The 71240-nt window shown below is 48.2% G+C and overlaps 1 protein-coding gene across 3 annotated transcripts; it reads left to right on the top strand.

Annotated features, from left to right (window-relative positions):
* The first annotated feature begins 40026 nt into the window (after window positions 1–40026).
* On the top strand, window positions 40027–68242 carry CBX7 (chromobox 7). 3 transcript variants are annotated; one of them, XM_020982634.2, is made up of 7 exons: window positions 40027–40375; window positions 43014–43057; window positions 50688–50753; window positions 57039–57122; window positions 58763–58829; window positions 64777–65146; window positions 66978–68242. In XM_020982634.2, exons 1-7 carry the CDS (start codon window positions 40307–40309, stop codon window positions 67130–67132), a joined length of 855 nt encoding a protein of 284 aa, XP_020838293.1. In that variant the 5' UTR covers window positions 40027–40306; the 3' UTR covers window positions 67133–68242. The 3 variants fall into 3 exon arrangements, with proteins under 3 accessions (XP_020838293.1, XP_020838294.1, XP_078003585.1); XM_020982635.2 differs by lacking the exon at window positions 57039–57122; XM_078147459.1 differs by lacking the exons at window positions 40027–40375; window positions 43014–43057; window positions 50688–50753; window positions 57039–57122 and having other exon boundaries at window positions 57707–58829.
* Window positions 68243–71240: the final 2998 nt, after the last annotated feature.

Here is a 71240-nt window from a genome sequence, read left to right as displayed (position 1 = left end):
CACCTACAACATACCAGTGTCTCTACACACTAGAGAAACACAGGTTTAAGATAATGACTAGAACTGTAATTTCACTGACCTAAGGAACTCCTGAGAGAGGAAACTCTTCAGGTGAGCACCTTCTCTGTGGTCTCAGAGGGTTGCCTGGACCACTGAAAAGTTAAGTGACTTGCCCAGGGTCACACAGCCCAGATGTTTTTGAGACTAGGCTTGAACCCAGGACTTCCTGGCCTTGAGCCAGGCTGTCTGTCTGTTGCCTCTCATAGGGAGTAAACAGTACCTGCCTTTAAAGATCATACATTCCATTTGGAAGAACATAGGCACAGAAAAGTGAATAGAAACTATGTACAAATTACTATGGGGGAGTGGGAAGGTGCAAGCGGTCAGGGGAGGAGGGTCAGGAGAGGGCCACCTTCATGCAGGGGTTGATGTTAAGAGGCAGAGGTGAGGAGAGAGGGCATTGCAGGCATGGGGTGCAGCCCATGCTCCTGTACGGAGAATGCTGTTCACCAGGGGAGGGGCTGGGCTAGGGGGACTTGCTGAAATGGAAGCAGGGGCCCGGAATGTCCTCTCTCCTCCTGCTCAGCTGGTAATCCAAGCCCACGCCAGTTGGGCAGCAGAAGCAGCCGCAGCCGCAGACAGTGAAATATCTGTTTCCAACATCCCCCCACCAGGGACACACAAGCAGATCCGGGATCAGGACTTTCCATCCCTGGTAGGTAGCCCAGGCCGCTCTCCAGGCTCTGGGGGGATTGGGAGGCCTGGCCTGGCAGACAGTAGGTCATTGTCTGTCCCAGCTGGGACTAGATTCCTCAGCTGGAAGGACCGTCTGAGGCATGGGACCAGCTGGTGGCCGGGGAGAGGGGTCAAGGTGGGGGGAAGGATGGGGAATCCCCCAGTTGCTAAGGGAGATAGCAGATTCTCACACCAGCTCCCCACCCCATCATGCTTTATCTCATGTGTCCCTTCAGTGACCCTGGCTCATCCCCAAACCCTCGGGTCCAGGAGGCAGGAGGGTCCAGGGTCCAGACTCTGGCCGTAGACAAAGGACTCTTTAGCAACATGAGGGCCAGGCAGAGAGGCTGGGGTGTGAGTACAGAGAGCTTTGGACCCAGAACTGGGAGATAAATCATCGACTCAGTTTGACAAACAGCCCACCTGGTCCTGAATGTCCAAGCTGGTAGGGTTGGTAGTGATCACCGAGGCCAATCCCCTCATCTGACAGAGGAGGAAACAGAGGCCCAGAGGAGTGAGGGGCTTGCCCATGGCAAGCAGCAGAGGAGGGATTAACCTGGGCTCCGATCCTGACCCAATTTAATTCACATCATCAGGAATTTATTTATTAAGCACCTACTGTGTGCCAGGGACTACTTGGTTCTGGGGACACAGACAAATGAAGCACTCCTTGACCTCAAGGAGCTTACACTCTTAACACTCTAAGTCAGCAGTAGAAGTAACTTAGACATACGTAAGCAAATTAAAAATAAATCAAAAACGATGTCTTGGGGGGGACTAGGGGCTGATGGGACAGAGGGTGGGTCCCACGTTGGAGGTGATGTTTGAGCTGACCACTAAAGGAAGCTGGGGATCCTGGGGTACAGGGTGGGGGGAGGGAGCATGGCACAGGCATGAATTTGGCCTTTAGTTAGCGAGAAGAGTTCAAATACTGGACGACCAGTTTCCTCCTTTCTTCTCCAGTGCCTTTGCTTACATCTACACACACAGTGGGTCAACAAGCATCAGCTTTTGGGGGTAGGGGCAGGCAGTATCATTGCCCATGGAGTCTTGGGTCCCAAAGCCAAAGGGACGATCACCACCACTGCATGCATTGAGGGTCTTGCCCCAGATGCCCAAACGGTAAGTCCCGTCTCTGGCAAAAAGGTTCTGCCCCTAGTGAGATGTGTGATCCTGGCCAAGTCATTTCCCCTCTGGGTGGCAGTCTCCCCATCTATAAAATGATGGGGTTGGACTAGAATACCTCTAGGTTCCCTTTCACCTCTAATTTTCTTTTTCTTTTTTTAAAAATTAGTTTATTTTGATTTATCAACAATCACTTCCATATGCTTTTGAGTTTAAAATTTTTCTTTCCCTCCCTCCCCACCACCCTTCCCAAGACAGCTCACAATCTGATATAGGCTTTACATTTACATTCCTATTAAACATATTTTCACATTAGTGAAGTTGTAAGTGAGAATTAGAACCAACAGGAGGAACCACCAGAAAGAGGAAACAAAACACAACAGAAGAAAAAAATAGCAAATAGTGGACCTCTAATTTTCTGTGGGCACATATTTAGGGTTCATTTTGACTCTGTGAAGGATCTATAGGATTTGAGCCTTGGCCCAAATTTCTGCCCAGCAGAGGTAGCTGACTGACCCCAACCACTAGTTCTGCTACTTGGAAATGGCCTGGATTATCTATCTTTCTTTCTTTCTTTCTTTCTTTCTTTCTTTCTTTCTTTCTTTCTTTCTTTCTTTCTTTCTTTTTCTTTCTTTCTTTCTTTCTTTCTTTCTTTCTCTCTTTCTCTCTTTCTCTCTTTCTCTCTCTTTCTCTCTTTCTTTCTTTCTCTCTCTCTCTCTCTCTCTCTCTCTCTCTCTCTCTCTCTCTCTCTCTCTCTCTCTCTCTCTCTCTCTCTCTCTCTCTCTCTCTCTCTCTTTCTTCCTTCCTTCCTTTCTTTCTTTCATCACTGAATCATCAGCCCCACTCCCCCCACCTCTCATCCCTGACCTGGCTCCTCCTATTCTGAATCTATATAATTCCTTGGGTTGGGGGAAAAGCAGCCCAGCCAGTCACTATTCACCTGCCTTCCCTTCTTCTTCCACTCTATCTGGGTGCCTAATCCTGACATCCATTTCCCATTTTCCCTTCTGTCCTCTGTCTCCCTGTGCTCTAACCCACAAAAGCACATTGTAGGTTTGTTTGGTTTTTTTTTTTACAAGGTAAAAAAGAAGGTACAGATTCAGAAATAACACATGGGGCAGGGACAGTGGGAAGGCAGCAATTAGAAGCACAGATGAAAAAAAGTCACTCAGGCCCAGACTGGGCAGTAAGGCTGCATGCTGCCTGGATCCTGGCACAAACCTCCCCAGGAAGAGATGAGATGGAACGAGCCCCTTTTACCCCTAGAGGCAGAAAACTCTTCCTGCCCTCCCCCCAAGTCCTCCAAATCAACTTCGAAAGACAAACTTAATTGGGAAGGAGGGAAAGAGAAAGAGACCCAGAAGGCAACATGGCAGCTGAGGAAAAATGAGCATGAACAAGGGGGAGGCTCATGGGGGGTGGGGGCTGGCAGCTCCCTGTTTTAACTAATTCTTGCTAAGCGGCTCATTTGTTTCAGTACTAAGCTATGAGTGATAGCGCCCTAGGGGAAAGCCCTACTTACCCCACCCTTGTTATACAGCTCAGTCCCTGGGCCCGGCTTGTATCTCTTCCCAAGAGGGGGAGCCTCATGTTTTCCATGGGCCTTGGAACGGAAATAACAACAAAAAACAACCAGCATTTCTATAGCATTTTAAGGTTTGCAAAGCAGATTCCCTCATCTTATCCTCACAACTATGGAAGCAAGGTGCTATTATTATTATTATCCCATTTTACAGATAGGGAAACTGAGGCAAATAGTGCTTAAGTAACATGCCTAATTGTCTAAGAGTGGGATTAGGATTGCAGGATCATAGATCTTGAGTGGGAAGGGGGCATCAAGTCCTCTCATTTTACAGAGGAGGAAACTGAGGTCCAGAGAGGGGAAGTAAGCCATCCAGGGTCCCACAATGCAGAAGTCCCAGAGCTAGGATTAGAATTTGGATTCCAAATCTTGTTCTTTTTCCATTAGACTGAGAACAGAGCCCCCTTCCCCCTCCCCTGCCCCCATCAAAGGAAAACAGGGAAATGGGTCATAGCTCTAGAGCCGGAAGGAGCCTCACAGTCCTTGTAGCCCAGCCCCCTCCTTGTACAGAGCAGGAAGCCAAAGCCCAGGGAGGGGAAGTGATTTTCAAAGGCCACACAGTCAGTAAATGCCGGAGTCAGGATTTGAACTCGGGCCATCCAAGTCCAAGCCAGTGTTATTAATCCTAGACCATATAATGGGCAACAGCACCTTCTCGTCACCTCAAAAACACCAAGTCATCCATCGACACGCATTTATGACAGGCCTAAAGTGTGGCACAGCCAACCTCTGAGTCAAGAAGACCCAGGCAGTAGCTGGAGGCCCTCAATCAAAGGGGCAGGTGCTGATCTGCATTGGTAAAGGGAGTTCTCTAAACCCAAGTCCCAGGTTTAGGCTGAAAAAGAATGAAATTCTGGGGTTAGAATGGGAATAATGGAATAGGGCCTGCCCTCAGGGAGTTTACTGCCTGGCAGAGAAGACACCACATGCAGAACCATAGACAGGTCACCCCAAAGGGCATGGCTGGGCACCCCCTTTCCTTTCAGCAGCCCAGGCTCTCTGGGCAAGGGGCCTTGGGTCAGAGGAGGCTCAGACTGGGGCAGGGTCCTGGCAGGCCACGCTGGGAGGGAGAGCGGAGAAAGGCTTGGGGGACAGCTTATGGCCTCCCCTGTTTGGGGGAGCCCAGCTGCTAGGAGGAGCCAAAGGAGGGGGGGGACTCACAAAGATCCCACAGCCCCTGGAGCCTCCGGGTTCGGAGGAAATGTGATTGAATGTGTATTGTGTTGGAGGCAAAAACACGGCTCTCTGGCCTGGGTCCAGGCTGGGCTGGCTTGGAACTCTCTGCCTTTGGTATTTTGGCGTTTTTTTTTTTCCTCTCTCTTTGGGCTAATTGTTCTCATTAAGTCTTTTTGTTCTGTTTGGTTTCCTTGGCTGACAATGCTGCCCGCCTGGTGGCCACTTCGGGCCGCTTCCTGTGTTTGGACCGAAGCAGAGAAGGCCTGGTCACTAGGCCTCGCTTCCTGTGTGGAGACAATCGCCGTGGCAACAACACAGCCCTGGGTCCGACCCGAGGCCGGGCTGGGGGAGGAGGGGCTTACATCACCAGGAAGGGGGGGCCCCCAGCTCTGGGATGGCCTTGACCGGGCACTGACAAAGAAAAGGCCAGAGACCTGAAGAGCACAGGCCTGGAGGATGGTGTAAGGGGAAGGGGGGACCGGGGGGCAGACTGAGGGGCCAGCCCCAGAGTGGAAATGCTCCTGCATATCTGAGAGGTGACTCACCAGCCAGTTGAGAGGGAAAAAAAATTCCAATCACATTCTTTCAGGGAGGTAAACAAGGTCACTGAACGATCCCAAGATCCTGTTTACCTGACCCTTGGACCCCTGGGACCCCGGGAGGCTGAACTCCTGGGGACGCATGCTTCGGGGAACAAGGACCCACTGGAGCCAGACGCTGAGAGGCCTGGAGTCTGGGAGCAGGCAGTGGTGACCTTTTGTCACTGCCCGGAGACCTTGGGCATGATGGATGGCTCATTCCCCCCACGCCCCCAGAACCCACACTCTGCACTGTTTGCCTGGATGCCTTTTCCCCTCAAACCAGGAACTCCCCAAGCACAGAGGCTGGTCTCCCTCCTCAAACCTGAGGCTTCTTAAGGCCAGGTGTGGCTTCTCTTTGCAGAACTGTAAGAGGACAGGGTGACTCAGACTCGTCCCTGGGGCACTGAAATTTAGAGGGTGCTGACATCACTCCCGTCCTTTCAGAAGCTAAAAACAACAGAACTTAACACTCAGGAAGGATAATTCAAACAGGAAGCTGCCAGGTGGTACACTGGAATTAGAGGTTCTCCCAAGCTCCCTCCCTCCTCGGTAGCCACCTCGTGGCCTGTCAGGGGTGTCTCAATGAGGGTGCCCTTTGTGTCTGTGCACCAGGCACAGAAATTCCTAATTGTGCCTCTGACTCTGGGACCGCCTTGAAGGCAGGACCTCAGCTCTGCAGTCAGCTCAGTGTCGTACATGCTAAAAGCAGGATTCCCCGGCCAGGGAGGAAAATCAGGCCCAAACCCACTCAAACAGGCTGAGTTTGTGCTAAGGGGGACCTGTCTGGGGCTCTTCACCCTGGAGGGGCCTCCCCCTGCCTCATCAGGGCCCGGAGCCAAGGTGCAAGCTGGCAAATCCTTGGTTCTGTCCCCCTAAGTCCCCCCAAAGCCCTAGGGCCTGAAGTCCACAGGTGACCAAATCCCAAGGGTTGGGATGGCTCTTCCCAGATGCTGCCCTCCCGCTCCAGGATGGAGGGTCTTCATTCCTGACCCCACAGAGAGCAGAAATACTCTCCACCCCTTCTCTCTAGGCTTCGAGGCCACATGTGGCCTTCTAGGTCCTCAAGTGTGGCCTTTTGACTGAATCCAAACTTCACCCCTGGTTTAGGGAAAAGGTTGGGGGAGTATGGCTAGGTAACTCCCCTCACAGCGGTAATAACTGGACTCTGGCCTCCTTCCTGCCTGGCTTCAGCACCATTTCCCTGCCTCCCAAACCCCATGACCTCACTACCATCCTCACCCTGGGCTAGACTCTTTCAGCCTCCTGAAAAAATAATGAGCTCACCTAATAACTCACCTACATTCCTGGAAGAGGGCTAGAGGGGCTCTTCACTGAGTGGGCCATCCACTTTCACTGGGGCCTTCTGGAGACAACGTCCTTACTTTTGCTGCTGAACCCCCATGAGTGACTCTTGAGTGAGGGGATCTCAGGCTAGGAAAGAAGGGAGGATGGCGTTACACATGTAAGCAATGGGGAGAAACTTTGAAGAAGGTGGGGTGTCCCTCATTTCACTGAGGAGGTGGCCGTCCTCTCTGCCAGCCAGGAAGATGGACCCTGCCTTTGGCTCATCCTTAATTCAAATAGGACATTACACTTAGGTTCCCTTCCTCACCTATACCCTTGCAAACCAATCACAAGTTATGTGTTGGAAGGCCTCAGCTCAATGGAAGGACGAAAATAGAGCTTATCCACTACATTGTCTTATAAGGAGGAGAGCTCCCCATCAGGAGAGGTATTCAAGCAGGATCTGGTTGACCAAGCCTCAGGGATTATGTGGAGACGATTCTTACCCCAGGCGGGAGGACAACTTTCCTGTAAGGTTTCTTCCACCTCTAAAAATGGTCTAACTTTGATATTTTAAAATTCTGTGATTCTACAATACTGAGCTGGCATGAATCTAAGATTTTATGACTCTGAAATTCTAGGAAATTACGATGCTAGTATTGAAGGACTCCAACATTCTGGGAAGGGTTCGCTTCTCATCCGGATGCCAGCCAGCCGCAGCAATATGGTCCCTTCCGCTCTCACTGGGTCAGTATCATAGAAGTACCCTGATGGGGGTAGGGGAGAAGTCACCAGCTTCCTCTCACCACCCCCCATACAGAGAGACTCCCTGACACTCTGGAGGGGTCCGTGGCTGTGCCCATCCCCCTCCACCACTACTCAGTTTTCCCATAACTAGGATGGACTTGGGTCACTTTGTATTGGGAATATCCTGTCCTCTCCTGGGCTGGGAGGAGCATGGAGGGGAAGGGGGGGCTGGAGGGAGGAAGAGTGAAGGGGAGGACGCAGCAGAGACACATTCCTGGGATTCTTGGCAGCGTGCCCATCCAGATGCCTCGGCCCTGCCTGGGGCACCTGGCCTGGCGCCCTCCCCCACTCCCCACGGAGGAAGACTCCTCTTCTCCTTGGTGTAAGGGGTGCCGGTGCTCCCTCCCCTCCGGTCCTGGGCTGATCCAGGCCTCCCCCACCCCAAACCTTAAACAGAGGCTCAGTAAGGCCCGGCTGAGTTCAGTTGGAGGCGGTGGGTTTCTGATTTCAGCCCAACTCTAGGGGGGTCGTCCCCTACATTCCAGGCCTCAGGGAGGTCTCCCTGGCAACCTTGGCCAAACCATCTGTTTCTGTCATTGAAATGCCAGGATCTCTCCCATTTCTCCAGTCCTTGAAGGTCTACAAAGTACTTCCCTGCAGGAGGGGACAGATGGTAGAAGGCTAATGAGCCCCATTTTAAAGAGTGGGAGACTGAGAAGGGAAGAAAGGAAGCAACTTATCCCAGGTCAGAATGAGTAAATGTCGAAGGTAGGACTCAAACCGAGGGGGAATGGATTGATTGGGAAGTCACCATCTTCCATGGAGAGGGGCAGGGTACAGTGGACGAGGGCTCCATATGATCACTGCCCTCTTGCAGCTTTCTAGTTATAAGAAGATAAGACACAAACTCAGAAAATTAGAATGTAACTATATATATATATAACTACATATACGATAATATATAACAATAACAGTATTAGCAGACACTTTAACGTTTAGTCAGTCAACTAGCACTTATTACATGCCTACTGTGTGCCAGGCACTGTGCTAGGCTCTGAGGATACAACGAAAGACAAAAAACTCCTTGACCTCCAGGAGCTTACGTTCTAATGCAGGAGACAGCATGTAAACAACTATGTATGTACACACAAGCTCTAGACAGGATGAATTGGAGAGAATTGGTGGGGGAAGGCACCAGAGTTAAGAAGGATTGGGAAAGGTTTCCTGGAGAAGGGGGTTTTGGGGGAGTGGCTAGGTGGTGTACTGGATAGAGCACCCTGGAATCAGGAGGACCTGCGTTCAAATTTGACCTCAGACACTTACTAGCTGTGTGACCCTGGGCAAGTCACTGAATCTCAATCACCTCTGGAAAAAAAAAAAGGAAAAGAAAAGAAGGGGGAATTTTTACTGGGATTTGAAGGAAGCCAGGAGGCTGAGAAGGACATCCCAGGTAGGGGGTTGAGGGGGGTGGTCCAGTCCTCTGCCATCACACCTGAGAAGTGCTCATCTGATAGGAATGGGAAGTTGACTAATGGGTTTGTTTTTTTGAGGATAATTTAACATGAAAGCGATACAAATAAAATCAGTGCGATCTGTCCAAATCCACATTTGTCATAATAGATGGTAAAGAATGAAGTCAAAGCGCACTCACCACCTTGATGAAGCAAGCCCCATCTGGTGGATGGCGGCTACTGTCTCCTGGCTTCCTGGAAATCTGTCTGTCTGGCCCTTCCACTCATTGTTCTTACATTTGCCCTGTGGGACAACTCAGTGAAGAGAGGACTCCCCTACCACTTCCTGCTAAGTGCTCTGAGATCCTCAGAGGAAAAGCCCCAGGGGAATCCCTGGCATTTGTGCAAGGCAGTGCTGGTCCAGGCCTACATTTGGGGGGAGTTTCATCTGTTCATTTCTAGAAATCTCAACAGGGTCCCAGACAGCTCCAGTCCCTTCAAACCCCAGATCTGTTCTTTACTAGCTGTGTGACCCTGGGCAAGTCACTTAACCTTGTTTGCCTCAGTTTCCTCATCTATAAAATGAACTGAAGGAAATGGCAAATGACTCCAGTATCTATGCCAAGAAAACCCCACATATGGTCCCAAAGAATTAGACTCGACTAAAATGACTGACCAACATGTACTAGTCTCTGAGCTAAGCCCTGTGAGTACAAATAGAGAAAAAAGTAAAAACGTTTCTCCCCAAGTGGAACAGTCTTTATTCTAACAGAGACAACATAGATAGGGGGAGAGAGAGAGAGAGAGAGAGAGAGAGAGAGAGAGAGAGAGAGAGAGAGAGAGAGAGAGAGAGAGAGAGATGGATGGATGGATAGATGGGGGGTGGGAGAGAGAGACAGAGAGACATACATATAGATAGGTGAATGGGAAGATAGATAGATAGACAGAGAGATAGATAGAGGGATGGATAGATGGGGGTGGGAGAGAGATAGACAGGTGAATGGGGAGATAGGGAGATAGACAGACAGACAGACAAACAGAAAGAAAGAAAGAAAAGAAAGAAAGAAAGAAAGAAAGAAGAAAGAAAGAAAGAAAGAAAGAAAGAAAGAAAGGGATAGATAGATGAATGGATGGATAGATGGGGGGTGGGAGAGGGAGAGACAGACAGGCAGGCAGACAGATGGATGGATGGATGGATAGGTGAATGGGGAAATGGACAGAGAGACAGACAGACAGATAGTTTGAGCTTTTCTTAGGTGCTTATTGCATGCCTGGCACTATGCTAAGTCCCGGAAGTACAAACATAAGCAAATCAGACAGTCCCTGCCCTCGACAGCACATTAGGGGGATCTGGAAGGGGGGGGAGGGAAGGGACCCCAGTAGGGGCAGGGGCCACTGGTGAGGTGGAGAGGAAGTTGGTGGGAAAGCCCACGGTGAGAAGGTGAAGAAGCCAGAAAGAGGAAGAGAGACAGGAGGGTGGCCCCGTCAAGAAATTTTGGACTGAGCTGTCGCAGGGAGTAATGATTACGGTCACAGGACAGTTGACTGAGATGTCCTGTGCAGCAGTGGCAGTGTTGCTGTGACTGCTGTGCCCAGAGCCAGAGGCACAAGCATGGGAAGGGGAGGAGGAATTTCACGTGACCACTGGCAGACACCAGCATGGCTCAATAGCATTGGCTTGGTAACGTTGGGTCTGACCGGTTATGGAGAACTCATGACGATCAGGCTGGACCCCAGGGCAGGAGCTGGCAAGCCTGGCAAGAGGCCAGGAAGCACGGTGTGTAGGGGCCCAGGGAGCAGCCAGCTCTTAGCTGGTTTCCTCCTCTGTAGAATGGGTATGATGATCGCACCTACCCCACAGGGTTGTTGGGAGGACCCAGTAAGTGTCAGAGCACTTCCAAGCATTTACATGGACGTCAGTGTTATCATTGATCCTGACTGATCTTAGTCCAGTCCCTTCTCCTCTAACCCAGCATTCAGCATAGTGCCTGGCACACAGTAGGTGCTTCACAAAGGTTTGTTGAATGTTTGATGTGACTCTTCAGCTCTCACGAAGGGAGCAGACCCTTGTATATATTGGGGCAGTTAGGTGGTGAGATAACATGCGGGAGTCAGGAAGGTCTAAGTTCAAATCCTGCCCCAGATATTTACTTAGCTGCGTGACCCTGGGTAAGTCATTTAACTGCTATCTGTTTCAGTTTTCTCATCCGCAAAATGGGAAAAATAATAGTGTCTCCTCCATGGGGTTGTTGTGGGGATAAAATGAAATAACATGTAAAGTGTTAAGCAAGCCTGAAGTCTCTATATAAATGCTACTATAAGATATGTATATAATATATGAGCAGAGAGTGACACAGTGGATAGGGCACCAAGCCTCTCAGGAAGACCTGAGTTCAAATCCAACCTCAGACACTCACTAGCTATATGACCCTGGGCAAGTCACTTCACCCTGTTTGCCTCAGTTTCCTCATCTGTAAAATGAGCTGGAGAGGGAAATGGCAAACTGCTCCAGGATCTCTGCCAAGAAAACCCAAATGGGGTCATGGAGAGTCAGATATGACTGAAATGACTGAACAGCATTAATAATATATGTACATATGCATGGGGTTCAAGGTTAAGTTCAACGTCTCATTCTCAAGAGTTCCTTATTCTAGAACAAGATCTGAGGCTGTACTACCGCATCCAAAGAGATCCCTCCCACCCTGTTCTCTGGCTCCATCCACTCAGTCCTCATCCTCCCAGACCCTCTTCTCATAGACCTCACATCCTGTTAGCTCCCCTCCTATCTCCCCTTTGTCCAAATTACTTTCCATTCCCACCCTAGTGGACTCTCTGGGTCATTTCAGAGACAGCTTAACCCCTTCTCCCCCCCTCACGCACCCGGGCCAAACCATTGTCACCTCTGCCCCACTCCCCTTCCTAGGTGTTTTCCATCTGTCCCTCAGACTGTCTACCCATCCAGCTGTCTGTCTGGGATAGTCAGAGGAAAAAGGGCAGGACCCCGCCCACCTCTGGGTTGGTCCTGGTGCTGACAGAGTACAGTAGGCCATTGTTCACTCTCCACTAGGAAATCATTACCATTGTGTATTTCTGGGCCCCCAGGGCTGTCTGTTTTCATGACTGTATGTGTCAAACATTTTTCTATTGTTAGCCTGGGGTGATTGTGGATTCTGGAAAGGGACATTCCCTTGGGAGGGCCACAAAAGAATGAGTCATCGGAGAGCACCTGGGAATGGGGTGAAGAGAGCCGGTTCCCCGGACTCCATCATCCCAGCACTCAAGCCACATCTGGCATCTTCGCCTCGTCCATTTTAATCAGTATCAGAAGAGTCCTTTCTATAATCAATTTTAGAGAAATCTCCTTCCCATCATCAATAGCAGGCAACATTTGAGCTGGGGTGGGGAGGGAGGAGGGAGGTCCTCAGAACATCACAGGATCTTTCCCATCATCTTTGTGGCTTTAGATTTGTGCAGCTAAGCCCCAAAAGGCTGAACTGGGGGCAGTGGCCATGAAAGTGGCCATGAAAGAATTGTAGACAAGGCAGATTTAGGCTGGGTACGAGGTAAGAAATCCTTAATATATCATATCAGCCCCCAAATGGAGGAGCCTGCCCTGGACGTAGTGAGGGAGCCCTCTGTCACTGGGGGGCTTTCAGTGTGAGCTGGAGGACCCCTTGTCAGCCATGCTGTAGAAGGGCTGTCTACTCAGACCCAGGTTGGACTGAATCAGTTCCAAGACTCTGTCCAGCGTCTGACTGGACCAAGAGACGGGGCAGGGACCCTGGTCAGCTGTGCCCACCAAGGCCAACTGTGGTAACTTCAGCCCCCAGAAGATCAGACGTCTGTTCTCTGTAACTCACTCTTTCTATGCTCTTGGGTTTTCTTTTGGTATACTTTCTCCATTGTGACATAGGTAGGGTGAGAGCTGGAGATGGAGGAATCAGTAGGACAGGGGATGTCAGAGCTTGGAGGGGCCTTAGAACAGGGGATGTCAGGGCTGGGAGGGGCCTTAGAACAGGGGATGTCAGGGCTGGGAGGGGCCTTAGAACAGGGGATGTCAGGGCTGGGAGGGGCCTGAGAACAGGGGATGTCAGGGCTGGGAGGGGCCTTAGAACAGGGAGTGACAGAGCTGAGAGGGGCCTTAGAAAAGGAGATGTCAGGGCTGGGAGGGGCCTTTTACAGATGAGGAAAGTAAAGCTTTGCCCCACAGGGCACAGCTAGTAAGGAGCAGAGCTGCCCTTGAGCTCAGGTTCCAGACTTCAAAGCCCTCCTCTCCTCGGCCCCACTTCCAGACTCCACCAGAGAGATTTCTGAGTGTTCTATAGGCCCCAGAAAGATTTTACCCAACCTAATGAGCTGACCCCATTTGTTCAGCCAGTTGAAGACAGCCACCAGAGTCTTCTTCCCAATAGTAGTTACTCCTCAAATGTCTTCAATGATGCTCAAATACCTTCAATAGCTCTCCTTGCCTATGAGGTCAAGTCCAACATCCTAGCCAACATTCAAGACCTCTCCCACAACCTGGCCCTGACCCACATCTTGAGCCTTCATTCATTCTTGTTTCCTATTTATTCACTTGCTCAATAAACATTTATTAAATGACTACCATGTACTATTAAATGGCTATTATGCTAAGTGCTAGGGATACAAAAAGACATAAAAGATAGTCCCTGGGGGGCAGCTAGGTGGCTTAGTGGATACAGCGTGGGCCCGGAGTCAGGAGGACCTGAGTTCAAATCCAACCTCAGACACTTGACACTTACTAGCTCTGTGACCCCCTGGGCAAGTCACTTAACCCCATTGCCTAGCCAAAAAAAAAAAATAGTCCTTGCCCTGAAGGAACTTACAGTCTAATGTGGGAGACAACAAGCAAATAAATATATGAGCTGTATACAGGATAAATGAAAGATCATTAACAGAGGGGAGGCACTGGAATTAGGAGGGGTTGGGGAAGACCTTCTGTGGGAGGGGGGATTGTAGTTGGGACTTACAGGAAGCCAGGGAGGTCAGTAGTTGGAGCCAAGGAGGGAGAATGTTCCTAGAATGGGGGATATCCAGAGAAAATGCTCCAAGTATCTTGCTTGTGGACTGGCCAGGAGACCAGTGCCTCTGGATCAAAGAGTACATGTTAGAGAGTAAGATATGAAGAGACTGGAAAGCTAGGAGGGGTCTCAGTAATGAAGGGTTTTGAATGCAAAATACAGCATTTTGTATTTGCTACTGTATTTGCAATAGGGAGCTACTGCAGTTTATAGAGTGGACGACATAATCAGACCTGCACTTTAGGAAAATCATTTTGGTGATGGAGGATAGACTGGAGTGGGGAGAGATCTGAGGTGGGGAGACGTACCAGCAGCTACTGCAATAGTACAGATGTGAGGTGATAAGGGCTGGCAGTATCAGAGGAGAGAAGGGGGTGTGGCAGAGGTGGACAAGAGATGCTGCAGAGGTGAAATGGACAAGAGATGTTAGAGAGGTGAAATGGACAAGAGACACTACAGAGGTGAAATGGACAGGAGACACTATAGAGGTGAAATGGACAAGAGATGCTACAGAGGTGAAATCCACAGGCCTTAGCAACAGCTTGGATAGCGGGCTGAGAGAGCCTGAGGAGCCCAGGACACACCTAGGTTGGAGCCTGAGGGACCAGAAAGATGGTGTTGTCTTCTGTAGTAATAAGGAAGGAAAATGGGATAGAGAGAAAGATAATGAGTTCCACTTGGGATATATTGAGTTGAAGATGTCTACCGGACATCCAGTTCAGGGTGTCTGAAAGGCAGTTGGAGATGTAAGATTCAGGTCAGCAGAGAGATTGGGGCAACCTTTCAGTAACTCATCATAAATTCCAACCCAACTATGTGACTTGGGACCATAGGATCATAGATTTAAAGATGGAAGGGACCTAAGGGGTCGTGGAGTTTAAGCTCATTCATTTTTTAAATTACCTTAATTTAATTTTTTTTTTGCAATTAACAAACATTTATGTTCTCTCCCTCCTGTCGTTAAAAAAGAAGAGGAAAGAAAAAATAAAAACCAAACCCTGTAATAGTCCAGCAAAATAAATCTCTTCATTGGCCACATCTGAACATGTATGTATGATTCTGCATCTTGAGTGGATTGGCTCTCTGTCAGGAGAAGAATAGCACGCTTCCTCATCCATCCATTGGAATTGCTATGGTCATTGCATTGATCAGAGTTCTTAGGTCTTTCACAATTGTCTTTGTTGTCGTTATTGTATAAATTACTCTGGTTCTGCTCCCTTCACTTTGCACCAGTTCATAGAGGACTTCCTAGGTTTCTCTGATTTGTTTTCTTATAGAATAAGAGTATTTCATAACATTCATGTACAGTTCATTTATGTACCATCAGCACCATTCCTTACTTGCTGGGCACCCCCTCAGTTTCCAGTTCTCTAACTACCACAAAAAGAGCTGCTATAAATTTTTTTTATGAAAGCGTCCTTTTCCTCCTTCTTTGATCTCTTTGGGGTATGGACCTGGCAGATAACCACCTACTTTGATAGATTAGGAAACTGAAGCACCATACACAGTTAGGTGATTTGCCCAAGGTCACATAGCTAATAAGGGTCTGAGGTGAGATTTGAACCCAGGTCTTCCTAAGTCCAAGGCCAGTGTTCTGTCCACTACATTATATAGGTGCAATAAATATTCTGGACACACCCTTCACCTTTCCACCTCTTGGTTCTTACTCAAACTGTTTTCCAGCCTGCAATGCCCTCCTTCCTCTTCTCCACCTATTGAAATCAGACCCATCCATCTAGGTCCTACTCAAAGCCCTCCTCCTCCAAAAAGCCTTCCTTGACCACCTCCACCTCCAATAAGGGAGTGGTCCTCTCTTTCATCTCGTAGTCCTTTGAAACACTTTCTCCTTCTGCCTTGTGTGACAGTTACATCATCTATACCATGTCTTATACCCCTGCCTGCCTAGGAGTGTGTTTGGGAGTACTGTCACTCATGATAACCATCCCAAGGAATTCTGGAGCAGAGGAAAAGAGATTGATGTGGGGACCATGGAAAGAGTTGGCATAGCCTAGACCCATCACCTGCTCCTCCCTCCCTTTTCTTAGCTCGGCCACCAGGCAAAACCCCTTGTATCTGAAATCAGCAGATTTGGGTTAGAACCAAAATTTGAAACTCAGTTACTAACCAAGCCACACCTCTCTAGGCCTCAGTTTCCATCTCTGTAAAAGAAAAATATCAGGATGGTGTAAGGATACCCTTAAAGCACTATGGAAATGCATGCATGCATAAATGAATGAATGAGTGAATGAATGAGTGAGTGAATTAATGAATGAATGAAAACATATTTCTTAAGTCCTTACTATGGGCCAGACACTAAATAAATGTTATAATCAAGAGGCGTTTTCTCAGGGGTGCAGGCTAGTGTAATGCTGGGGTTCTTGATCTCTTTTGCATTACGGACCCCTTGGGCAGTCTGATGAAACCCATACATCCTCCTCAGAGTAATGGATTGTTGCTTGCATTCATAATTAAGGGAAATGCTAAAATTTCAGTTAGATGTTACTGAATATAAAAATGCAGTTTTTCCCATCTAAGTTCATAGACCCCCCTGAAATCTGTCCCCAGACTTCAGGTGAAGAGCCTCTCTCTCTGGTCCAGGGGAGAGAGTGCTGGCCCAGGCCTGGGTTTCAAATGGTGGCCCTGACGTTTATTTCCTTGTTGGGCAGGTCTCTCTGGACCTCATTTTCCTCATGTGTAAAACACGGATCTATAATTTCTCAGTCCCTTCCAGCTCTATTCCAGCTTTAGTATCCCTGGAATACTTAGCCCAAAGCATATTCCCAGTGTTTTGCACGTGCTAAGGACTTAATACATGCTTGTTTTCTCCCTCTTCTCCGCCTGGTTCAGTCTGCATAATTAAGGCAGGAATTTAAAGCAAAGCCTCTCCAAGCCTCACTGGCTTTAGCGGCCCTTCTCTTCTTACTCCTCCCATTTCTCCCCCTTATTTGCATGAAAACCAGGCCCAGAGCTTTTGGGGGGAGGAGGGTATCTGGTAAAAGGGAGACTGACCGGCTGTTACTCATGCCTAGGGGCAGCCGGGTGGTGCGGTGGATTGAGCTCCAGACCTGTGGTCAGGAAGACCTGAGTTAAAGTTCAGCCTCAGATCCTTACCAGCTATGTGACCCTGGACAAGTTTGCCTCAGTTTCCCTATCTGTTAAATGAGCTAGAGAAGGAAGTGGCCAATGAGTATCTTTGCCAAGAAAACCCCAAATGGGGTCACAAAGAGTGGGACACAACTGGACAACAATAACAACAAAAGAGTCTGGTAAAGCAGACCCTCGTCAGCCGCTGCTCATACCTACCCCGGTAGACGGTCGCCCGGAGCAGTTCAGCTCATGCCCAGCAGAGAGCAGCAGAGAGCGGCAGAGAACAGGACTCTGGCGTCCCAGAAGGTACTGTCATGGCTCAGCTTTGGGGCTGTGAACTTACGTCAGCCGCTGCGCGCACGTAATCAGGCCGCCCGTGTTCTGCGTGTGGCGCTTCACGTATGGGAGTAGGCCAGGCGCTCGCTCTCTGATGTTCCCTGGTCACGCGTGTGTGCACGCCTCAGGGCTCGAAGGCAATTTTGTCTTGTCAATTAATTTGTTTCACTATTTGGGTCAATACATTTGCTTTGACCCAGTGTGTCCTTTCTGGTTGGCTTAGCTTTCTAAAAAAAGCAACATTTATATCATCATCATTGTTAACATTGCTCAGGCTACTATGTGTCAGGCACTGCGCTAAGTGCTTTACGTTTATTGTCTCATTTGGTCACAACAACCCTGGGGGAGAAGTACTATTATTATCCCCATTTTACAGATGAGGAAACTGAGGCAAACAGAGGTTAAGTGACTTGCCCAGGGTCACACAGCTAACATTTATACCTACAATGGAAAGAGAGAATGGGATGAACCCATGGTGAGAGTGAGGTAGGCAGACAGCCACAAGCCCCCCACTGGTACTTTCAAGATACTAGGATAATTTGAGGAAGACCTCCAGCATCTTGGGTGGACCCCCAAGGCAAATGTGTGGGAAGACAAAGAGGAGAGCTCACAGAATGGACAGGCTGGGACAGATTGCTATCTGCATCTCTGGAGGGAAGTGATGAGATCATAGAACCCCCGGAGGATTCATTATGTGTCCAGTACTTAGCCCAGGGCCTGGCACATGGTAAGTGCTGAATAAATCCTTGTTGACTGTTACTCACTGCTGTGTGACCTGGGTCAAATCCCTTCTTCTCCCTGGGATTCTGTTTCTTCCTCTGTAAAATTATGAGGCTGGACTAGATGGGATTTGAGAGAAATCTTTCCTTTTAAAGTTAATTTTAATTTTTTCAATTAAAAATCTATTTTCTCTCTCCTATTCCCTCCCCCCCACACACATATATACACAGGGGGGGGGGAAGAAAAGCAAAAACAAAACCTTTATCACAAATATTCATAGTCAAGCAAAATTAATTCCCACATTTTGTCCAAATCCCCAGCTAAAGAATATCACTAAAGAATTGTATGAAGGAAAGAGACGATGGGATGGACATTGATATGGTGAGAGTGAGGAGTATATATATAAAAATAAACAAGAAACAAACAAAAAATACATGTATCCAAAAATGAACAAAACCAAAATATAAACTCTGTGTGTGTGTGTGTGTGTGTGTGTGTGTGTGTGTGAGAGAGAGAGAGAGAGAGAGAGAGAGAGAGAGAGAGAGAGAGAGAGAGAGAGAGAGTATCTGTGCCCTGAGTCCATCCTCTCTCTATCAAGAGGTGAACAGCCTGTTTCATCCTTGGTTCTCTGAAATCTCTCTCTCACAACTGTGACTGTCAGTGTCCTTGTTACTGTTAGATACATTGTTCTCCTGGTTCTGCTTACTTGCCTCTGCATCAGTTCACATAAATCTTCCCAGGTTTCTCTGAAACCATCCCCTCCATTGCTTCTTACAGCATTAGTATTCCATCACATCCACGTACCATAATTTGTTCAGTCATTCCCCAATTAAGGGACATCCTTCTCAATTTCTAATTCTTTGCCACCACAAAAAGAGTTGCTATCAACATTTCTGTACATGTGGGACCTTCTCTTCTTTCTCTGATCTCTTTGGAGTATAGGCCAGTAGTGGCATTGCTGGGCCAAAAAGGATGCATGATTCAGTGATTTGGGGGGCAGAGTTTGAAAGTGCTTTTCCAGAATGGGTGGATTGGAGCTAATCTTTCAAAGAGACAAAAGGCCCCTGGCTGTTTCCCCAAAGTGAGGAAGGTATCATTTACATGTTTTCTCTGCTGTTAGACTCTTAAGCTTCATAAAGGCAGGAACTGTTTTTGCCTTTCTTTACACCTCTAGCACTTAGCACAGTAACTGGCACACAGTAGGCACTTAATAAATGCTTGGTGACTGGCTTACTGATGGACCCCAGCGAGACCTATGGGGAGCTGAGGTAGTTTTAACATATTGGAAGAAGAAAAGAGAGTTGGTAGGAAAGGAAGTAGGGAGCAAAAGCTATAATAAGCAAGAGCCGAGGCCAAGGACATGTTTGTTTGTTAGGCCTGGGCTCAGAGGCAGGAAAGCCAAGGGCTCCTCAGCTGTGTCCCATCCCTGGCCACCTGGGCCATATCCTCTGCCCAGACATAAGGCCTTCACCCAAGGGGACTCAGAGATGGTCCCTAGTAGAGCCCATTCCTGCCCACTGCTCCCATACTGTCTTCACTTTGCCCTCCCTCCCCTTGCCTTCTCCCACATTCTGCCCCCACCTCCTTTGCCCCATTCTCTGTGATGTAGCCCCATTGGAACTCTTTATTATCTTTACTGTGGTTAACTGAAATGTTAGGAAAAAACTGTATGAAACATTGCTTCAAATCACTACCAATAAGTCAAATGCAAATCAAAACTACCATAATGTTTCACTTCATCCACAGTTAATTGGCAAATATGACAAAAGATGGGAATAGTCAATGTTAGAGGGGCTGTGCAATGATGGGTACACTATTACATTGTTGGTGGAACTGTGAATTGGGCTAATCCTTTTGGAAAGCAGTTTGGAATAATTAAAAGAGAGTAGGGGGGCAGCTAGGTGGATAGAGTGGATGCAGTGGATAGAGCACCAGCTCTGGAGCCAGGAGGACCTCAGTTCAAATCCAGCCTCAGACACTTGACACTTACTAGCTGTGTGACCCTGGGCAAGTCACTTAATCCCATTGCCAAGGAAAGAAAGAAAGAAAGAAAGAAAGAAAGAAAGAAAGAAAGAAAGAAAGAAAGAAAGAAAGAAAGAAAGAAGCTAAGATGTCCATCTCTTTTGACCCAGAGAGTAGGTACTCTAAGGAGTTCAATGAAAAAAAAAGGGTTTCATACACACCAAAATACTTATAGTACTACTTTTTGTAGTAGCAAAGTATTGGAAACATGGTAAATGCCCATTGATTTGGAGAATAGCTCTATAATCTGCGCTATATGAATGTAATGGAAGATGATTGAATTGTAAGAGCCAATGGAGATGGGTGATATGGAGAAGCAAGTGAAGACTTGTAGGAACTTATGCCAAGTGAAGTAAAGCAGGGACAGAAAACCATATAAACACTGACTACCATGATGGAAATTGGGGTGGGGATCAACCACAAAATTGTTGGAACCGAGCGCTGTGAAATGATAATGAGCCAGCTCGGTCCCAAGGAAGATGTATGAGAAGACACTTTACACAGTGGTATGTTTAACAACCAGCTTTTGGGGGGAGGAGGGAGAAGTATACATATGACATGCTTATAAGTTTAATCTGTATTGTTAACATTTTCTCCAGTGATTTCTCAAGTCTAGAAATCAACAAAACGATAAACCAAGCCCTGACTTGGCGTTTGCTGATTTCCAAGGTATAAATGCTCACAATGAAAATTTAACAATCAGCTCTCCCAAGCTGGTTAGAGCTATTCTAGCAAACCTCTGAGTCCTTCACCCTCTTTTTTGCAGAGAGGTAGGTGACTGACCACAACATCCGATTTTTCAATGCTATGATTGCTTTTGCTAGATTGGGGTATTTTTTGCTCTTTTTTATTATTTGGTATATGGAGTATAGAGGAATACATTGAAAGACGTAGGTGATGTAAACAAAAAAATCAATAAAATTATTTGAGAAACAAAGTAAAAGTTATTTTTGAAAAAAGGAAAAAAGGAATCTTGGAGGAGTGGATTAGTGGGAAAAGCACACTTACCAGGGCTTGTTGACTGACTGACAAAAACACTAACTCTCTGTATGGTTTTGGGCAAATAATTCCCCTTCTGTTAGCCTCAGCATCCCCTTTAAAATGAAGGATTTGGAATAGACGATCTCTAAGGTCTTTTCCAGCTCAGGATGGCTATATTTTTTGGAAATATTCTTTGAAATATTCTGTCATATTCTTTGGGGAAAGGATGTAATACCGATATTTCAATTTGTTTTGCTTGCCTGACCCCACTTCTATCCAGTGTGAAGCAGTTTTCCTGAGGGACATGTCATCCTACAACATGTGTATGTGTAAAGAGACGTGGCTCCTGATTGACTGAGAGATCATCTGGGTATGGAGCAGACATTACAGAGAAGGAACTTGAGAGACATGAGCCGTGTGAGGCAAGTGAAGATTTTTGAATGGTGGATGGGAGATCCCCCTGGAGCCGCAGACACATTAGGAAGGTGCCTTCCACAAGTCCCCTGACTCCTGGTGCTTGAAACCCTAAAGGCTGCTAAGAGCTGACTCTCCCTGAGAGTGTTCTCTCCTTGGGTCAAGTAAGTTTTATCTTGCTTCCAAGTCAAAGAGTTTTTTACTCTGTTGTGTCCCATTGTCCATCTTAATCTGCATAACTTCTCTCCTTTATTTATTTTTTTGTAAGGCAATGGGGTTAAGTGACTTGCCCAGGGTCACACAGCTAGTAAGTGTCAAGTGTCTGAAGCCATTAATCTTCATAACTTCTCTGATTTCTGTTTATGGTTTAGTTTGATAAAGATCAGTATCAGCTAAAAATACTCATATATATATACCTATGCGTGTATGTATGCGTATATATAATATATATACACCCCCCCCAAAAAAGCAGACTAGCTATACCTAACAATTGTCTGTATTGAAAGGAATCTTTAGTGTTTAGTGAAAGGAAGTCAATGGGCAAGAGTAAGCTAAGTGTTTCCTTCCCCTCAACAGCAGTCAAGGAAAACAGGTTTTATTCTGAACCTCTACCTATAAGTATCCGATGTGTGGTGGGTAGGTGTAACTCAGAGAGATGGCCCAGCCACGGCTGCCTCTCCCGCAGGAGGCTAATGGCAGCCCTCCCCCTGTCTTCTGAAACATTAGAAATTGTGGTGTCCTTTGGCGATAGGTTGGCCAAATCTCAGTCCCTCTAGTCAGCCACGTCACAAGTGGGCCAGCCTGAGACTCTGTGTTGGACAGCTACCAAGCACACATAGCTTACCCTCGAGGCTACTTAAAAAATGGAGAGGGGTTTCAGGTTAGTGAGTAGTGATAGAAATAGCAAAAGAAAAAAAGAAACAGGCATCAACCAAACATTTAAAAATAAATAGAAAGATACAAAAGTCATTCAGAAGGATGCTCAAGCAGGACAATCTTGTTACTGCTTTGTTAAATTTAACATTCACTTTAGAAAACAGGCAGTGAGGTGGCATGGTGGATAGAGTGATGGACCCAGAGTCAAAGAGATCCGAGTTTAAATCCAGCCTCAGATACTTAATGGCTATGTGACCCTAGGTAAGTCATTTAACTCTGTCTGCTTCAGTTCCCTTACCTGTAAAATGAGGATAATACTAGTATCTACCTCCCAGGGTTGTTGGAAGCATAAAATGTGATAATATGTTTAAAGTGCTTTGCAAACCTTAAGGTGCCATATAAATGCTAGCTAATGTTATTAAGTTTGTGAATTCATAACCAATCCTCTTTTGAGGGTCTTATTTGAATACTGAAATGTCAGTGTGTGCTGATGATTGTTAAATTTGTAATAAAAAGAAAATTAAAAGAACAAAGATGTATGTTGGTATATAGATAAAAGAGGAAGACATGTCCTCTTTAACAGTGACCCAATAAATCAATCTATATCTGGACCAAGTTTATAGATTCAGGCTTATACCTAAAGAGAGCATTGAAAAACAATGCCATATAAATATTAAAACTCACATTTTTCTAGCCCTTGATAATTTATAGAGGCAGGTGGGGTGATGAATAGAGTGTCAAGCTTGGAAATGGGAAAACCAGTTCAATCCCTCCCCCCTGCCACACACACACACACACACACACACACACACACACACACACACACACACACACGTGGATGTGTGACCCTGGACCAATCACTTGATTTGATAGTCACAGATCCAGAGGTGGGAGGAACCTTAGAGATTATCTGTCTCAGTGATGGCAAAATCAGAGAGAAATGTTAGTGGCCACTAAAGGGTACAGAAAGATCCCTAAGGTTTGCAGCTTGAGTTAGAAAACTGCATATTGGTATTATCTATGTTTTATGTCTTTTTATTTATTTTGCTAAACATTTCCCAATTATACTTCATCTGGTTCAGGCCATTCTTAGGTGTTGTGGGCGCATGGGGCTGCACAGACACCTCTGACCTAGAGCAACCCTCTAATTGCAGAGGAGAACAGAGAGATTCAGAGAGATTCAATGACTTAGCACTCAGAGAGGAAGTGTCAGGGCTAGGATTTAAACCCACATCTTCCTCCAGTGCTTTTCCCACTCCACCACACTCCACCCTCGACGGCCTTCAGATTCTTAAAGGCAGCGATCATGTCCCCCTCCTTCCTCCTCAGCTCTTCTGTTTCCCAAACTGAATATCCCAAGTTTCTTCAGTCAGTCCTCAGGCCCCTCATCAAAATCTAGTGGTTGTGCTCTGACTTGTTATCATCCTTTCAACAGCAGGTGTTCTAGCCATCTATTTGAATCTAGGCTTCATTATCTACTGGGTTAGCCACTAATTAGCTGTATGGCCTTGGCCAAATCCCTTAACCTCTTTGGGCCTCAGTTTCCCCATTTGTAAAATGAAGGGGGTTGAACTAGATTACTTCTAAACTTCCTATCAGCCCTATATCTCCAATCCTGCCATTCTATCCTAGAACTCATCTCTTAAGTCATAGGTGGGCTGCAGTCTGGGCTGGTGGAGGGAGTTTCCAGGTCAGTAATTCCCCATTTTGGTCACAGATTCTTTAAATAGTGAAATTACAATGAATGAAACTACTTTCCCCCCAGAGACTTGTGCGGTAGGCAGTGCAAGAGTCATTATTGACATTTTACTGCTGGGGAACCTTCGACTCAGAGAGGTCAGATTACTTACCCAAGGAGATAACAGCTGTTAGGTGGCAGAGATAGGGCACAAGTCTGACTCCATTTCCAGCATTCTCTCCACTGTACCACACTTCCTCACAAATATCTACTGGGAATTTTCTTATAATTATGAGACTTTCTCATCATTTTTAATAAGATTGGAAAGACAGTAGGGAAAGAAAAACCTTTTCCTGAGTGGGGAAAGACAGTCTCATGGTCTTTGGGACTGGTTCCTTTTGTCTTCAGTGTCTCGGTTTAGCCGGAGCTTCAGAAAGAGTTTTGCTGTTTCTTCATTCCTTTGATAGGAAGACTCATTTCCCTCTCTGTTGATCAGTCCTGAAGTTGCTGGGGCCAGAGAACAGCTGAATATGCAAGTACTCTTTTCTCTTGTAAATTAGCCCCAGAAAACCCACTCCCAGGGTCTAGAGGAAGGCTGTGGAGACATCAGGGAGAAGGAAAAAAAGGACTATGGATCTAGGGATAGAGCTCAGGCATCATCAATATAAGCAGACAGACAGACAGACAGATAGACAGACAGACACGTAGGTGGGTAGATAAGTAGATAAGTTGGCAGGTAGATAGACAGAAAGGAAGATAGATGAATAGGCAGACAGGTCTGTCTGTCTAGACAGACAGACAGACAGACAGACAGACAGACAGACAGATAGATAGATAGATAGATAGATAGACAGACAGACAGACAGACAGACAGACAGACAGATAGATAGATAGATAGATAGATAGATAGATAGATAGATAGATAGATAGATGATAGATAAGTAGGTAGCTAGGTAGATAGATAAGTAGGCAGGTAGACAGATAGGAAGGTATACAGATAGACAGATAGATTGACTTTATGATATCTAATAATCCTAATAATCTCTATGATCCTATGACCAATGGGTAAACTGCAGGGAGGCACATTTAGGTTCTATGTAAGGAAAAACCACTTAATTAGAGCTGCTTGTTTTAGAGAAGGGTAGTGAGTTCACCATCTCTGAAGGGATTTAAAAAAAGAGGATGAATAACCTCTTCTCAGGGATAATATAGAGGGATTTGGGATTAAGTAAAGTTGCCCTCAGTGGCTTCTGAGGTCTTTTCCAACCCAGGGAGTGCTAGAAAATGTTTAACAAGCGGCTTTCCAAAATGTGCCAGGGACACATCTTTAAATTTAATCTGCATTATTAAATTTTTCTCTGTCACATTTAAAAGTCTAGACAATCACTAAAACAATCTAGCTCTGATTGGTAGTCATTTCCATTTCTGAAGTATAAAAGCTCATACTGAAAATTGAGCACATTCTTACTTCTACCTCTAAGATTCTGTGAAAAGGCGGAGAATCTGAGGTCTGGATAATCCATCCATTGTAAATCTGGCCCCTAGACAATTGAAAGAGCCCTCTATTCACTCCCTTCATTCTTGACCTCACTAAAACCATTGACTCTCCATCACAAGGAGCAGGACCATCAGAACTTCAACAGCAAAAAGGGAATCTTGCTAGCAGCCGGGAAGAAAAAGTGACCATTTGAACTGGGTTACAATACTCAACGACAACAAATGAAAGAAAAGCTGGAATATGTTAGACCAAAAAGCAAAGGAAATCAGCGCCTCCAAACAGCTCATCTGAAGAAGCTGAGCGTCCTTCTTCAGGTGAAAAGCCATATCTATCAGAGGAGTGCTTTCACTCAATTTTACCAAAAAAAAAAAAAGCTGAGCAGGACCTTTGACCTGCAAAATCATCAAAGGTCAGAAACTCAAGGAGGTAAAAAAAATTAATAGTCTTGTAACAAGAAGTGGCTGACTCTATGTTTACACACTGCAGGAAGAGAAGCCTACTGTCTGGTAAAAGTTCCTGCTTAAGGGTCATTAAGGGAACAAAGAAATGCGTCCCTTGAGAGCAGGTACAATTGTGTTTTGGGGTTTTGTCTTTTTATCTCCAGTACATAGGTCAGTGCCTTGCACAAAGGAGGAATTTGATAAATGTTTATTGTATTGTTTTGTGCTGAACTGTAAGACTAGGAATTTGAGGTGCTATCCCACAGATGGAAATCAGATAGAAATATGTCACCTGGAAGGAGAAGGGGGAAAGATGAGGGAAGAAATAGATGATTATTTCTTGAAATGGGGAACCGAAGGCGAAGGTCATTAGAACAAGTAAGTGAGAGGATGGAGGAAAAGAAGGGCACCTGAACCACACTTTTGTCTGGGATTGGCAAGGAAAATCTATATAAGAGTATGCCAGTATAAGTAAAATCCAGGGATCTAAATCTGGGCTAGGGAAGGGGAAGGGGTGTCTATGAATATGGGCACTGACCCAGATCAGATTGTTTTAAGCAAAACAAGCTATATGGTGCCTTATGCTATTTTTAAAAAAAAAAGGTGACAACTGGATTTGATGGAAAGAAATTATGAGTAGGGTGGACTGGATGCATTGGAAGGTAGTGAGTTTCCCGTTATTAGAAGTCTTCAAGCAGAGGTCCATTTGCCAGTGATGGAGTAGTGGGACTCCTACATAGGCGTATCAGATTGGACTTGATGATTCTGAAGTCTCTTCCAAAGTAATAACAAGAACTAACATTTATACAGCACCTATGATGTGCCAGGCACTATACTGAGTATTTTCTCACAACAGCCTTGGGAGACAGGTGCTATTATTATCCCATTTTACAAATGAGGAAATTGAAGCAAATTGACATTAGTGATACACACGTTAAGTGACTTGCCCAGGGTCACACAATAATGTCTGAGGCTGGTTTTGCATTCAGGAGGACCTGAGTAGGAGCCCTGTAATTCAAAAAAGAATAGAGCATTCTGGGAAGGAGTCAGAAGACCACCTGACTATATTTTGTTTCACTAGGACCTCCTAGAATAGACTTCCATCTGACTTGGGTTCAAATCCTACTTTGGTTACTGTGTGACCTTGGCTAGGTCCTTTTCTCCTCTCTAGTCCATATTTTCTTCCTCTGTAAGATGAAAGGGTTAGATTGGATGATCCCTAAGGTCTCTTCTAGCTATGATTCTGTGATCCTTGTCCTCCTTATTCAACTGTAAGCTCTTTGAGGGTAGGGCCTATGTTTTATTGGCCCCATCCCTGAGCACAGGGTTTTGAACCCAGTAGGTTCATAGTGAATGTTGACTTCTTTCAACTGGGCTGAGTCGCTCTCCCCCTACAGAGGGGACAGGATGTTTCTCTGGTAGGGGGGACGGGAAAGGAATCCCAGAAAAGAATCGAAGCCCAGATGCTCCATCCTCCTTCCACCCCAGGGAAGGATTTGGCTCAGCCAAGGGACTAGTTATTTCTTGCCCAGCGGGAAGAGGGGGAGGAGGCAGGAGAGGGACATTCTGTGCTGGACAAGAGGATGTGTGTAACCATCTTCGGCACTGAGCCTGGACAGCAGTAGCCTGGGGATGCATCCTTCCCCTCCAATGGTGGAGTGAAAGGCAACGTGTGAAGGCGTTTGAATAGTATATTCACCTAGCACCAATAGGAATCTGTTGGAGCCCTAAACCTAGAAATCATGGAACACCATGATCCAGGAACAGTGAAGGTTGCTGGTGACTCAAGGGGCAAGGGAAAGATTCATAGACAATACAAATAGGTTACAATAGACATAGCCAGCAGGACCTTGAACTTAAGAAGGAGGGTTAAAAAAAACAACCACCCAAGAGATGAATGATCAGACAAGGTGGACTAGCCACTTAGTGAGAGAGCAGAGTAATAGCTGATGTCCCAAGCACTGCTCTAGTATTCACAGAGAGTCCAAGACCCAGAAGAAGGTTGCAGAGTTGGGGAGACCCTCTAGGCAGGATGAGAAGACCATGGACAAAAGGGGAACAGGATAAGAACAAGGGTTAGAAGCTACATCTGCACCCCCAAAGGCAATGCCATCACTGAGGAAATGGGACATTCAACAAAGTGAATTGGAAGTGAGTTGTCTCAAGTCAAAGGAATGAATTTGTAATGGTGGAATGTCAGTCAAAGATGTTATTGGGGTAAAGGTAAGGGTTACTGGGGAGCTGTTATATTTCTATAATAGGTCTTCTCAAACAGTTATACGTTACCCCCCCAGGGATAAGCACCATCCTGCTTAGGAAGCCCTTCTGCCTGGACAGCTCCTCTGGAGATCCCTCAGCAGCTCCATGAGGTTGGGTGACACCCAGACAAACTTCAAGGACCTGGTCCCAGACCTGCCAGCCCAAGTGGGCTTTGAGCGCCATCTTGTGGTCAGAATGAGGCAAGCACGGACTGTGTCGCAGCTCCCAGACCACCTCCTTACCCGACTTCCTCTGCGCTGGCCAAAAACAATACCTGAGCTAAAGTGGCTACTGAGGCTGGGCCAGCGGCGGCTCTGCCTTCAACCCACTGGAGGGTCACTCAGCAGGGAGAAAGCCTACTTTTTGGATCAACTTCCCTGCCCCATTTTGTTTAACCAATGATGCTCCCAGTCATTTAATTCCCCATTACCACCCTATGTAGGACCCCAGAATGTCAGGGTTGGAAGGAACGTCTGGGCCCACCCTGACCTGAAGTAGACGTTCCCTACAACATACCCAGTGATCTTCCTCTTGGAGTTCTCTAGTGATGGAGAACTCGATATCTGCCAAGGTAGCCTACTCCATTTTTTTTTCAGCCAAAGACAAGGTTTATTAAAGATCTACCATGTTGCCAGACTCTTGAGGGTCTGTGAGGTATTGGCTAGATTCTAATAATCTGAGCAGTGGCTAGATTTTAAGAATCTAAGCCATCTTATTCCATTTTTGAATAGCTCTGAGAGTGGGGACACTTTTCTTTGTTTTGACCTGAAATCTTCCTCTTAGAAGCTTCCATCCATTGGTTCTAATGATGGACAATCATCTTCTCATCTGCGACCAGACAACTGACAGCACCCAGAACATAGTAGGTGCTTAATGATGTTTATTGACTGTATTTCATACACTTGAAAATACAAATGACATGCTTCCTAACTCGGCTTTTTTCTTCTATATCCTTCTACATCCTTTTCTTCTATATCTACCAGTCTAGTAATCCTGTCAAAAAGGAAATAAGATTGCTCTCCTATGATCTGATCTTGCTGAACCAATCAATGTTGACTCCTACCATCACCACTTTCCTTTTCAAATGATCACAAATCATCTTTTTATGTGATTATTGAAAAGGGAACCAATGGTCACTAGTAAGTTCCACAGATGGCACTCATATCTAGGTCTGTGAGGACTACAAGTCCAGGATTGGCTCCGTGGACAGCATGCTTGGCCTGGAGTCAGGAAAACTCATCTTCCTGAGTTCACATTTGGCCTCAGACACTTCTTAGCTGTGTGGCCCTGAGCAAGTCACTTCACCCTGTCTGCCTCAGTTACCTCATCTGCAAAATAAACTGGAAAAGAAAATGGTAACTCTGCCAAGAGAACCCCACATGGGGTCACCAAGAGTCAGACATGATTGAAAATGAGTCAACAACAATAACAACCACAATGTTTCCCAATGCAAGAATGCTACAGTACGTGGTGCAGTAGAAAGAACATTGCACCTGGAGTCCAGTGGCCTGTATCAAATTTTGCCTCTGTCACTTAATACACATATCACCATACACAGGTTATTTCCCTGGGCCTCAGTTTCCTTCTCTGTAAAATGAGGGGGTTGGGCTAGGTCCCTTCCAGCTTTAGGCTATGACCCTATGACTCTCCCTTCTCACCCAAATGCTCTCCACTGTGCATCCTTCCTTTGATTTGTGGGTTTCTTCATAGCTAGCAATTTCTTTGGCTCTGTGCTATTCTCTTTCTCTCTCTGTCTCTCTGTCTGTCTCTCTTTCTGTGTGTGTGTATACACGTGTGTATGTATATGTATATGTATATACACATACATATATAAATATATCTATATCTATATCTATCTATCTATCTATCTATCTATCTATCTATCTATCTATCTATCTATCTATTACCTTGGCAAATCACTTGACCACTCTGAGCCTCAGTTCTTTTTATCTGTAAAATGAGCAGATTGGGTAAGATGATCTCTGGTCTCTTCTAGCTTAAGCCATGACCTTGTTATACAATGCTTCTCTCTCTCTCTCTCTCTCTCTCTCTCTCTCTCTCTCTCTCTCTCTCTCTCTCTCTCTCTCTCTCTCTCTCTCCCTCCCTCCCTTTCTCCCTCTCTCTCCCTCCCCCCCTCCCCCTCCTCCCCTTTCCCTCTCCATCTCTCTTTACCAGCTCCTTCGGACTAAAGTGTGCTCTTCTAAAGCCACAGTCTAACTGTGAGTCATAGCATATAAAGCCTCAGTCATACCCATGAGGTTGAATTTACCTCCATGGATTAAGAACTCTTAGCTCACCCTCATAATTGCTGCATTTTGTGCATTTGTCCATAGACATCAGAGGCCATGGCTTTTATTCCCGCCTCTTTCTTTGGATATTACCTCCTGAGAATCCCTGGTCCTTTCCATTTATAGTCTTCCTCCTATGTCATGCGTGCTATTTTCTGTGGCATCTGGATTGTCAGATAAATGTGGACCATTTTCTCCCAAGCTTTCTATTTTCTGTTGAAAACTTTCCTGACCAGATTCTCAAGTCTCCAGGAAAATATATTTTCATCTGCCCTTATTAGATATACTCCATCCCTGGTCAAGAGCCTATCATTCCTGTATTTAACTGTGGACCAGAAATATAAAATTCCAAATCTCCCTATCTTTTTAATCAGCTGTTCACTTCCTAAATTTACTTTTGTCTTTCTAATCTGCTAATTTCAGTTGGCAACGGAGATGTGGACACCACCTGTGGTCCCAAAGTCTTCATTTTCCTGCCCAAGACTGTAAAATTCCAACCAAAGTTTTCTAGATTCCTTTAAATGGCAGCATTTGCCCCAACATGAATTAATAGAAGTGGGTAGGGCTTATCAGACTTGATAAATTTCAGAAAGTTCTTCCTGGCTTGGCTACACACACTGAGGAAATAGCATTCTTCCTAACCGTTTGTGCCAGGCATGAATGTATGACTTCCTTGGCATGTCTCAGCAGGGAACTGCCAACCATCATTTATCTAATCTTCCTATAACAAGGACCATCACCATTCCTCAGAGCTTAGAAAATTGTTTGCTCCTGGGGTGAGGGATGGGGGGAAGGTCTAGCTGTGCACGTATAGGAAGAGCTTGATACTTCTCACATAGAGCCAAAGGTTCTTTTGCATTGCAGTATTCCACCTGCAATCTCCCATCGGGGTTGAGGAGTCCCCCTGTGTCTCTGGATTCCCCCTTTTCTCTCAGTTCTTCTCTTGTTCATTCCACTAAGAAATGCTTCAATAACCTAGTGAACTGAGGGCAATTCTTCATGCCTTCCCTTTTCTCCTCTAGGATAGAGATCATTTACTTTTCACACACAGACATACCTGTTACACAGGCACTGTTACTTGACTCTAGCAGGAACACAAACATAAAGCAAGGTCTGATAGTTGCAACAAACTGCCCTCAGACCCCTACACTGCAGCGGCTTTTGTAGTCATTCTCAGGCCTTCTTTGCTGTAGTTTCTTCTGCATTTGTCTATGGTTTCTCTACCTGTCTCTTCATATGACCTTGCTCTTTGGCTCCGGCTTAAAACTATCAGATGACTGCCGACACCCCAACTCATCAATGAGCATTTATTATGTGCCTACTGTGTGCCAGTCCTGTGCAAAATAGAAGATGTCTTCACTTATTGGATGCTAGAAAGTCTTATATTGACGATAAGCTTCCAGCCCCTTCTTATTTTTTCCTTTCCCTACCTTTCCTGCTTCAGGGCCACCTCCAATCATCTTGATCTATATCTGGCCACTGGACCCAGATGGCTCCAAAGGAGAGAGTGAGGCTGGTGACTTTGCAACAGCCCTCCCTTACTTAAATCCAATTCCCTTCGTGAACAATGAACTAATCAACCTTCCCTGAACACTTGGTTAGGACCTCTTGGACCCAGAGGCAAAGAAGATCGGTCAAGATCTACAGCATTTATTCATTCATTTAACAAGCAATTACTGAGTGTCTACAATATAGAAGCTAGCTAGGGCTGGGAGGGATCTTATAAGAGGGAATGTCAGGGTGAAGCTAGGTGGCACAGTGGATAGAACACCAACCCTGAAGTCAGGAGGATCTGAGTTCAAAGCCTGCCTCAGACACTTACTAGCTGTGTGACCCTGGGCAAGTCACTTAACCTTGATTGTCTCAAAAAAAAAAAAAAAGGAGGGAAATGTCAGAGTTGGGAGGGGCTTGGAACAAGGAATGGTAAATCTGGGAGGGACCATAGAATAGGGAATGGCAGAGCTCCAAGAGAACTGAGGGCTAAAAATTTGAGAGCCAGTATATGTCCCGGGCAGGATTTGAATCCAAGTCTTCCTGACTCCAAGGCCAGCTCTCCATCTGATATACCACATTACCTCTCAAAGCCTTTGAGGGATTACAGATCTCACTTAGGAGGCTCTGCTGGGTTCCCAGGCTTTTTGGAATCTGCAGAATGCCATTAGCAAACAGAATCATCTGGAGGATGTCACCATGCAAATTAATAACAACTTTGACAGAGCAGTAGTAACAGAATATAACAAAACTTATGAAAAAAAAAAAGAATTCAGGAAGGGATAGGGAGGCAAACAGGATGTTTTTGCCACTTTTTTTTTTAATCTTAACTTTATTGAAACATTTTGCGATCCTGGGCAAGACACTGAACGTCTCTGTGCGTCAGTTTCCTCATCTGTAAAATGAGAATAATAATAGCACCTACCTCTCAAATGAGCTAATAATAGTAAAGCACTTAGCACACTGCCTGGCACATAGTAGGTGCTTAATAAATCCTTGTTCCTTTCTCCTTTCTTTCTTTACTAGGATTGGCTACTTGCAAACTCCATCATGGACTCCATGGGGCTCTCCCGACCTTTCAGAGCCTAGAAAGCCAAGGTCTAGTTCCTTCCATCTCCAATGCATCTTCACCCAATCACCCTGAGGCTTACAGCATGTACTGCCTCCTCACTCACACAGCCAGGTTGGAAAAGGAACCAGGTTGAGGTATTAGGGCTGTTTCTATGCATGTTCAGGTCCAGCTCAGAAGCCAGTCTCAAAGCTTTTCCTCCCCCAAAAATAGACCAGAAATGGTCACAGAACATCTGTGCATGCTCTGAAGTCCACCTGGGGGTGCATCAAGCTGGGCACACTGGGCACGCTCATAAAGACTGGGCTCCCATTGACCAGTCCCCTCCCCAGGACATTTTAAAAAAATGCTGTAACAGAAATTCACAGTTCCACAAGACCATCCTCATCTTTGCCTTTCTCTTTATATTGAAATGTTTATGTTTGTTGATGGTCATTAAATTTATCACCCCCAGCATCATCACACAAGATGATGAGAATAACAGCCTTCAAAGTGGGGCATAATCTTACAAGGAAAAAAAAATGAATCTTTTGACTTCTAATCATTCCTGTTGAAAATACTAATGCTGGGCAGGATCTTTGGAACACAAACACAGGTAACAAGGGGAAACCCCAGGCAAGTATACAAGTCTGAAAGGGCTAAATGATGACCAAGTGCTTACATCCCAATAGAAGAAGAGACAATTGTCCCTTCAAACTCCCACCACCTTCAAGGGTCAAAGAGGAAGCGAAGAGAAAGGAACTCAGGGCCCAGGCATGGGCTTCTATTTCATTTTGGTTTTGTCTCAGGCGAGAAAGGAAGGAATGAGGGAGAAGGGGAAGAACATACCTAATTTTGCGATTGGGACATGACAGAAGATCATACAAATGTGGGTTTGGACGAGGGGAACAGGGGGCTTATACTTACCTGACTTGAGCAAGGAAAGCATGGGGGCAAAGTAAAGAAACCCAATAACATAAAGTACTGAGTGGAACACAAAGAGACTAAAGAATTGGGGACATGTTGGGGCAGTGAGGTGGCGCAGTGGATACAGCTCCAGCCCTGAAATCAGGACCTGAGTTCAAATCCGGCCTCAGACCAAACACTTGACACATACTAGCTGTGTGACCTTGGGCAAGTCACTTAACCCTGACTGCCTCACTAAAAAAAAAAAAGAGAACTGGGGACATGCAAAGACTCATTGGCCCAGAGGTCAGCAGTGTTCTCTCCCACTGAGAGACAGACCCCACCTTGGGGCTCACAGTGACTAAATTCAATCCTGAAGGAAGCTGACATTTATAGAGAGGGATTAGACTCTTTTTTTAAAAATCTCTAGTCAGTTACATCCTCATCCTGCATCTCCAGGGATCATTTAAAGTCTAGGTACATGTCTAGGGTCTCTTCTGGAAAGATACTCAATGTATGAAAGAGATCAGCTGCTTATTTCTTCTATCACAAGAGAAACACTGTAAAACACTGATGATTCATAAGAATGTCTGACATAGCCCTAAAACACTGAACTGTAACCAATAACTCCTAGTATACTCTCCCAGGAGGATGATAAATAAAAACACAAACTATCTGTAGGACTGATGGACAGCCATTTTTCCTCTCCTTTGACTCTGCTCTCTCTGAGCACCTTCCTCAATGTCTCTATCTTCTGGCCATACCAGGCATGGCTTGGGCTCATCCTTCCATCTGGGGCCATCTTTTCTTTTCTTTTTAAATTAATTTATGTTGATTTATCAACAATCACTTCCATATGCTTCTGAGTTTAAAATTTTTCTCCTCCTCCCTCCCTCCCACCCTCCCCAATCTGATATAGGCTATACACATACATTCCTATTAAACATATTTTCACATTAGCGATGCTGTAAGTAAGAATCAGAACCAAGATGAGGAACCACCAGAAAGAGAAAACAAAACAAAACAGAAGAAAAAATAGTAAATAGTATTTTTTGATCTGCATTCAGACTCCATAGTTCTTTCTCTGGATGTGGATAGCATTTTCCATCATGCGATCTTTAGAGATGTCTTAGATCCTTGCATTGCTGAAAAGGGCTAAGTCTATCAACGATCATCATCACAGAGTGTGGCTGTTACTGCATACAACATTCTCCTGGTTCTGCTCACTTCACTCAGCGTCGGACCATACAAGTCTTTCCAGGTTTTTCTGAAGTCTGCCTGCTCTCATTTCTTACAGCACAATAGTATTCCATTACATTCATATACCACAACTTGCTCAGCCATTCCCCAATCGATGGGCATCCCCTCAATTTCCAATTCTTGGCCACCACACAAAGAGCTGCTATGAATATTTTTGTATGTGTGGGTCCTTTTTCCCATTTGCATGATCTCTTTGGGATACAGCCCTAGAATTGCTATTGCTGGTGGGGCCATCTTTTCTTAAGAGATGCATTGTAGTAGCAGAAGGAAACACTTCCTGCTCTCGGTCACCTAGAATCTAGGTCTTCGACCTTCCAATGACTCTAGACCTCATGAGTCCATGGAGCAGCTGCCAAGGCTGCAAGGACTGAGGAAAGAAAGGCAGGTCACTCAGAGAGCACACCCTCTCCCTGCCACCGGCAAGCAGCTGCTACAGCTGTTGGGGAAGGGGGGAGGAGGACCCTCTCCCCCACCACGGGAAGTGCAAGAGAGAATTATCTGAGTCCTGAGCCACATATCCACATGAAAGGAAGAAGAGAGCAAGAACAGTTGTCTCTCCCTCTAAAGTCTATTGAGTGGGCAGCTCTTGCTTCTATGTCCTGTCCTCTGTGACACAGTCCCTTGTCACAGGGGATGGGGTAGGTGGCACAGGGGGACCAAAGAGAAGCCTCTGGTTATATATGTCTTTTATTGAGGGACGCAATTGGAAAGAAATAGGGCAAATGTATCACCAGAAGGGACCCAGCTCCAGGGACAAACACATATGGCATCAGAAAAGGGCAGACTCCAGGAATGCTTCCCAGAGGGGAGGATCACTGGGACCAAAATAGTCACAAGTAAAACAGCCTTTAGCTATAAAGAACTGATTATGTAGGAGGATTAAAAGGAGATAAAGAAAAGATAAGACTAAGGGCTGTGTGGGGTGAAGAGGGGAAGGAAAGAAGGATGGGAATAGACTTTTTAGACCATTCCAACTATAGACCACTAGTATTTATTTCATTCCCTTTCATTTCTTTCTCTACCATTTTTCCTTATAAAGAAAGAGTGGGGGGCAGTGTACAAGGAGAGGAAAAACTATAATAAGATGTGATGGGGGTGCGGGGGGGTAGATAAACACAGCCACCATAATTGTTAATATGAATGGGAAGAACTCATCCACAAAATGGAGAAGGGTAGCAGGCTGGATCAGAAATCAAAGCCCAATATATTGTTTACAAAAAAACCCATACTTTAAAAAACAATTCCGTGAGTTAAGATGAGTGGTGGGCATTGAATCCATGATGCCTCAGCTGAAGCAGAAAGAAACAAGGGTATCAGTTATTATCTCAGGAAAAGCATAGCAAACAAACAAACAAACAAACAAAAAATAACATTATGGTTAAAGGCATTATAGATACTAAGGAAACAATATCAATACGAAATTATATTCAATTATCGGCAAAGCATCTAGGTACTTAAAGGAAAAGCTAATCAAACCACAAGGAGACATAGACAGTAAGATAATCATTATTGGAACACAAAAATGTGTCCTTTTAGACCTGGGCAAATCTAATAGAAAGACAACAAGAAAGAAGTTAAGGGCACTGAAGAGAGTTTTAGAAAATTCAGATACTGTAGGTCTCTGGAAATGACTGAATGAGAATTGTAACAAGTATATATACTTTTCTTTTCATGGAACCTTTAAATGTTTTGACCATGTGTTAGAGCATAAGTAACTCATAATCAAATGCAGAAAAGTAGGCATGTTAAAGAAAATATCCTTTTTAGACCACAACACAACAAAATTATAAGCAATAAGGGGAATTTGAATAAAAAATTTTGACCTACAGACTAAATAATAAAGAACTAAAGAATAAGTAGATCAGAGAGCAAATTAAAGCCACAAAAACAAAACCAAAAAACAGCAATGGGACAATATACCAAAACCTTGGGGATACAGCCAGAGACATGACTGGAAAATGTTCTCTCTAAACATTTTTGTTAGAAAGAGAGAAAGAAGGTGTCAATGAATTGAGCATACAAGGAACAAACTCTTTAAAAATCAACAAATTTAAAACTCCCCAAAACCAGAAAAATAGATTTGAAAATTAAAGAGGAACAAAATTAAAAACAAAAATCTATTGAATTAAAAAGTTAAAAGCTATTTTAAAAACCAATTTATTGATAAATAATGTTTTACATTGCCTAGATTTTCCCCTCTATCTCTCATGCTTCTGTCTCCCAGGTTGCCATTCCTTATACCCGAAGATTAAAAGAAGGAGAAAAAAAGTTATTGAAATCAATGAAGTTTGAAAAAAAAATCCGACATTATATGCAATGATTCACACCTGTGGACTAGATCCCTGCAAAAGAGCGAAAGGGGGAGATGGGAGAACTTTTAAAGATTAGTAGAATGTACCAACCATTTGCTAACTTGATAGGAGGGAGGGAGAAGGGAGGAGGAGGGAGGGAGGAGAGGAAAAGAGAGACAAACACACAGTCAGACAGGGACAAAGATAGAGGTGGGGAGAGAGACAGTGAAAGAAGCCCAATTACCAAAATAAAAATGAAAAGGGGGAATTTACTACAAATAATGAGAAAGCAACTGAAATTATTAGAAGCTATTACACTTAAGTACATACCAACAAAACTGAAAACTAAATAGTTGAACATCTACAAAAATATAGAAGGTGTCTCCTTCCCAGCTTTCTCAACCAATATTCCAATATTCCCCTCTTGGAATAGGAAGGGAATAAGCATTTATAGAAATATTTATTCCCTTCCTATTCCAGGAGGGAATATTAGAATATTTCTGTAGACATTCAGCTATCTAGTTTTCAGTTTTGTTGCAGTATTATTTATTATCCCCAATTGTACAGTTGAGGAAACTGAGGCAGTGATTTGCCTAGGGTCAAATAGCTAATTAAGAGTCTGAGGTCAGATTTGAACTCAGGTCTTCCTGACTTCAGGCTCAGTGCTCCAACCACCATCCCATCTAGCTTCCTTCCTAACCAGAGCAGTATACTGACCTAGAGCAGAAGTACATGGTGTTGCTAGGAGTTCAACACTGTTTTTTAATCCCAACCTCCTAAACAGAGGGAGAGGGGATTCTTGATGCTAGGCAGCAGCATTATGGAATCTAGCTGGCCTGGAAGAATTCGATTCCAGGATCAGACTTGACCTGAGTGAGTCCAGAATCAGGCAGTGGGTTACACTAACAAAACCCAGCAAAAAGAGATAAAAAAAGAAATTATATTCAAAGTAACTACAAAACATATCAAATATTTGAGAGTCAGCCTACCAAGACAAACTTTTCAGAAATATAACTACCAAAATACCCCTTTGCAGATATAAAGAAAGACAAATAATTGGAGAGGTAACAAGGCAATTCTACTTAAATTAATTTACAAGTTTAGTGGCATACCAAGCAAATTACCAAGGGGTTACTTTGTAGAATTAGACAAAGTAAAATTCATCTGGGGAACAGAGAGGCAAATTCTCAGGGGAAATAATCAATCTCTCAACCAGCATGTACCTGTTATGCACCAAGCATGGGGACAGCAGGGGGCACAGACCAAAATGAAGGCTCTCTCCTCAAGAGCCTACATTCAACCAGAGGACCCGGCATGCACGTGTATAAGTAAGTACAGAATAAAGACAGGTAGTCATGGAGGGAAGTCACTAGCAGCTCCTGAGATGGGGAAAGGCTTCATGTAGAAGACGGGGTTTGAGCTGAATTAGTCCTGGGTTCTATGATACAGAGGTAGAGGGAGGGGTGGCTGGTGCAAAGGTACAGAGAAAGGAGACGGCATTTCGTATGTGAAGAACGGAGAGGACAATTTGGAAAGACCATGGAGCGCAGGAAGGGGAATAATGTGTAATGGGGCTGGAAAGCGCGGGACCAGGCTGGGAAGGGCCAAAAAGAGGAAGTTTCTAATTTATCCTTGAGGCAATAGGGAGCCAGAGGAATTCATTAAGAAGGGGATTGATATGATAGCTCTGCAGTTAAGGAAAATCCCTTTGGCAGTTAGGTAGAAAATAGATTGAAATGGGGAGTGATGTTAAGCCGGGAAACCAAAGAGGAAGAGTACTTCAATAATAACATAATAAAGATGAGAGGTGACGAGTAGCTGAGTGAGAGGAGAGAAGGCACTGCACGGAGAGATGGGGTGGAGGTCCGAACAAGAAAATGTGGCAACTGGCGGGATGGCAAGGCGGTGTAAGTGAGGAGAAAGCTAAGAGACTAGAAGGGGGTGAGGGTGGGAGTGGGGGTGGGGGGCTTGGTGGAAAAGGGAAAAGTCCGGAGAGTGAGAGGTAAGGGTAATTAGCTCGGCTTTTTACGTGTTAGGTTGGATATATCCATGGGACACTTCAAAATGGATGTCGCATAGAAATAATGATAAGGAAATAGAGCTCAGGAGAGACGGGGGTGGGAGGGAGGGAAAGAGAAAGGAGGAGGAAGGACGGGGGGGGGAGAGAGAGAGAGAGAGAAGACAGAGAGAGAATATATGTATCTGGGAGTAAGATGATGATAATGAAACCCATAAAGCTAGGGTCCCCAGGAGAGCGTAGAGAGAAAAGGGCCCGGGGCACACCTCCAGGTAGGGAGCACGCTAGGGATGACAAGCCCGGTTGCACATTGCCTGTTCTAATCACCTCCAGACCCTCGGAGGGCAGGTGCCTCCCTAGCCGAGGACCCGCGGGAGCTGCCAGCACCTGGCCCTTCTCTCGGCCGCCCCAGGCCCGGTCCTGGGATGCCTTTGCCGCATCCCCCAGCCTCCGCTCCCGGTCGGAGCTGGAGGTCCTGGGGGGTGGCCGGGATGCAGCCCCTCTCCCTCCCCCCACCATGGGAGGGAGGGCTGTCGGGCTTGGGGCGGGCTCCCGGATTCCGGGTCCCCAGTGGCCGCGGGGACTCCAGGCCCCGCCCCTCCTCGCCCCGCCCTGGCCTAGGGCAGTTCCGATAAGGGGTAACCGATGTCACTGGGCGCGGGGGGAGGGGCCTGGGGCAAGGGGGCGGGGCGGGGCGGCTCGCGGACGCGCGTGCGTCTCGGGGAAAATGTTGCGCAGGTTCTAAAATGGAACGTCGGCGGCGGCGGCGTGAGTGAGCGCGAGGGGGTGTGTGGCCGTGACCGTGGCCGTGGCTGTGGCTGTGCGTGGTGTGGGTGCGTGTTTGTGTGCGTGTGTGCGCGCCCGCCCCGGACCCCGCGCACCTTCGGGTGGCAGCAGGCGCAGCAGCAGCGGCGGCCGCCTCCTCTCGAACCCCGGGATTTTCTGCCCAGCCGCCCCCGCCGCCCTCCCGCATGGAGCTGTCTGCTATTGGGGAGCAGGTGTTCGCGGTGGAGAGTATCCGGAAGAAGCGCGTGCGCAAGGTGAGCCTGGCCGGGGGGCGGCGGCCTCCACGTCCCACCTCTGTGCATGGCTACTCGGGGCCCGCCGCCAGTGGCGAGGCACGGAGAGGGCCCCCGAGCCGTCCTGGTGCAAGTGGGGTGCTGGCAGGGGGAGGAGGCACTTCTGCGGCAGCGGGTTTGGGGGTCTCCTTTCTGCGCCTCTGACTCTCTTGCGGAGCTGGGCACTCAGGGAGTAAGATGAGGAAGCCTGGGCTCCCTTTGGCCAGTGATCTTGGGAGCTTGCCGAAGGCTCAGCCGAATACCCGCCTCAGTTTCCCGCCTTGAAGAACTGGGAGGATAAAGCGGTTATTATCCTGAGTGGCCAATAGAGCGCTTTGAGATCCTCAGCTCTGGAGTAACCTCTAAGTACTCAAGTTGGGGGTGGAACTTTGCGGGAGGGAAAAAAAAGTCGCTAGTCTTGCGTGCCTCCTCCCCCCGTGTCTGCGGCAGGTGAACTTGGCCATGATTCCTGGGACACCACTTCCTCCTCTTCCCCCATCCCCCCCCTTCCCCATCTTTCCCCACCCCCCTAGTGTCCCGAGACCGCATGTCCCAAGACCGCGTGTTCAGACTTCCCTGGAGGATCCTAGCTCGCCAGGGCCAACACTTTGGAGCTCTTCGAGGTCCTGGGACGGCCCCTAAACTCCGCCCTCCGGGTGAAGAGGGTTGGGCCTTTCAGGTCCATTCAGAGCCTGACCTAGGCTGGGGTGAGGTGGGGGAGGTGCAGGGCGGAGCTGGGCTCTGGTACCCTTTGGCTGCCCCAGGGCCCTGGACAGAGTGAACCCGTGGCTTTAGTAGGCTTCCAGAGCTTCGGCAGTAGTCTCCAAGCTACCTGGCTTCCAGCAGCGGAATCCCATCCCACCCCATCCCACCCTAGCCATTCTTTTCCCTCCTTCCTGGAGTCCGGCAGGGAAATGGGCCGATTCTGATCTCAAAGCTGAGAGCATCACTCTGGTCCTACCTCCTGAGTGTTAGGGAGGGGATGAACGGGCTTTCTCTTCCACCGTAGACGGCAAGAAGGCCATCGCAAGCATTCATTAAGCAAGGGGAACGCAAACAGAGGCCAACAACCCCACCCCCCTCCCGGCTCCTAATTGAGTCCCGTGGCTCTTCGGAATCAGCTTTAGAGCTAACGGGGCCTCATATAATAGAGGAGCCCCGAGAGGTTAAGCCAGAGGTCGACCTCCATTCAGGTCCCCTCGCTCCACTTTAAAGAAGGCGGGTCATTGTAGTTTAGCTGTTAAGGACACGCTCGGAGTTTCTGTTGCCTTTCTGGAGCCCAGAGCTCTCCAGGTAGGCTTTGCCGCCACTTTTTGAGCTCCATGACTGTGATTTTAATTTCATGGAGAATTCCCGGCATGGCAGTTCCCTTCACAGGAGCCATCGGCCCTCATCTGTTACTTAGTCTTACAAAGTTGCCTGGGGACTCTCAGAGCTTCAAGTGACTTGCCGAGGTCATGAAACCTATAAGTGGGACTGGAAACCAGGTGTTCTGACTCGGGGGCTGGTTCACTTACCACTGTAAGTTACAGGCAGCACTCCTTTTCTGTGTGTATTAAAAGAAATCTTTGTTAACGTGTCTATACAGTGTAGTAACTAGATGTGGATCTGGCTTCAAATCGTAGCTCAGCTCTTTATTTCCTACATGACCTTAGGCAAATCACTTAATTTCTCTGGGCCTCAGTTTCCTTGTCTGTAAAAATGAGTGGCCTCTGCAGTTACTCCTAGCTCCAGAGCTTGGGCCCGAAGAGCTGGGACTTGACCTCCCTGGGCCTTAGTTTCCCCATCTGTAAAATGAGGGAATTGGCCTACATAGTCCCTGAGGTCCCTCTCAGCTCTGGGGAATAGCCCACATTATGTGGGGCTTTAGTTTCCAAAGCACTTTCCTTACAGAAACCTCCTGCCCATCTACAGGCATTACTATAGTCACATTTTATAGATGAGAAAACTGAGGTGTCCCCAGGAGTTAAGCAATTAGCCTACTGAATGTCATTGCTGGGGCTCAGATGGAACCCTGCAGGTACCAAGCTTGGAGCTCTTTCCATGGCACTATGCTGCCTCTTATGGGGGACTGAGGTCTAGACCACAGGCCAGGCCCCCTAAGTTCAAGGCCCCAGCTCCTTAGCCCATCACTTCCCCAAGAGCTGAGTTCGGCTTAGAGGGAGGGGAGATGTCCCAAGAAGGCGTCTTCTTCTGTTAGAGCTTTAAAAGTTTTTACAAATACTTTTGAAGGTGCTGGAAAATGGATATTTTCCTCCCAAGACTCTTTCCTGGTCAAGGGAAGCTTAGGGTGGCCCAGGGTGCTGTTGCTCCCTGGATGTGTGAGTCCTGGGACTGCCCAGGGCAGAGCTGGAGGAGCTCCGTGCCCTCTGTGGCTGACGGAGCGATAGTGTGGTGTTGACGATCGCATCCATGTGCTGCCAGCCAATGTTGATCTGGGAGCCTGGGTCCAGCCCTCCCTCGGCCCTTCCTCAGCACCTTTTCAGCCAAGGACCTGTGGCTTCCATTTAGTACTCACTGTGTGTTCTCTCTGCCTCCTCTCCTGTCTCTCTCTCTCTCTCTCTCTCTCTCTCTCTCTCTCTCTCTCTCTCTCTCTCTCTCTCGCTCTCTCTCTTCCCAGGGTAAAGTGGAATACTTGGTCAAGTGGAAAGGATGGCCCCCAAAGTAAGACTCGTTTGTGTGTACGTGTGTGTCCATCCGTCTGTCTGTCACAGTAACAATACCAGCACACCCCAGACTGAGCCCGGGCTCCAAGGACTCCCCTCCGTCATCCCTTCTTCCCTTCCACAACCCGCCTCTTATAGAGCCAGATGCTTATGGATCAGCCAGCACACTGCAAGGCACTGTGGGGTACAAAGAGGAAGAAGGCATAGCCCTGCCCTCAGGGAGGTGACCGTTTAATCCGGCTGGACCTCAGATACAAGCAGGATCCAAGCAGAGGGGCAAGAGATCAGAGAACCTTTGTGGACAATAGCAAGTAATAACACCCCATAATGCTTTCAGATTTACAAAGATTAGCTCATCTGGCTCTCACAAAAGCCCTGGGAGGTTGAGGCTATTATTATTGTCACCACTTTACTGATGAAGATAATTGAGGCGAACAGAAGTTAAGCCACTTGCCTAGGGTTACAGTTAAGAACTGTCTAAAGTAGGATTTGAATTCAGGTCTTCCCTTCTTGAAGGAAGAGGATTTGGACAGGCAGCTTGAAAGTTGTTTTTTAATTGATTCCTTTAGTTTGTGCATCCTTTTTATTTCCCACTATATTCCTGCCCCAAACAACTGGGTGCTTCAGTGGATTGTCAGGAAACCCTTGTTCAAATTCAGCCTCAGATGCTCTGTAGCTGTGTGTCCCTGAACAAGTCACTAAGCCTCTGTTTGCCTCACTTTCCTTAGCCGTAAAATGGGATAATGACAACACCTACCTCCCAGGGTTGTTGTGAGGATCAAATGAGATATTTGTAAAGGGTCCTTAATAAATGCTTATTCCCTTCCCCTTCCCTTTCCCACCACCCTCTATAAAGAGCCAAATCCTGTATAAAGAGTTAAAAAGAGAAAGGAGGAAAAAGTAATTCTGCAAAAACTAACCAACACACCATCCAAAGCTGGCAGTATATTCCACATTCTGCCCCCACAGGCCCCCACCTCTGCAAAGTCCTTCCATTCTTATTCCCAGGGGAGGGAAAGCCCTTCACACTCAACCCATCCCAGTATCTCATTTAACAAACATTAAGCACATACCATGCTCTGGAGGAAAGAGAGCTAGCATAGGAGTCAGGAAGACCTGGGTTCAAATTCTGCCTGTAACCCATCCTGGCTGTATGACCCTGGATGAGTCCCTGAACTTTTCACTGTTCCCAGCTAATTTGCTGGGACTGTAAGTTGGGAAGAAGCCTGCATTGGTGTAGGGAGTTTCTGCATCTGAGGGTCAGTCCCTGATGCCCGTGGAATCACATGTCTAGCTCCAACCATCAGGCACCCAGCCTAACCCTCTCATTTTACAGAGGAGGAAACTGAGGCCTGGGCAGATGAAGTGGTTTGCCCAAGGTCACACCTCCTGCGCAGTCAGTGTCAGACATGGGGTTTCCCTCTAACAGACTGTGGTTCCTGCCCCGGAGCTGTCTGATCCCTACAAAGATAAATGACAACGTAGTATAGACACTTCCTTGGGGAAGGACCAGTGTTCCAGCGTGGTGGAGGCTAAGAAAACACAAAGTTTATACAAAGTAGTTTCCAGGGGAAAGAAAGTGACAAGTGAAGATGGGGTGGGAGGAGGAAATGGGTTTCTTCCCCTCCCCCCCTCACCACTTGCCTGCCCTGGTCATCTTTGAGGTCTGAGATCTGGGGCCTGGGCTACCCAGGCTGCTGGACACAGGGACCAGAGAGCTGGAGGTGGGGGGAGATGCCACCCAAGAACCAGTTATTCCAAATAGTTCCTTTGGAGAGAGAGAGCAAAAATTTCCTTTGGACGTGCCCTGCCTTGCCCAGAGCAGGGCCCAGAAGACAAGCAGGCGTTAATTAAGCACCTAGTGTGTGTCAGGCTTGCAGCCGGGTGCTGCTACAGTGGATGGAGTACCAGCCTGAAGTCAGGAAGTGTCATCTTTCTAAGTTCAAATCTAGTCTCAGACACTTACTAGCTGTGTGGTCCTAGACAAGTCACTTTACCCTGTTTGCCTCATTTTCCTCATCTGTAAAATGAGCTGGAGAAGGAAACAGCAAACCACTCCAGTATCTCTGCCAAGAAAGTCCCAAATGGGGTCACAGAGAGTCGGACAACGCTGAACAGCAGAGTGCTGGGGTTACAAAAGCCAGTCCTTGCCTTTGGGGAGCTTACGTGGCATCATAGGCTTTTAAAAAGGCTTTGTGTTTGTATTTGGGTCAGTCACTTCTGGGCAGGACCCTCTCTCTTCCCCCACCCCACTTTCATGAACCTTCCCTTGTGGGAGAAGCTGTGAACACCCAATCCAGTGGCCTCATCTAACACCCCACACCCATAGCCCATCGCCTTTCTAAAAGGATGTCTGCTGGAGAGCTGGAAGGGACCTTGGAGATAATCTAATACAGACTCCCCCATGTCACCGAGGAGGAAACTGAGGCCCAGAGGTGGAGGCTACTTGCCCAAGCTCACACAGGCAGTGAGCAGCAGTGTGGGAATTCAGACCCAGGTCTTCTGACTGAGTCCGATGGTTTTTTTCTACTCCGTCAGCCCCAGGAGAATGTAAGCTTCCTGAAGGGAGGGGCTACTTTTCCATTGTTTCTGTATCCCCAGCAGCCTAGAACGTAGTAAGTGCTTAATAAATGTATGTTGGATTGGATTGCTTTCTAGCAAAGCCCATCTTTGCAAGGCTAGCCCCTCATCCCAACTTGTTTTGGCATTCAGGCAGCTGGAGCCCCTCCCGTAAGGAAAATTGTGTTGTTGAAGGGAGAAAGCAGAGATTAAGTGTTTATTAAGCACCTACTGTGTGCTTATGTCAGGAAGCACTGATGGGCAATGGTATCAAACTCAAAACCAGCTGCATATACACTTAGAAAGCCACAGGCTAACATTATCTATGTTTTGTTGTATTTTTACTCATTTTGTTAAACATTTTCCAGTGACATCCAGTGATGCAGCTGGGGAGTTTTGGTGGAGGCAAATTTGATCCCTCTGCTGAAGGGGATAAACAGGATCCATGCGAAGGATTTCCAAGGGAAAGGGGGAAGGGAACAAGCATTTATTAAGCACCTACTGTGTGCCAGGCACTTTACTGAGTGCTTTATAATTATTCTCTCATTGATCTTCACAACAACCCTGGGAGGTGGAAGCTATATGATTCCCATTTTACAGTTGAGGAAACTGAAGCAGAAAGCGGGATCAGTGACTTCCTAGGATCGCACGGCTAGTACGTGTCTGAGGCAGAATTTGAACTTGGAACTTCAGACTCCAGGCTGAACACTCTATGCGCTGTGGCACCCCTAGCGGCCACTGGATGAACTCTGCCCTCATAAGAGCTGTCCAGCAGGGCAGCAGCCACAGGGGCCTGCCTTGCCTTGGGGGGCCAGGAGAGGGTGGGAACTCTCTCCTAGAGTATCAAGGGGAGATGTTATGGAGGGGCCCCAGGGTGGGCTAGACCCCCTCCTGCATTCCAGGCTGGAGAGTGATTCACGTCCCCTCCTTGAGATGTGGCTGCCCCAGGAGCCTGTCCTGAGCTGGCAGGATCTCCCTGGGCTGACCTTGGTTGCCAAATCATCTCAGTGGAAAGCAGGCTTGGTTTGGAGTTAGCAGACCTGGGTTCGAATCTGCATTTGGCCACTTGCTACCTGTGTGATGTCACTTCCCCTCTCTTCCCAATCTCCTTGTCTGTAAAATGAGGGGGTGGGACTCAGTGGCCTCAGAGGGCCCTTCTAGCTCTGAAGCTAGGCTCCCATGATCCCTTTGGGTATGGAAGAAGTAGTGCCTGAGCTAGACCTTGAATGCTTTTAACAAGTGGAGGACCAGGCTACAGGGTACAGAAGACACTCCAGTGCTGGTGATAGAATCAGTTAACCAATAAATTAATTAAATACCTAAAAAAAAGGCAGTCTAGGTGGAGGGCACTTCAGTGAGCAAAGTCCCAGAGGTGGGAAAGTGAAGGCAGGAGTTGAAGGGAGGGAGCACAGAGATGGAAACACAGATTAATTAGCCCTGCACCAACGTGGTGAGGGTCCTAGAAACTCTTCCCCTGAAGAAGGGAGTACTTGGAGGGCTAAGGGTGGGAAGGGGCATGATCTCTGTCTTCCAGTATCTGTAAAACAGCCAAGCAGAAGAAAGCCTCGCTTGACCCCCAAGGGCAGACCTTCCCTGAGGGGGAGCTGCAGGAGGCAGATTTAGGTTCATTAGGACAAGCCTAAATCTCTCCTCCTTTTCCCATCAAGGTTTCAGACAATGAGAGCTGTCCCAAAGTGGGATATGCCACCTCAGGAGGTAGTGAGCTCCCCGTTACTGATAGTCTTCAAGTAATGGCTAGATGACCACTTGTCAGTGGAGGTACAAGCTGGACTAGATGACTTCAGAGGTCCCTCCAGAGCATGTGAAGGAACACTAGAAAGCTGAGGGTAGTGGGGGTCATTTTGTGCAGGGCTTTGAATGCCAGGATAAGAAGTTTGGACTTCATGGTAGGATGTTGGCTCTGGAGTGGGAAGAAATCTTAGAAGGCATCTAGTCTAACTCTCTCATTTTGCAAATGAGGAAACTGAGGCGCAGAGAGGGGAAGGAGCTTGCCTGAGGTGACGCAGTAAGGGGGGTGTCAGAGGCGGGCCCCTCCAAAGGGACGGCTGCAGGGGGCTCTGTCATCTTACCGAGTGGCTGAGCTCACTGCGAGAGGACAGAGGTAGGGCCTGGTGAAAAGCTAGCCAGAAGCCCGGCTCTGACTCGGGATCAGTCGGTGAATGTCTCTGCCCCTTCGTCCTGGGGAATATGAAGGGCTGGGCATGATGACCCGTCCCCAGGTGCCCCGAGGAGTGCTGATGGCTCTCTGCCTCGCTCCTCTGTCCCGTCCCCGTTGCAGCCCCTGGAGATGGGGGGGGGCTGAGGCTGCGCTGAGTGTGCCCTCCTTCCCCTGGAGCCTGCTCCTCCCCCCTCCCATCAGTTGGCATGAATGCCAGGCTGGGCTCTGAGTCAGCTTCAGCATGCTTGTTTACAAGTTCCTTACAGAGGTGGGGAGGAGGGAGAAGGAGGAGCCAGGAGGGAGAAGGAGGAGCCGGGAGGGAGCCCGGGTCACATGGCCTGCTGTTTTCCGGCTGCTCAGCTTCTCCCACGCCCTCCATCACTGAGCCCAGCCTCCCCCGACCCCATCCCATCCCCCTACTCAGATCTGTCAAACTGCAGGGTGGTGCCCCAGGGCATTTAGTGCTTTGTGTTCAAGAGGCTGCCCCTTCACCCCACCCCCCACCCCCTCACCCCTGCCCACCATACTCCTGACGTGCTGGCCTGGACTGTCAAAGCTGGGAGGGCTATTAGAACAGGAGATGTCAGACCTGGGAGAAGCATTAGAACATGGAATGTCCGACCTGGGAGAAGCATTAGAACGTGTGATATCAGAATAGGGAGAACTGTTAGAACATGGGGTATCAGATCTGAGAGAGGCTTTAGAACAGGGGATGTCAGACCTGGGAAAGGCTTTAGAACATGGAATGTCAGACCTGGGAGAGTCACTAGAACATGGGATGTCAGACCTGGGAGAAGCATTAGAACGTGTGATGTCAGAATAGGGAGAACTCTTAGAACATGGGATGTCAGACCTGGGAGAGTCACTAGAACATGGGATGTCAGACCTGGGAGAAGCACTAGAACGTGTGATGTTAGAATGGAGACAACCATTAGAACATGGGATATCAGACATGGGAGAAGCTTTAGAACATGGGATGTCAGACCTGGGAGAGTGACTAGAACATGGGATGTCAGACCTGGGAGAAGCACTAGAATGTGTGATATCAGAATAGGGAGAACTGTTAGAACATGGGGTATCAGATCTGAGAGAGGCTTTAGAACAGGGGATGTCAGACCTGGGAAAGGCTTTAGAACATGGAATGTCAGACCTGGGAGAGTCACTAGAACATGGGATGTCAGACCTGGGAGAAGCATTAGAACGTGTGATGTCAGAATAGGGAGAACTATTAGAACATACCTGGGAGAAGCTTTAGAACAGGGTATGTCTAAGCTGAGAGATCTTAGGGATGATCTAGTCCGACTTCCTTATTTTACGGATGGAGAAACTGAGGCCCAGGGGGGCAGACTAAGTCACCCACAGTCACACAGCAAGTCGGTGGCAGAGTTAGAACCCCTGCTGCAGGTCACTGGGTGACCAGCCCCCATTCCCCTGACATTTGGCCTCCTCTTCTTCAGCTCCTCGTATGGAGCTTGCTCTATGTTCTGCTGAATTGCTGCCCGGCCTCCCAGCTCTTCCCAGTTCCTCCCCTTCCTGACCCACTCCCCACGTCCCCCAAAAGGAGCATGCGCTAGGAAGTACAGAGGATGTGCCCGGCACTGGGCTAAGTGCTTTACAAGTATGATCCCATTTGATCCTCACCCTCCTTGGGTTCCTTGGCTGCCCTCTCTCTGTCCCAGGAGGAAGGGAATTTCCTGCTTCAAATGATGTCATTCTGTGGGGGCTGGAGGGCAGGGGTATGGATGAAAGGCTGCAGGAGGAGAGGTGGGGGATTGAGGGAATCCAGGCCCAGGCAGCTGACTCATCCTGCTTGTCTCAGCCGGTCCCCTCCTGTGTGGAACTTGGAAAAAGTTGCCATTTTCTGCCCAAGTTAACCTTTGGGCAACTCACGGGCCTACGTTCCTCCTCTGCAAAAGGGCTGGGTGACTAGAGGATTCCTAAGGACCGCCCCACCCAAAGCTCTGACACCCCCTGATCTAAAGGCCCTCCCAGCTCTGACATTCCTCGTTCTGAGTCTCTTCCCTGCCCTGACATTCTCTGTTCTGATCTCCCTCCCAGCTCTGACATCCCCTCTTCTAAGCCTTTCCATGTTTTACCTGTTCTGTCCCTGCTCTGAGCACTTATCTTACTTGGTCCCTCTCATGCCTTTTTCATATTCAGGTCAGAACTGGGAGGGTCCTTAGAACAAGGGATGTCAGAGCTGAAAGGGAGCTTGGAACAGGGGATGTCAGACCTGGGAGAAAACTTAGAACAAGGGATGTCAGAGCTGGGAGAGCGTTAGAACAAGGGATGTCAGAGCTGGGAGGGACCTTTAGAACAAGGGATGTCAGAGCTGGGAGGGACCGTTAGAACAAGGGATGTCAGAGCTGGACAGGACTTTGGTTATCACCTACTCTGACCCCTTCTTTTTTGTGGATGAAGACATTAAAACCAAAAAGGACCAACTGACTTACCCAAGGCTCTCTTCCCAGCACTGACCCTCAGGAAGCTTCTAGTCTAGCAGGGTAATGAGACTGTGACTTCTCCGTGGGTAATCTTGATACATAGGCCACGATAAGTGAGTGCTATGAGATCACTCCTAGCCAGGTGGCATTCTGAGAATGAAGGAGGACTTCATGGAGGAGTCAGATTTGGGGGGCATTCTGAGAGTGAGGGAGGGCTTCACAGAGGAGTCAGATTTCCAGGTGGGCCTTGAAGGCTGCTGCTGCTGCATGCACCATTGGCAAACCTCAAGCTCAGGCAGGAGAGAAGGACAGAGCAGGGAGGGGTCCCAGGGAAGGTCCGAAGGTGTCTTGGGCAGGGGAGACAGGAGACCAGAGCCATGCCCGCCAGGGTCCTTCCTGCCCCAGAGTGGCCACTGATGGGTGTCACCTTTCATATCTTTCCCCAGGTACAGCACATGGGAGCCAGAAGAACACATCCTGGACCCCCGCCTTGTCATGGCATATGAAGAGAAGTAAGCCAGCCCTTTGTTTTCCCTGCTGGTGTGGGGAGGGGGCAGGCAGTGGGGGGGTCCATGCCACTGTTCCCGAGCATTTCCTGAGCCTCTGTCCTTATGCTTAGCCTGAGAGTACAGAGGAGCCCCAGGCAAGATCCCTGCCCTCACCAACCCACGGTGGAATCATTTCTACCAGCACTTAATGAAGCACCTACTATGTGCTAGGCTCTGGGGATACTGAGGTGAAAAATGGCATAGGCTCTGGCCTCAAAGGCAGACTCCCCCTCTTGGTGGGCAAATGAGCCGGACATCAGAGGGACAGAAGAGGTCACAGACAACTAAGGTTCAGGGTGGAATCCAGGCAGGCTTCATGGAGGAGGTGACATCCAAGTGGGACTGGAAAGGAAGGTCATGATTTCAGCAGACTGAGAGAGAAGAGTACGCTTCAGTCTTGCTGGGCATACAGCTTGTACCCGTGGAAGTGTAAGCGGCAGAACAACGGGTGTCCCAAGGCAGCACATGATTGAGGGCCAACCAGTGGCCCAAACAGCTTCTGCCCAGCCTGGGGAGGAGACATCATGGAGAACCCTGCCTTCCTACTTCCTGTAAATTTGCCTCAGTTTACCTCTATAGACTAAGCCAGAGACATTCTTATATCAGTGAGAGATCACTTCCACTACCACCTTTAACCCCCTGTAGGGGAATGAGGGCTTGCCTGGGAGTCAGAAGACTTGGGTTCAGGTTCTCGTTGAACCTGAGAAAGTCCCTGCCCTCAAGCAGCTTACAGTCATGTACCTAGAGATGATCCCTTTGGGTGGTGTTTCCTACATCCCTGACCCATTGTGCTGCATTGGTCCAGACACCTGGTCCCTCTGTGCCTCAGTTTCCCTGCAGGGGAAATTAATATAAACACAATAACAGTTTTGGGGAATTTTTTAGTTATGGTTGTGGTGAAAATAGCTCATAGAATATTGTGATCTTTAGAGGGAAGAAGCACCAGTCTAAGAGTAATAAGATGCAAGGTCCAGTTCAGTCTGGATGTGTGACATGGAAAGGCTGCTTCCTCCCTAGGCCTCAGTCTTTTCATGTATGAAATGGGGAGGTTGGACTACTTGCCCTCTAAGCCATCTAGCTCACAGATGCACAGGTTGTCAGAGCTGGAGGGGAATTGGAGTAGAGAATGCCTGTATTGGGAAGGGGCTTAGAACTGAAGTCTGAGCTGGGAGCAGTCACACAACACAGAATGGTAAAGCTATGAGGCAGTGCTGAATTGGGAGTCCGAGAACCTAGGTTCAAGTCTTAAAACTCTGTTACGCCTGTGTGCGCAAGTTCCTTAACTTCTCTGAACCTAGTTTCCCTCTCTGTAAGAGGAGGGAGGTGGATAGATCATCCCTAAGGTGTCTCTCAGTTCAAAAGTGAGAATCCCATGACCTGGTCCTACTCTGTTGTACAGAAGAGAAAACTGAGGAGGCTCAGGGAGCTGAAGTCCCAGGCTTATAATCCAAAGGTAGGCAGAGGCCTTGGGAATCGTCCTGGCTGTCTCATGGGATATGAATTCCTCTCTGACATCCAGTTTTTGCTTGGAGACCTTCAGCAAGGGAGAAGGCCCTCCTGCTAGCTCAGTGGCCCATCTGTGATGGGGGAACTCTAAACATTGGGATGTTCTTCACTCTGTGTTACTGAAGTTGGCTTCCCCATAACTTTCATGACCTTGGTTTTGGCCTCCCCTTTCTTGTGGCTAAGTGACCAGGACACCACAGGAGTAAAGAGGAAAGAGTCCTGTATCCAAAGTCCTGGTTCTGGCCCTGACCAGCCAGGGACCTTGGCCAAGTCCCCATTTCCCTGAACCTCAGTTTCCCCCTTTATAAAATGAGTAGTTTGCATTGGGTGACCTCGGAGAGATCTTCCAGCCTTAAAGAGGTTAACAAGCATTATGAAGCCTTTGCTACACAGACAAAAGGAGCCAGTCTCTGCCCTCAGGGTGCTTCCAGTCACCCCATGAGGAATATTCCCTGTGGGTGAACTTTCCCAGCTCCCTCCCTCCCAACAACCTCTTAGATGGCCTTGGTTTAGACACTCACCATCCCTCTACCTTGGTTCCCTTTTGAGGAACCTGTCAACTGGCTTTTTTTCCAAGGCATGTTCATCTTGGCCTTTCACTTGAAGAGAACAAAGTTTGATTCTCTTCCATTCACAAACATTTGCCCAGCATCTGTTGGGTGCCCAGCACTGTACTAGGATAGGCACCTATCCTAAGTATGGAAAACAGGAAAGGAGAATAGTACAGTATAGAGACTGGACACACACACGTATGTGTGTGTGCATATACGCACACATATACGGACACTCATACTCTTACATATCCATACATACTCATAAACGTACACACGTTCGTATACTCATATTCTTACACATGCAGTCACATACTCTATATACATGTATACACACATTCACTCATACATATACACACACACATTCACGCTCTCACATACACACATTCTCTCTGTCTCTCACACACACGTATGTGTGCGTGCATATATGCACATATATACTGACACTCATACTTTTACATATACATACATACTCATAAACATACACACGTTGATATACTCATATTCTTACACATACAATTACACACTCTATATACATATATACACTCATTCACTCATACATATACACACACTCACACACATATGCGCACTCTCACACACATTCTTTCTCTCTCTCTCACACACACACACACACACACACACACCCCAGAGGCCAGGAGGGCAGACAGCCGGTACCAGGATGTTCCCAGGAGGGCCTCATCTGCAGCAGATGGTCCAGAAGATGGGGCATAAATCAAATCTAACATTCCATTGACTTGTAGTTTACAAGAGTCTTTAATCTCCATTTTTTTACTCATTTTTTCATTACTTTATATTACTTTAATTGGTATCTCTTGGTTTTATGTCACCTTTATTTCCAAATTATTCTTCTTCCATAGAAGACCGTCCCCATGACGAAGGATACAAAAGGCAAGGGGGAAAGTAGCTCACGGAAACTAGGCGAGGTGTCCTTTGAGTGGTGTAGACCATGTTCTGCATCCGTAGACCCCCGCCTCTGCAAAGAAGGGAAGGAAGGCCATTTTGTCTTCCACTCTTTGGGGCCAAGCCTGGGCATTGTAATCACACAGCATGTTGGACCCATTTTCAGCAGAGAGTCTTTCTGGATCCCCTCTACCCTGTCCCCAGCCTCTCTGCCAAGGTGTGGATGGCCCATTAAAAATAAAACAAAACAATAAAACAAACCTAGGGCATCCTAGAGGTGAGGAGGCTGCCTCTTTTTGTGAAGTGCTCTTCTGATTTCTGGGTTTGGACTTGACCTAGCAAAATTCCTTGATTCAGTTTATTTAAAACATGTATTAAGGCTCTCCTGAGACCCCATCCAGGTGGTCAGGCAGAGCATGCCCAGGGCAAAACCAGGAGGAAGATGCCACTCCCAAGAGACTTCCTGGAGGAAGTAGCATCTTGGGATCAGATATAGGTCTGAGAGGCCGCCTCATCTGATCCCTTCATTTTATAGAGGAAGAAACTGAGGCTTCCCTGGGAGTGTGAGTGATTTGCTGAAAGTCACACAGGGAGGAACGGGCAGGCCCGGGTTTTGAGCCTAACTCATAGATATGCCTTGAGGTACCTTTTTGCAATACGAGCACAGGATCAGAACTGGGGGAGACTTTAGAGGTAATTTTACAGATGAAGAAACTGAGGCTCAGGGTGAGGAGGTGACTGGCACAGGGCCACATGGGCAGGATCCTAGGTCTAGATCTGGAAGGGACCTAAGAAGCCCCATCTCATCGAAGCTCCTCCCTTCATTAAGGAGGAAACTGAGGCCCACACGCATCAAGAGGCAGGATTTGAATCCAGGCCCTTTGACTCCAAACCCAGAATTCTTTCTGTTGCATCCCACTGCCCAGCCTTCACTGAGCTGAGCCTCCATAGGAAGAAGGGTTTCTGGCTGATGGGGGCGGGGGTGGTGCTGGGGATGAGGACCTGGCTTTGGCCCTGGATTCCAAGCCCTGGGTTCAAAACACACACACACACACACACACACACACACACACACACACACTCTCTCTCTCTCTCTCTCTCTCTCACAGACACATAACTCTTACACTCGTACACACACTTGTACACACACAATACACATACAGACATTCACACTCTTGCACTCACACACACAGTCACACATACACTCATGCACACTCCCACAATCTATGAACTCACATACACAAAACACACTCATATGCAGTATACTCACATAATACACACACACACTATATTCACATGCAAATACACGCACACAGTACACATTCACACACCAATACACACTCATACACTAACACAAGAGCACAATGCACGTACTCATACATATACTCCCACATAGACACACACACATATGCATTCTCACACACATACAGTCAAACACAATATACACATAGACACACTCACATAGTATACATACATACATACACTCATAGACTACACGCAGCCTGCCACGCACACTCATACATACGCTCACACACATACACATATGTACATACTTTCATTATCAACACATCATACACAGCACACATGCTCACACACTCATATGCACATGTATACACAATGCACACATGTGCCCACTTGCACACACACAGTCACACGCAAGACATTCACGATCTGCATTCACATAGGCACAGATACACTCTCTTGCACCCACACTCACACGCATGCTTTTATTTGCACACACAGCATACACACATGCTCACTCATATGCACACACACAGCCACACACAAGACATTCACAATCTGTACTCACATACTCACAGACACACCCTCTTGCACCCACGCTCACACCAGAGGGCAGGCTAAGAACAAGGCAGCACAGCGTGCCTGCATCAGCTGGAACACTGAGTACGTGCCGGGACAGGGACATCCTGGTGCTGACAGGGGGCCCAGCCCGGCCTTGGTACATGCAGCTTGTTTACCTACGGGGTGGGGGAGAGGGGCCGGAGCTGAGGGGGTTGCTGGGGAGGCTGCTCTCGCTGGCCTCCCGCACAGCACCACCGCTGCTCCGGCCGTGCCCTGCAGCCCTTTGGGGTTCTCTCTGTCCTCCCAGTGGGCTGGAGCCGGGAGCAGATGCTCGGCAGCCTTGCAGCTGGGGCATGTCTGTCTGGGAACGCACTGAGCCTTTGGAGGCTCAAGTTTCCGCGTCCGGGGATTTTCCGAAGCTGGGCCCCAGATTGAGGCTGACAGACAGCAGCTCAGATCCCTGCTTCTGTGGCCCAGAGCCATCCCCCTACACAAACGCTGCTCCAGCCCAGCTGGATCACTGACGACCTTGATCTTGACCTTGGGCTGCCCTCACCTCCTTCCATGGACTTGGGATGCCCCACTCCTCTCCACCCTTCAGAAATCATCCATTCCATCCAGCCCCAGGGCTGCTCCCAGAGTGCTTTGCACTTTTCAAAGTGTTCTCCTGTCTTTCTCTTGACTCACAAGATTCCTGAGAGGTTGGGAGGGTCAGGAATTATTATCCCCATTTTACAGGTGAGGTAAACTGAGGTTCAGAATGGCTAAGTGGTTTATCCAAGGTTATAGAGCACAGAGCTGGAAGGCCCTAAGAGGCCACTTGGTCTAACCCCCTCATTTTACAGAGAAGGAAACTGAGGCCTAGAAAGGTCATGTGACTTGACCAAGGTTACACAGCTAGTATCTGAGGCAGGATTAGAACCTAGGTCTTCTGACTTCAAATCCAGGATTTATTCTGTGGTGCCAGAGATCAGAGAGAGTGGATTCACACTTGGTAAGATCCTAGTATTAGGGAACATTTGGGTCAATCCATTTTACAGAGGAGGAAACTGAGGCCCCAGAAGTCTCTGACTTGCCTGAGGTCATACATACAAGTGGCACATAGCAGAGTCAAGACTTGAGCCCAGGTCCTTGGACTCCAAAGTTTGGAGTTTCTTCCGTTTTTAATGTTTCTACATCAGAGCACTTCTTAGACCCCCAACAACAATCTCATCTTTTGAGTCTTCCCTTATAACAAAGACATTTATGCAAAAACAACAGAAAATAGCAGCATGTGATAGGATATATAATATTCTGCACCCGTGGCCCCCCACCTCCTCCTAAAAGGTCCTGTGTCCAGAGCTGGAGGGAACCTCAGGCCATCTCGTCCACTCCAACTCCAAATCCCGTACAGGTACTTATGAAAGCGACAGGTGATCTCAAAGGCATTTTCTAGCTCTGATACTTTTGTTCATTCTGACCACTTTAGAAATTCGGACCCAAGAAGGTGGATTTACTTTCTCAAGGTCACCTTGGCAGTCTACAGATCCAGCACTAGAACCCGGAGTTCCTGGTAGGGCCGGCCTGCGCCTCACTGTAGAACAGAGTGTTCCAAGTCCCCGTGATGGGCCTCTTTCCTCCATCCCCCTTCAACGCCCCCCATCCCGGCCCTTCCAGTTTTCATTCTCTCTACTCAAACAGCTGCCAGGCGACTGTTGTGCGGTTGTGGGCTCGCCCCTTCCCGGCCCCCGGGCTCTGCTGGCTCCGTGTCTGTCTCTGGCTGCGGGAGGGCTCATTCTGTTCTCCATTAGCCCAGTTTGGGCTCTCTGGCTACATGGCTGGTCACGATCACAAGCTCCCCGAGGGCAGTGGCAGGGTGTGTCGTCCCACGGCTTCAGGCAGAATCAATTTATCTGGATTTCTTAAAACTGATAAATCGGGGTGGAGGGGGGTTGTGAGAGAAAGAAAGTTAGAGAGATGGGGGGGAAGGAGAGAGAAGAAGGGAGGGAAAGAAAGAAGAGAGAAAGGGAAGGGGGAGAGAGAGGGGAGAAGGAAAGAGAAAGGGAGGAGGTAGAGAAAAAGAAAAGGAGGGAAGGGGAGAGAGAAAGAGAGAAGGGAGGGAAAAAGAAGTAGGGGAGGGGAGGGAAAGAAAAAGGAGGGAGGGGAAAAGAAAGAAAGAAAGAGGAAGGGAAAGAGAAAGGGGGAAAGAGAGAGAAGAGACAAGAAAGGAGGGAGAGAAAAAGAGAGAAGAAAGGGGAAGGGAAAGAGAGAGGGTGAGAAAAAGAGAAAGAAAAAGAGGGAGGGGAGAGAAAAAAATACTAGGGAGAGAAAAAGAAGGAGGAAAGGAGGGGAAAAGAGAGAGAAAAGAGGGAGGGATAGAGAGAGAGAGAGAGGGAGAGAAAGGGAGAGAGAAGAGAAAAAGAGAAAACTTAGATGTAGATTCACTGTACGATACCCAGAACCTCTGTGATGGAAGGAGCTCCAGAGTCTGCCCAGTCCAACCCAATAGAATGTAAGCTCCTTGCGGGTAGGAACAATCTGATATTTGCCTTTGTGCCCCCAGCATCAGGCCCATAGTAGGTGCTTACTAAACATTTGTTGAATGAACAAGAACTCCCCAACAACATGCTGCCAAAGTGGTCATCTAGGCTTTTGTCTGGAGACCTCCAGTAATGGGGAGCTCACCACCTCCCGAAGACTCCCGTTTCTTGTTCTGCTAGCCCGAGCTGGGCAGTTTTTCCTAAATCCACCTCCTACACCTTCCCTCCAGCCTGGAACAGTGTAACTGGACAAGGTTAAATCCCTCCCTTGGGGCTTTTAAAGAAGAAAAGAATGTAATTCATGCACAGCATTGCCGGGCTTTCCCTAATCCCAAACGGCCCAGCCCTGGCACTCCCTGGGTTCTGGCCAGGAGAGTACCTGTGACAGTGAGATGTCCCCAGACAGGAATGTCCTCGGGTTGGCGCCTGAGGACCTGGGTTTGAGTCCCAATTCTGCCGTCGATCATCGGGTGTGGCACTTCCCCGCACCCCCACCCCCCAGGGCCTCAGTTTCACTTTCTGTAAAATGGAGGCAGTTGGCTGGGGCCAGTTGGCACAGGGCCCCTCCCCCAGCGTTGGAGTCAGCCCCAGGGCCCAGGTCGTGCTCAGCTGTCCTTGCCTTATCCATCATTGGTTTTTCCTTTTCTCCCTCCATCCGCCTCATGCCTCCCAGGGAGGAGAAAGATCGTGCATCCGGGTGTAGGAAAAGAGGTCCGAAGCCCAAACGGCTGCTGCTGCAGGTAACCCCGGGCCCTGCCCTCTCTCCCCTGACTCTGGCCTTGGGCACTGGGTGGATGGATGGGGCTCCCCGTGGTCCCCCTCCCAGCCCTGAACACTAGCCCAGGTCACTGTGGGAGGGGTGGGGAGCCCCAGAGGTCTCCCCAGCAGGCCAAGGTGCTTGTCACCACCAGCAGCATCAAAAAGCAACCAAGGAGAGCATGGGATGGCATTCCACCTGCAGGAGAAGGCATGAGCAAAGGCTCAGAGGGGAGAAAACACAGCATGCGGTGGGTGGATAGCAGGGAGGGCAGGAGCCTGGAGGATGTGAAGGGGAAGTAATGGGAACTCAGGTTGGTAGGGGCATCGAATGCCAGGAGCAGGAGCTCCAAACTTGTCCTGTTGGCAGTAAGAGCCATTGGGAGTTTCTGGGCAGGGAAGCAGGCATTTGTAGGGATTCGTTTGGCAGAAGACACTATCCTCTAACAGAGCAGGACTCAGGGAAAAATGGGACGTAGTTTTGGCGGCCGAAGAATGGGCCAATATCTGAAAAAGGCCAATCCTGATGGGGTGTTATGTCATAGTTCAAGAGTGGACAAGTCACTTCTCTCTCTAGGCCTCAGTTTCCTCATCTGTAAAATGAAAAGGGTCAGAGGACCTCCGAGGTCCCTTCCAGCATTAAATTCATGGCATTCCGGACAACGTAAGAAACAAGTATGAAACAACAAACAGTATCATTCGAATGTTTAATTCCTAGACTAATTCAGGGAGAAAAATGCTTGACTCTCGGAGCCAAGAGACCTGGGTTCAAATCCTGCTTCACTTACTAGCCATGGGCCTCAGTGTTCTCATGTATAAAATGGGTGTGGTGGTCCTTGTCAGGAGGAGGGGAGAATGGAAATGGGAGCTATTGATCTAGCTGGGTGATCGCCAAGGCCCCCTGATTTCCTGTTCGAGGGTACTGGGCATGGAAACCACACTCTACACAACTCAGGATCACGGGAGGGTTGGAGAACCTTGGACTTGGTTCATACTCTGGGTCTGGCTGACTCCTGGGCCTTGAATTCATGTATGTGACTTCATCCCCCCTGCTTGGTTGTAGGCTCCCTGAAGACAGGAACGAGGTCCTTTGTCCCTCTCTGCTTGCCCTGAGGTACACATGCTAGGGCCTTCAAGAAGCTTGGTTGAGTGATCGTGTGGTTCAGAGGTGTGGGCACTAGGCCAGAGGACCTGGAGTTTGAATCCCTGCTTTGCTGAGCCTTGGTTTCCCCATCTGCCAAATGAGCAGGCTGGTGTCAAGGACCCTCTAGGTCCCTTCCAGCCCTACATCTGTGGTCCTGTAATATGTGAAGGGGCTTGAGAATCTTAGATTCACATAATCTCCATTTATGTTGGAAAGGTAGACCAGACGCTCCTCTCACCTCCCTGACTAAAGACAGAAGGCTGGAGGAAGGGGGTTCAGCAGAGATCCCTCATTCAGGCCTCCCCTCACGCCGGCTAGCCCATCTTCGCATCCCCTTGGCTTCTGATGGGCCGAAGGAAGTCTATTCCACTTTGGGACACTCTGTGGTTAGGAATTATGTCCTGACATCGAGAGGAAATTTCCCTCTCCGTAATTTCCACCCATGGTTTCTGGTTATGCCCTCTGGGGCCAAGTGAAAGGGGCTAATCCCTCTTTCCCGATACCTGAAGACAGCAGTCATGTGCACCTGAGCCTTCTCTTCTCCAGACAAAACACCCTGAGGTCCTTCACCCAATCCTTTTATGACCTGGTCTTCCATCCCCTCCCCAGCCTGGTCCCCTTGTCTGTGTCCACTGGGGCCTCCCTGGAGCCTTGGATTGACCTAGCCTGCTGAGCACAAAGTCAACTCTCACTTTTTCTTCTCAAGGTTTCAAACCTGGCTTGACTGTCCCCCGGGCATGTAGCTGATGGTTGGTCAGTGGCCACATTTTTAGAGTGGCCAAGGCGTCTTAGTTTTCTCTTAGCACTAGAATGGAAGGTCCGTGCTAGTAGAGACTGTTGGATTTGGGGAGTGCCTGGGACATAGTAGGTCCTCAAAGAAGGCTTGTTGATTAGGTATCAGCAAAATGAGAGGGTTGAACAAGGTGGCCCCTGGTTGGAAGATTCTTAAATCTGTGCTCCTGTGAGCTGGGCTCTGTGCTGGCTATGGGGGAGATTGATGGTCAGTCCCTCCCCTCAGGAAACTTCAAATCTAGTAACAGCAGATAAGCCATGGATGCAATGACTGTGTGACAAAATCAAACACAATAACTACATAGGAGAAGGGCTGCCAAGGCAAAGGCAAAGTGGAAAGACCCTTAGAGGTCATCTAGCCTAATACCCCATTTTTACAGAGAGGGAAACTGAGGCCCCAAGAGGGCCCAAAGGGAGTAAATAACAGAGTCAGGACTCGAACCTAGATCTCCTGACTTCAAGTCTGTTACGAGACATTGCAGTATAGGGGAAAGAACGCGGGCTTTGGAGTCAGAAGACCTGGTTCAATTCCTGCATCTGATACTTACTGCTGGTGGGACCTTAGATAAGTCCCTTTCCCTCCCTGGGACTCGATGGCCTGTAAGTTCCTTTAATCTGTGATTCCAAGGAAGGAGAGATCCTTTCCCTCATGGGGGGTGGGGGCGCGCAGTTGGGGTGGCCTCAGCAGGAGCTCAGCCCTAAGGGACAGGCAGGACCTCAGTAGAGGGAGGAAATCGAGGTGGAGGCAGTGGGCCCTGGGGAGAGGCTTAATAGGTCTTGGGAGGTCACAGCAAGTAATTATTTTATTTATAATTAAAAACTAAAGAGAAAGTGGGGGAGAGAGTGAGCGAGCTGAGGGGGAGAGACAGAGAGTGAGCAAGCTGGGGTGGGGGGAGAGAAAGAGAGAGAAGAAACATATAGAAAGAGGAAGAGAAGGAAAGAGAAGAGAGAGACAGTGAGAGAGAGAGCATGACAGAGGGAGATGGAGGGAGGGACAGAGGGAGAGAGAGACAGCTGAGGAGGGAGAGAGAAACAGAGACAGAGAGTGCACACGGGCTCCCCAAATGTAACTGGGAAGGGAGTAGCAGAAGATAAGGCTAGAGATGGAGGACCCAAAAGAGCCCTGAATGCCAGAATCGGAAGCTTAAATTTTACCCTATAGGCAATAGGGAGCCAGGGAAGATTTTTTTTTTAGCAGAGGACTAACTCAGTTCTATAGCAAGTGAAAATAATCTGTTAATAATCAATATAGACATTGCACATGAACTTATTAGAATCCTGCATCAACTCATGAGAGAGAGCATCCTTTGAGATGTGGTTATCTGCATTTTACAGTTGGGAAAACTGAGACTTAGTAAGGTTAAGCGACTTGCCCAAGGTCACATAGCTAGAAATTCTCATGGGTAGAATTAGAATCCTGGTCTTCAAGTCAACTTAAATCCTTGAAGTCCAACCTGAAACCAGCAATGCTTGAGGCCCCAAAATGGCTTATCTTCTTCCCCCATGTCTGACTTGTATAAAATCCAAGTCAGGCAGCAGAAAACTGAGATGACTTTTCACTGTAGAGTTGGGTTTTTATTTTGTTTTCTCTTCTAAGCAATCTCATTTGGGGGCTGAGATGTCTCTCTAAGTCATTTTGGTCTATGCATTTCCACTTATTTGTTCAAGAATTTTGGGAAGTTTAGATGGAGGAAGAGGAGACTTTGGAGGGTCCATGGTAACTGTCTTCAAGTGTCTGAAGGGGTTTCTTATAGAGAAGCAATATGGCGTAGTGGGAAGAGAGTTAGAGTCCAAGGACCTGGGTTCAGATCCCAGCTCTGCTCCTCACCACCTGTGTGACCTTTGGCAAATCACTTCACTCCTCTGAGACTCAGTTCCTTCAGCTGTAAAATGGAAAGGGAGGGGTGCCCAGGTGACCTCTCAGGTCCTTTACATCTCTAAATCTGTGATCCTACCTAACAGCAGCAGGTGTAAATTACTCAGGTGTTCAAGAAAGACAATAAAACACAGGATGCACATTTTCAAATTTTGGTATAATCCAAAGTAAAAAGGAAGGAAGGAAAGAAGAAAGGAAGGAAAATAGGGAGGGAGGAAAGATAAAGAAAAAAGGAGAGATGGAGGAAAGAGAGGGAAGGAGAAAGGAAGGAAAGAAAAAAGGAGAAAGGAAAGAAAAGAGGGAGGGAGGAAAGAGGAAAAAAGAAAGGGACAGGGGAAAGAAGGAGGAAGGAAGGAGAGGGAGGGAGAAGGGAAGGAAGGAGGGGAAGGAAAGAAGGAAGAAGGAAGGAAAAGAGGGAGGAAAGAGGAAAAAGAGAGGAAAGAAGGAAGGAAAAGAGGGAGGAAAGAGGAAAAAGGAAAGAAGGAAGGAAAAGAGGGAGGGAAGAAAGAGGAAAAAAGAGAGAGGAAAAAAGGAGCGTGAAGGAGGGAGGGAGGGAGGAAAGAAAAGAGGGAAAGAGAAAAGAAGTAAAAAAGGGACGGGAAAGGAGGAAGGAAGGAAGGAGAAGGACGGAGAAAGGAGGGAGGAAGGAAAGGAAGAAAGGAAAACAGAAAAGGAAGAAGGAAGGAAAGGAGGAAGGAAGAAAGGAGAGAGGAAGGAAAGCAGGATGAAGGAAGGAGGGATGGGAATGGAAAGCAGGAGGGGAGGAGGCCTGCTTGGCCTTTGAGGTCCCATTCTGGCTCCCTGAACCCATGGCTAGGCTTCTTCTGCTTGGCCCAGCAGGTGGATGTGATGGGAGTAGTAGAAGAAAGCAGATTCAGGCAAATAACAGAAAGACTTCCCACCAACGACAGCGCTGCACTAGCGAGATGGTCAGCCTTGGCACAGGGAGTGACCTCTCCCTCCCTAGGAGGCTTCCCGTAGAAGCTCTGTGACCGCTGAGGATCCCAGAATGCCGATTCTTTTCAGTCAAGCTGTCCATAAACAAGCCTCTCCCATGTACCAGGCTTTGTGTGAAGTGCTCAGGATAAGAGCCAAGACATGAGGTAGTTCCTGCCTTCAAGAAACTTACCTTCTGTGGAGGGAGACAAGGTGGATGCATATGCAAGATAAAGAAATACCAGCTAGTCTGGGGAGCACACAGTAGGGCCCAGCACTGTGCCCGATCTGAGAGAGGAAACAGAAATAGTCATTTATGGTCCCTGTCCCCTAGGGACTTCTGGTCTCAGGTGGTGTATTCTGTGAGGATGAGTGTCGCTGGGTGCTGGGAAGGCTTTGTTCATTCACCAGGCCAGACAATAATTATGTACTTACTGTATACAGTAGATACTGTAGGACATAGAAAATTTAGCTAAGACCCAGGCTTTGCCTACATGGGACCTACAGTCTGGTGTGAAGTATCTTGGGATCTGGAGTGGGAAAATCATCTGCAACCCCTTCATATTACAGATGAGGAAACTGAGGCCCAGAGAGATTATGCCACTGGCTTGAGGTCACACACTTTGGAAGTAGCAAAGCCAGGATTCAAACCCAAGTCATGGACCCTCCGTTTGGAGCTGAAAGGAATCCTCCACTTGCTCCAACATCCTCACTTCACCAATGAGATTAGAATCCTGAACAGTGAAGGGGCTTGGCCAAAGTCACACAGATAATGGCAGAGCTGAGATTTGAAACCAGGTCCTCCAACCCTAAATTGACCCATTCCAAGCCAATATGCATTTATTAAATGCCTACTGTGTGCCAGGCACCAGAATACAAAGACAAAAAACCTGGTATGAAATACCTTTTGCACTCTGCCCCCTCTCTGTCAGCCTGGGCTTTAGGGCGATGTAGAACCCGGGCGTACAGGGCCAGCCTGATGGGGAGGGGGAAGGTAGTCATGGAGCACGGGGAGCCTCAGGGAGCCGGAGGGTCCCAGGTGGCAAGCTTGCCCAGGTAAGGAAGCAGGGGAGAGTTTGGAGAGAGAGTGGCCGCCCCCAGCTGGGGCTGTCCTTGCCAGCTCCTTGACCCCCTTCCCTCTTCTCCCCTGCTCCCCATGCCGGTCCCCCACCCCGACCTGCAGAGGCTGTACAGCATGGATTTGCGCAGTGCCCACCAGGTGAAGGGGAAGGAGAAACTCTGCTTCTCCCTGGCCCGCCAGTTTGGCGGCAGCGGCGCCCCCGAAAGGGTGGGTAGGGCGGGCCCAGCACAGCTGGAGGAGAAGAGCAGCAGCGGCGTACCCACCCTGCCCTTCCCGCTCAGGAAGCAGAACAAGGCCCAGAAGTACCTGCGGCTGTCCCGAAAGAAGTTCCCACCCCGCCTGGAGGGCCGTGGCCAGCTTAGAGAGACCTTCCTGGAGGAGCCCGCTGCCCAAGAGGCCACACAGGACACCAGCGAGTGGGACGAGGCCACAGCTACCACCCCCCCTGCTGAGCAGCATCCTGGCAAAGAGGGTAAGCCCTACCCCCGTTATACTTCTGGAGAAACTGAGGCCCAGGGCAGTGAAATGACCTGCCCGAGGTTACATAGCAACTACCGAGTGTGAGTTAGGATTTGAGCCCAGGTTTTCCTGGGCTCTGTTCATTATTCCAGAGCTGGAAGAGACATTAGGGGTCCTCTAGCCCAACCCCCTCATTTTACAGGTGAGGAAACTGAGGCCCAGAGAGAAGGGAAGGCTCATAGAGGCAGGCAGTGGCTTGCAGCGCCTGGATTCAGCCTTGGGTCTTTCAATCACAAATCCAGCCATCTCTGCCCCCTGCGCCACCCTGCCCAGTCATGTAGATGTTAGACTGGGGGCTAATGGGAAAGTGACCAGTGAAGATGGTAGTCTTCCTCTCAAACGTAGTCAGAGGAGCAGGGGCGGGCCTTTGCTGGGCAGTGCCCAGAGAAGGGCAGCCTTTCTCCACATATTCGTGGATGGTTAGAGGAACCGAAGCCAGTCAGCCTGCCTCAGGGACTGTGGTAGCCGCCATGATATCCTGATAGGATGTCAAAGGGTGTCCTTTGGAAGGGGACTTAGCCTTGTAGATATAGGAGGAAGTCATCACAAGGCAAATGGAGGTCTTGTTTGAGGAAACGCTTTCTGTTGATCAGAGATATCCCGAAGTGGAATGGACTGCCACCTTAGGTAGTAGTGAGTTCTCCGTTATAGGAGGTGTTCCAGCAGAGGCCAGATAACTCCTCATCCCATGTGTTTTAGAAGGAATTCTCGGCCTCTCAGGTCCCTTCAGACACCAACTTAGCTTTGTGTCACTGTTCATTAACGTCGTTATCAGCAAGAGGCCCATGGGGTAGTGGATAGAGGGCCACCCTCAGAGTCAGGGAGACCTGGTTTCAGGCCCCACCTCTGACCCTTTCTGACTGTGTGACCCTGGGCAAGTCACTTAATGCCTCAGTGATCCCAGGCAGCTCTCTAAGACTGTAGTGGGAGAGCAGGTGCAGATCTGCATTGATGAAGGGAATTCCCCCCGCCAGAAGTTCTTGGATGAAATCCTAGGTCCCCCCCCCCGACAAATTGTTATTAATAGCAATCAGGGTTCAGGGTTTTCCAGATGTGCAGCTAGGACAGTGGCCCTGAAGTCAGCTCTCCATCTCTACCAGTGCCCTGGTGGGCCTCCATCACCTTTAATCCCATCTTTGTCATTGGACTCTTCCCTAGCCATTTTACCCTTTTGTCCCCTCCCCCAAATGCTCTTCTGCAGCAGCTGAATACTCCCCTTTTTCAGAGGAGGAAACTGAGGCCCAGAGAGTGGAAGGGAATTACTCCCAGTCTTCCAGCTCCAGCTGCCCCCCAAAGTTCCAGCCTCAGGCTCTCTCTGCCCATGCCCCATCTCTTATCATCATTGTCAGACTGGTGTGGGGAGGTTTGTAATATAGCTTCATAAATGAGCCCTGTCTGTCGCCCCAACAAGCAAGCGAGATACCCCCACAGAGCAGCTTCTCCTCCAGAGTGGTCCATCGGATGCGTGAGACAGGCAGGTGGGGGGGATCTCTCCCCTTCTACCAGCCCAGCTACCAAACGAAGCCTCTCCACATCTGACAGTTGGGGTCTCAGGGCATGAATGATGGATTCGGAGTCACAGAACCCTGGATTGCTGCTCCTTGCTGAGGTTTATGACCTTAGTTGAGTCCCCTAACCTCTAAGGGTCTCAGTTTCCTCATTTGTAAAAGGAGGTGAGGAGGGGGTGCCAGGGCTCTACACTGCTCCCTTCTTTCCCTGCCATGCCACTGATGCAATGAAGCTCTCCCCCATCTGTCTCTGTCTCTCCTCCGTGGCGGTGGTAGGTGGTGACCTGACTGCAGGGGGCCTTCCCTGGATCCCCACGCACCCCCCTTCCGAAGTGACGGTGACTGATATCACAGCCAACTCCATCACCGTCACCTTTCGGGAAGCACAGGCCGCTGAAGGCTTCTTCCGGGACCGGAGCGGGCAGTTCTGAACTTCTCCATTCTGACCCCTCTTTAAGTGGTTGTCTGGGAGTTTGGGGCTCAGGCCAGAGGAGGTGTGGGAGGAGGGCAATGCAGTTATTTTATTTTAAAAGACAAACTCCTAACAATCCCAAGAGAGAAAAAGAGAGCTGAACAGAGATGCTCTCTGCTCTCCAGTTCACCCTCGATCCTGTACAATGATGTTTACAGAAGTTTGCTGGGGGTGGGGGGTGGGGAGGAATGGGGTGATCTTGGGGGACTGTTGTCACTGGCATTGACCTTACCTGAGCTAAATGGCTCAGGTCGGGTAAGCCCAGGCAGGGAAGAGGGAGGAGGGAGAAGGCGGAGGACCAGGTGATGGCAAGGAGCCTTCCCCGTCCTGGGGCTCCAGGACTGAGGTGGCTTGGCCAGAACTGACTGCAGTTTATCCATGCTCTGAGCTAGGCCTTTCCCAGAGGCCCTTGGGCCAATTTCTGGCGCCTGTGCAGGGGTGGGCGGCAAGGGAAGAAGTGGGAGCTTCCCTCTCACCCTAAAATACAAAACCCTTCCTCCTTCCCTGGCCATGTGCAAACAACTCAGTGTGAATGGGGCATTTATCTACTTCCACTCCAGAAAGCAAGGATTCCAGTGTTTATGCTGTAAGGAAGGGGCTTTTGTTTTAAAAAAATAATCCAGTTCTGTGATCCACATCCGGGGGGGGAGCCCCTAATATGAAAGCTCCCTCTTCTGGATCAGATCGGCACCTCCTCTGAAAGCGAGAAACTTCAGTCTCGGAAAGCCGCCAGGGCGCTGATACATGTCCAGCCAGTGTGTCTGAGGCTGGACCTGCACCCATGTCTTCCTTCCTCCGGCCAGATCTCCAGCCATGCTGCCTTTTGGGGTCACGTTCTGCCCTCTCCCAACACACACACACACACACACACACACACACACACACACACCCCACATACATACACATATGATTCTTCACCATCACAACAGCTGTCATTCCTCAAGCACATGAAGGTTTCCAAAGCACTTTTCCTCATAGCAGGTAGGGAGTGTATTATATATTTCCCCATTTTACAGATGGGGACACTGAGACTCCCCCCAAAAGGAAATAAAGTGATTGAACTGTTGGAGCCAGGACTTTGAGTCTGGGTCTGACTCTGGAGTCACTTCCGATACTTACTCCTTGTGAGGTAGCCTCCTTGGGCTTTCATTTCGTCCTCTGGGACTTGAGGGCTTGATGGGGCCTCAGTAGGGCTCCTCTGGGGCCCTCAAGCCCTGCCTCCCAATTGTTTTGAATTTTCCATGTCAGAGTCATTGGAGAACACACGGAAGTGGGCAGTAACACAGTCTTCTTTCATGGGGTTGGCAGGGAGGGCAGAGATAACCAAGTGGGGAGAAGGTTGAGGGGGACTGGGGGCAGGGGAAGGCAGGTTGGAGGAAGAGCTAGCAGGGCCCACTAGTGAAAGTCGGGGAGATGCGAGCTCCCACAATCCCAAGTCTCTCCTTCAGATCTTTCTTGGGTCCTCGGGGTTGGGGAAGATCTAAGAGCCCCCCCCTCCAAGGGCCTCCAAGCACCCCAAAGCCTGCCTGCCTCCCCAGCCCTGTAAGCACACACCTGTGTACACGCCACACCCTACAGAGCCTCTGGGCGTGAAGCCAGGATCCTCTGGGCTGGGAGGCAGCACCTGCCTGGCCTGCTTGTCCTGCCTGGGGCCTTCAGGTGAATAATTCATTCTCCCTTTGGGCCCATGTTCTAGGAGAGGGAGGGAAGAGTAGGGGGAAATCCCTTTAAATCCCAAGCTCAAGGTACCAGCAATTGTCCTGTCTGCCTGGCATGTGCAGTGCTAGGAAAAGGCTTTCCCAGCATCAGGAAAGCAGAAGTGGGCCCATTTTACAGATTAAGAAACTAAGACCCCAAGATGGGGGTGGATTTTCCCAGGATCCTGATGCCAATGAGAGTCAGAGCCACCTTCTATAGGAGAGAGTTGGAGGTTGCTTTTGGAGGTCATGGGAGAGTCAGATACCTCCCCCACCCCATATATCCAGGTGGGCCTCACTTTAAGGAAACCCACCATTGCCGACTTAGTGTGAAAAGATGTGGGCCTCAGTTTCCTCATCTCTAAAATGGAAGAGTTGGTCTAGGCCTCTTAGGGCCCTTCTAACTAAATCTGTGACTTCAGTACCCTGTATGTGAGCCCCCCCCCCGCATCTCTCCCCTCCCTGTATCCCTGTTCAGAGAAACTTGAGACCTTGAGAAGATGAGTGATTTGCCCAAGGTCTCATGGCTAATTTTAGGTCTAGACCCGCACCCCAAGACATCAGCTAAATGTCTGATTTATTTATACACATCTGCAAAGGATTTATGTACAATGTCCATTTTCAGTTGTGGGGTAATAGAACACTGAGTTTAGAGGGAGCAATCCTGGGTTCGAATCTTATCTTTGCCTCTTATGACCTCTGTGACCTTGAGTAAATCTCTTGCCCTCCTCTGGACCTCAGTTTTTCCCATCTGTAAAATGAGGCTGTTGGAGTAGGTGATTCCCAGGGTCCCTTTCAGTGCTCAGTCCAAGCCCCCTAGAATCCCCTCCACTTATCATCAAGGGAGGGTCAGCCCACAGATCCCTGCATGAAGCTTGTGCCTGGATGTGGGTGAGATTCAGAAGGCCCTGTCCCAGGGGCCTGAGCCTGGGGGTTTGGTCGCAGGCAGCATGTGGGGCCAGGCTTGCGTATCCAACCCCACCCCTTTGACCATGGAGGAAGGAGTCTTTCCAAGTCATGATTCCTTTTCTGTATCTCTGCCTCAGGTGACTTACAATCCTTCTGAACCCCCTTTTTGTGGACTCTTCTCTAAACTGTTTCCCCATCTCTAATACGAGGATAATGTTGGAGCCAGCAGAGAAAGTAGTTCTATGGCAAAGTGAGAGAGTGCCCCAACCATTCTCAGAGTCCCCCCGCCCCATTCTCATGGTAGCCTTGTTCCCTTCCCCTATTGGGCAGAAAAGGAGGTAAGAAAGATGGTCAGCTCTCCTAGTACAGCTGTCTTCCACCCTTCTTTGGGCCCAGCCACCTTCCAGACAAGAATACTCCCAGAGCAGACTTGAGGCTAGATTGAGAAGTAGTGAGTTTCCTCTCCTTGGAGGTCTCCAAGTAAGGGCTAGATGTGTGTTGTGAAAAGGCGTTCCAGCTGAGATCCTGGGGTGTGGGATGCCTGCAATTCCCTGGTACAGGCTGGAGCATTTATCAGGGAAGCCATGATTTGTCCAGGTACTGGATGAAAGGCCAAGCTGAGATGAGAGAATCCCTGCCCTCATGGAGCAAACAGTCTGATGGGGAGAGGGGAGGAGGATCCTTCCCCCTCTGGCCCTGCTTCTTTCCCTCCTGACTCTCCCAACCAAAGATCTTTTCAGAAAAGCATCCAGTTCATTCTCCACACCCCTAGTGCCCACAAATGCTCCCCTTTCTCCTTTTGGAGGGGATCAGGAAGACCTCCAGCTGCTGCTTCTGGGGACCTGGCTGCTTTCCTTCCAGTTACAGGGCATTTTATCCAAAGCCTTTGCCTTCAACTTTTACAGGAATAGTTCATGTGCTTCTATAATCACTCCCTCTACCTTGGAGGGTAAGCTGAGCTAGTCCTACAAGAGGGAGGGAAGGGGGCTGACTGGAGACCTTGAGAAGATTAGTGACTTACCCAAGGTCTCATGACTTATTTTAGGCCTGGCCCCACACCCCAAGATAATAGCAAAGGATTTGGTTTACTTATATACCACACACACACACACACACACACACACACACACACACACACACACACACACACACACACACACACACATATATACACATATATTCTGTCTCTCTCTTTCTCTCTCATTCTCAGTTGTGAGGTAGCAGAAAAAGGGTTTAGAGGGAGCAATCCCGAGTTCAAATCCTAGCTCTGCCTCTTATGACCTCTGTGACCTTGAAAAAGTCCCTTGCCCACCTCTGGACCTCAGTTTTTCTCATCTGTAAAATGAGAAGGTTGGACAGCCTGACTTTCCATCAGCTCCAGAACAGATTTTGGGGAAGGGCCACTCCAGATCCCCTCCCCACCCCCTTTCCAGCCAGTCAGTTCTAGCCCCTTTTTCTCTT

The sequence above is a fragment of the Phascolarctos cinereus genome, unplaced genomic scaffold, assembly GCF_003287225.1.
Source record: "Phascolarctos cinereus isolate Bilbo 61053 unplaced genomic scaffold, phaCin_HiC Scaffold_1;HRSCAF=81, whole genome shotgun sequence".
NCBI lineage: Eukaryota > Metazoa > Chordata > Mammalia > Diprotodontia > Phascolarctidae > Phascolarctos > Phascolarctos cinereus.
The sequence above is the reverse complement of the archived record's forward strand: the minus strand, read 5'-3'. Positions and strand labels throughout refer to the sequence as shown.

Excerpts from the sequence above, each read along its gene's own strand:
- CBX7 (XM_078147459.1), top strand. The coding sequence starts at position 58,482 with ATGTCCCCAGACAGGAATGTCCTCGGGTTGGCGCCTGAGGACCTGGGT. Across the intron at positions 58,830-64,776 it reads CCAAACGGCTGCTGCTGCAG|AGGCTGTACAGCATGGATTT; the intron begins GTAACCCCGGGC and ends CCCGACCTGCAG. Across the intron at positions 65,147-66,977 it reads GCAGCATCCTGGCAAAGAGG|GTGGTGACCTGACTGCAGGG; the intron begins GTAAGCCCTACC and ends TGGCGGTGGTAG.